The 60,948-nt window shown below is 39.6% G+C and overlaps 1 protein-coding gene across 2 annotated transcripts; it reads right to left on the bottom strand.

The window, feature by feature from the left end:
• Positions 1 to 25,153: 25,153 nt before the first annotated feature.
• hace1 (HECT domain and ankyrin repeat containing E3 ubiquitin protein ligase 1) lies at positions 25,154 to 58,451 on the bottom strand. Of its 2 annotated transcripts, XM_018665750.2 has the most exons (24): positions 58,119 to 58,445; positions 55,678 to 55,732; positions 55,438 to 55,527; positions 54,017 to 54,121; positions 52,259 to 52,334; positions 51,966 to 52,097; positions 51,164 to 51,246; positions 50,800 to 50,896; positions 50,582 to 50,683; positions 50,401 to 50,507; positions 49,825 to 49,975; positions 44,994 to 45,298; positions 43,810 to 43,878; positions 43,543 to 43,630; positions 38,105 to 38,216; positions 36,775 to 36,872; positions 36,599 to 36,686; positions 36,360 to 36,509; positions 35,877 to 36,073; positions 32,971 to 33,102; positions 29,522 to 29,620; positions 28,270 to 28,340; positions 27,646 to 27,759; positions 25,154 to 26,337 (listed from the first exon to the last, which is right to left on the bottom strand). In XM_018665750.2, the coding sequence occupies exons 1-24, from the start codon at positions 58,207 to 58,209 to the stop codon at positions 26,235 to 26,237; spliced, it is 2,715 nt and encodes a 904-aa protein (XP_018521266.1). In that variant the 5' UTR covers positions 58,210 to 58,445; the 3' UTR covers positions 25,154 to 26,234. The 2 variants fall into 2 exon arrangements, with proteins under 2 accessions (XP_018521266.1, XP_018521269.1); XM_018665753.2 differs by lacking the exons at positions 25,154 to 26,337; positions 27,646 to 27,759; positions 28,270 to 28,340; positions 29,522 to 29,620; positions 32,971 to 33,102 and adding an exon at positions 34,703 to 34,817 and having other exon boundaries at positions 58,119 to 58,451.
• Between the last annotated feature and the right edge of the window lie 2,497 nt (positions 58,452 to 60,948).

A 60,948-nucleotide genomic window follows, 5' to 3' on the forward strand; every position in this document is an offset into this window, starting at 1 on the left:
TAAGGGATGGTTCAAGCCTGAGCAAACCCTAACTATAAGCTTTATCAAAGAGGAAAGTTTTAAGCCTACTCTTAAAGGTACAGAGGGTGTCTGCCTCCCGGACCGAAACTGGGAGAAGGTTCCACAGTAGAGGAGCCTGATAACTGAAGGCTCTGCCTCCCATTCTACTCCTGGAAACTCTGGGAACCACCAGTAAACCAGCATTCTGGGAGCGCAGAGTGCTAGTGGGATTGTAGGGGACTATGAGATCTTTAAGGTAAGATGGAGCCTGACCATTAAGGGCTTTGTATGTGAGGAGGAGGATTTTGATTTCTATTCTGGATTTGACTGAGAGCCAATGTAGAGAGGCCAGCACAGAAGAAATATAGTCTCTTTTCCTAGTTCCTGTCAGTAATCGTGCTGCAGCATTTTGAATCAGCTGCAGAGTCTTTAGAGACTTATTGGGACAGCCTGATAATAATGAATTACAGTAGTCCAGCCTAGAAGTAACAAATGCATGGACTAGTTTTTCTGCATCCTTTTGAGACAGAAAATGTCTAATTTTGGCAATATTAAAATCCTGCAGTTGGCCCTGGCAACTGCTTGACGGTGATAACAGAGAAGTCAAATCAAGTCAATTTTATTTATATAGTGCCAATTCACAACAGAAGTTATCTTCTTCACTGTACATATACAGCAGATCTAGACAGTACTCATTATCTTATAAAATTTACAAAAAGAGACCTACTAAGCACTAGGCGACTGTGGCAAGGAAAAACTTTTAAGAGGCAGAAACCTCCAGCAGATCCAGACTGCTTCATTCTAATGTTATTGGTGCGAACATGAATGACAATGTTGATATAGCTAGGTGTGGAATGTGCCCTTGTCTCTCCCTGCATGATGCCAGCACCCTAACATTATCCTCTATGTCAGAAGCTCTGGCCCCAGGCAGTAAACATTGGCTGCCAGCCTAACATTGTGAGTGATGGAGTCCCCTTTGACTAGATTGCATTGTTTAGCCCTGTCAGTGGGAGCGGGGGAGACATGCAGGCAAACAGGGCTATCAACAAGGCTAGCAGGGGTGAAAAACTGGTTTGCAGTCAGGAAAGGTGCCTGCAGACCAGGCCACACAACTGGTTGCTTGCACTTAAACGCCCCTCCCCGCCGACTGACAGGGACGAACTCCGCACTCTACGAGGCTAAGCTAGCCCTAACAGGCTCGCTGTCTGGAGTGCCCGTCATATCTAAGGTAATGCTAGGAGAGAGGAGTTGTTCTAGTTGACAGACACGTCTCTCTCTCTCTTTTAAGATTTTTTTGGGGGGGCTTTTTCGCCTCATTTATACAGGAGAGAGACAGGAAACGGAGAGAGAGTAGGGGAATGACATGCAGCATCTCTCTAACAGAGACACCTTGTTTTCAAGAGCAGAACAGCTAACACAAGCCATAGTAGTAGTTAGTTTAAGCTTGGTTAGTTGTAGGACTGAGAAGGTGAGGGTAAAAATTAATGTGGCAAGTGGGAGGATGGAAACAAAAATAAATAAATAAGTTGCCCGACAACGCCACCTGGGGAATTTCACCCCAGGAAATAGATAAACAACTGGTAGGTCACGCCAGGTTCGAAAATCACCATGAGACAAGAGATGGTTGGGAAGGGACTAGAAAATCAAATTTATTTAACAAATGACAAAAAAAAACGTATATATATCAATGTATAAAATTCGATAGAGCGTCGGCTGTGTAGTCAAAAAAAGAGATACACTTGGCCCAAAGGGGAGGGGGAGAACTGCACTGGACAGGGCTGAGGCTGACCACAGCGGCCCCAACGAAACCAAAATCAGGGGAAGAGGAGGAACTAAACTTAACCACCCGTGGCACCATACACTCACACACGGGATTGTGAAGAACCCACCACCAGGAACTGGGTCGTCGCCGTGGGCCCGCAGGACCTGTCCACAAAGAGAAGGGGAGTTAAAAACTGGGCTCGGTGATCAGCACAGCTGACGCTCACACACCAACATACACACACATACAGACACATACACACACACAAAACCAATATGTGAAAATAAAAAAAAACAACAAAAGGAACAAAACTGAATCAGATCACCCACTAACATTAAACAAAAAAATGAAATAAAGAAACAAAAAAAACTAATAGGAAAAGAATCTAAAAGTAATCCGCAGCTTCAGGCCGTCGGCGAACCGCAAACGGCCAAATGGAGCTGCATGCCGGTAACAAGAGGAGCCAGAACCGCAGCGCCCCTTCGAAAGAAGTGGCGGAGGACGCGATTAGGCTCGGCTTTTACTGACGCCGCCTCGCGCCGGACCATCCGCAGCTGCAGCCGAACAACACACGCGGAGACACCCACACCAACACGGGCTTCCAGCGGGCCAAACCCAGCCCCACGGCACCAGCAGTCTGCCACACTGCATGAGGAAAGAGTGTAACCAAGGCGCATATGGCACGTTGAGTAAAATGGGGAAACTATATATGTGGGCGTAGCGCCGTTTCGGCAATCAGTGCACCGGGAAACTGGTACAGCGCCCTACTGTGGGGGGGTAAACAATGCTCTGGCTACATTAAGATAGGCTAATGAGGCTACAAATGGCAATTTAAGATAAACTAACAACGAACAGGTTGAGTCTCAATAAACAGGTAGCAATCAAGAAGAGAATAGTAAAAAGCAGCAGCAGATCATGTGTGAGAAGACTTCAGAACAAGAAAGTTAAGAGAGCAAGCAGAGCAGTGAAGTGCTGGTCTCACAGAATCACGGTGTACGGCACAAGTAGTGTCACACCGTCACCAAATGAGAAGTGACCAGACAAACGCTTGGTGATATTGCAAGAATTATATTCCAAGAATATACTCAAAAAATATTCCAAGAATATTTCAGTAAATGACACTGAAACTAGTTACTAGTTGTAATCTCTATTCATCTGCCAGGCACAGTGAGCTGAAATGCCAGCTAATGCTATCTTACCATGCTAACGCTATTGCTTATCTTAAAGACTGGCAAACATGTAACACTAGGGAAAGTAATGCCACAATAATGTTACAACACAAGTGACAAAAATCCATCTGCTCCCAGCTGAGTGCTAAGTGTACTTGTGTGTACTTGAAGCCACACTAATCATAACTATACTTCAAGTGTGTTTATGATTAGTTAACTTGAAACATGTTATTTTGGAACAACTAATTTTGTACTAAATATATTTTAATTGATATTAAATTGTAGAAAAGCTCAACTTGAAATGTATTTAGTGTACTTTTATGTGCTAAAGTGTAACAATTTAAAGTATATTTTGTATACTTTAAGTATATGACTTTATATGTACTAATATATGCTTGATTAGTCAAATTAAAGTGTACTTTGGTTGTATTATAAGTGCATTAAAAATATTTGTTAGTGTCTTAAAAATATATAAAATTTTATACTTTTAATATATTCTTACTGTGGTAATAATATGCTTAATTATACTGTTGGCTTACTCCAGTTACTAAAAAAGCATACTTTGCAGTTAATAGTCAATATACTTTATCATTACTTTGCTATACTACTTTCTACCTTGCACATTCTTGTAAATGTATTACCAGTATACTAAAGGCTGAAAGACTTGTGGGACTACGTCCATGCAGGTGAAAAAATATACTTTAATGTATATTTGAACCATATTCAAATTATAGTACTTTACAAATGTCTCTAATCTCTAAACGTATAAACATTTACAAATGGATTTTAACCATTTTCATTATAAAACTTACATGTTTTCAAATATTGGTACTTTAGTAGACTTTGTAGAAATAGGTCAATTTCAGCCCTGGTGAAAAAAAAACACTTAATAATAATAATTACACTATATTACACTTTATAGAAATATACAAAAATATACTTTAAGTGAAAGTTATGTGTAATGTGTGTAAGTGTACTTATTTGAAATTTGTTTTTACACATATTTTTGATTACATTATTCTTATTATTACATTATGACATTATTTGATTTGATTTTTGATATTTTAAAATGTATGCTCAAGAATGTCATTGTAACATACACTGAAAGCATATTTTAAAAGAATACATTTTAATATCGACACTGTAATATTAAGTTTGAGTGCATTTTAAGTTACATTTGAATCTAATTATGTAGTGAAGTTATTTACGCTTGTACTTCAGGACATTCTTTTGGAAAGTGTTCAATAGTATTACTACGAAAATGCACTTAAACCCATTTATGCGATTTTGCGCCGTGTGTAAAGTACACAGATAGCAATTATTGCAGTTGTTATGTAATGTTTAATAAGTTTGGCCAAAAAATATGATACAGTACATCTTAAACAAAACACTAAATGTTCACTTCAAAAGTACAGGTGCACAAAAAATGTGGGTGTTCTGCTGAAAAGCAAGTGGTTTAAAGTTGGTGCAGTGCTACAAGTTCACTCACACTGTGTTAACACATTACAGTTGTCACAAGTGTTCAAAAAAGAACATTTCATTAGTAATGTTTAATGGATCAAAGCAGGGCTACTGCAAACAAGACCAATTGAAGAGTGCACAGATCAAAAAGTCGCTGACAGCACTTCATGCGTATAGGACTGATAAGTGGAGGTCGTTTGGCGTTGATGTCTGTAAAGTAGTAGCTCCCCAAGAATTTTAGTCTCTTTCAACATTGTTTGGAAGTGGAATGACATACATTTTGTCATTGGACTTAACCATTACACATTTATGTTTGAGTGATTGGGGAAGCATGGCAAATACATTATGGGTGTGAGACACCTCATTTATGAATGTGGACGATATATTTAACTGAGCACCTCTACAAACCTTTCCTACACTCTTTTACTAAAATACAGTAGTTGGTGGATGTGGATGAGGCCCCATCATCAGATGTAAAGGCCACCAGGGTCATAACTTCACAGAATGTTCCATCATCTTACTGTACAACTGAATTATTTCTCTTTTTAAGAGTTGTGTTGTTATATGAATGATAAACCACACTGCTACAAATGAAACGGTCATAAAATAAACCTGAATGAACTGTCACTCCCATGAAACTTTCAATAGCCATCCTCTGCAACACAGATGTGCTACCTTTCTTTGGGCAGCCAAAACCTCTGATATTATGTTGAAACTCCTTTGATTTCTTTCTTAAGCTAGAGGTACTTTGAAGTTTGTCAAATAATGTCTTTATGCTGTCATTAGCATTTGCCATTGTAGTCCCTGCTTTTGCTGAGAGACCCCTCCACCGAAGAAATCTATTCACTATTTGTGTTGGCACATGTGTTGTTCCACTGAAAAACCTAAGCAAAGTCCCATTAAATGATTCAAATGGAAACGTGGATGTTGCCCACAGTGGTCCCCAGTTGCGCACGCTTGCTGCCAAGTGCATTAATAAATGCACATTAAAAGAAGCATTTGGGGCACCATAAAGTTTCTCAAAGTTAAGCACAAACTTTCGCAGAGCTTGTTCGATCATCATCATGGTGTTTCTGTAATACAAGACAAGATTGCTCACATTCATACTTAAAACACAATAGGACACATAAGCCAAAATTATAATGACAGTATTGTCCAAATAAGAGAGATGTCTCATACGTGTAATGTAAAAGAACAATATACAGATAATCTGTAATTAAATGGTAGTACCTTCAATTGGTTTGAATCTTGATTTCCAGCTTGGCTCCTCTCTTCTGCTCTGTGTTCTTGTCCACTTCCATCATCTTCCTCACTGTCATCATGTCCACTTCCATCATCTTCCTCTCTGTCCTCCTGTCTCTCTCTATCCACTTCTTGGTAAATATCTGCATTACTATGATCTATATTCCAGCTATAAAATCAGCCTATCTGATGGTTAACATAGTTCAAAAAGACAATACTACTTCCAGTATTATATCTTCATCCTAAAATGTTTGCCCAAGTCCACTGTAAGTCATCAAGGGTAATCATACATCAACACTAGTGCTAGCTAGTGGATAAAGCACTCGCTGTGTTCAGGTTTCCAATTATCTTTGTTTTTACTGTATCCACAGAAACAGAGGAAATTGTTCTACAAGAGATTTCTCCATACATCTTCAGTTCCAAGAACATCCCTTTACAGAAGACAAGTTACTGAAAAGGTAAGTTCAGGAGAAAGAAATGTTATCTAGTAAATGTATTTTTATATCTCGATGTTCAACCATACGTTTTAGACCACAGAAGCTGCACTTAATTGCTCTACATTTGTCTCAGATTTGTCTTGCAGATCATAGTAATGCAGATACTTACCAAGAAGTGGATAGAGAGAGACAGGAGGACAGAGAGGAAGATGATGGAAGTGGACATGATGACAGTGAGGAAGATGGGGGAAGTGGACAAGAGGACAGAGGGGAAGATGGGGGAAGTGGACATGTCTACAGAGAGGAAGATGATGGAAGTGGACAAGAGGACAGAGAGGAAGATGGGGGAAGTGGACATGTCTACAGAGAGGAAGATGATGGAAGTGGACAAAAGGACAGAGAGGAAGATGGGGGAAGTGGACATGACTACAGAGAGGAAGACGATGGAAGTGGACAAGAACACAGAGCAGAAGAGAGGAGCCAAGCTGGAAATCAAGATTCAAACCAATTGAAGGTACTACCATTTAATTACAGATTATCTGTATATTGTTCTTTTACATTACACGTATGAGACATCTCTCTTATTTGGACAATACTGTCATTATAATTTTGGCTTATGTGTCCTATTGTGTTTTAAGTATGAATGTGAGCAATCTTGTCTTGTATTACAGAAACACCATGATGACGATCCTGTATACCCTGGTGCTCCCGTCACAAAAGGACAGAGTCTGCTCTTACTCATGTCATATGTACTAAGACACAATTTGACAGGAGTAGCTCTTCAGGATCTTCTTACAATGTTTAATGAACATTTCCCTGGCTTGGTGCCAGCAACCTTATATCTTTTTCATAAAGCGTATGGACAGTTTGGCCAGTACGTGCCCCATTTTTATTGTATCAACTTTGAAAGCTATATGGGACCCAGAGAGACTGCTCCAAAAAATTGTTCTTCTTGTAATGCTGAATTTGACATTGAGAGAAACTTAAGGGTTGGGTCTTACTTTCTTGTACTTAGTCTATCAACCCAAATTGTGGACATTATGGAAAAACCTGGGATACATTTAAATGGAAGAGAATCAATTCCAGGCATTGTTTCAGATATTCAGTGTGGGGCTGAACACAAAAAACTCAAGCAGAGTGGACAAATAGAGCTGTCACAAAACATCGACAAGCCAACATATGTATACCATGCTTATGGTTTGGTAAAAGCAAGCCGAATATGATGACATTTTTAACTGCTTTTAAGGAACTGGAACAGACTGGAATTAAATGGGTGGACTCTGAAAACGTAGAGCATACAAGCTAAGTTCATTTACTTCTGTGCTCCTCAGATTCAGTTGCCCGCCCCCTCCTGAGAAACCCAAAACAGTTCAATGGCAAATATGGGTGTGACTTCTGCCTTCACACTGATGGTGGTCCCTATGTCTGGGAAACCCCAGAACCAACTTTAAGGACAGAGATGGATCATTTTTGACATGCTATGCTGGCAACACCTGTTAATCCAGTAATGGGTGTGAAAGGCCCATCCCCCATGATGGAACTTGAGAGCTTCAAGATGATCACTGGATTCATTCCTGAGTACCAACACAGTGTCTGCCTGGGTGTCACTAAACGGATTACATCTCTGTGGCTAGACAGGAAGCACCATAATGAAGACTGGTACTTGGACAGTAAGGTCAATGATATAGACCAGGAATTGCTGGCCGTTAACCCACCTGTGGAGGTCACAAGGGCACCAAGATCAGTGAAGGACAGAAAATTCTGGAAAGCATCTGAGTGGAGGTCATTTTTGTTGTTTTATGCATTGCCTGTTTTGAATGGGATTCCGAAAAAAGAAAAAAATTGGAATCATCTTTTTTAATTAGTTTTTGCAATACACACCCTTCTTCAGGATGTCATCAAAGTGAGACGCGGATGTGGCAGAACAAGCTCTGCGAAAGTTTGTGCTTAACTTTGAGAAACTTTATGGTGCTGCAAATGCTTCTTTTAATGTGCATTTATTAATGCACTTGGCAGCAAGCGTGCGCAACTGGGGACCACTGTGGGCAACATCCACGTAGAACAACACATGTGCCAACACAAATAGTGAATAGATTTCTTCGGTGGAGGGGTCTCTCAGCAAAAGCAGGGACTACAATGGCAAATGCTAATGACAGCATAAAGACATTATTTGACAAACTTCAAAGTACCTCTAGCTTAAGAAAGAAATCAAAGGAGTTTCAACATAATATCAGAGGTTTTGGCTGCCCAAAGAAAGGTAGCACATCTGTGTTGCAGAGGATGGCTATTGAAAGTTTCATGGGAGTGACAGTTCATTCAGGTTTATTTTATGACCGTTTCATTTGTAGCAGTGTGGTTTATCATTCATATAACAACACAACTCTTAAAAAGAGAAATAATTCAGTTTTGTTTAATGTGGTTTTGTGTTTAAGATGTACTGTATCATATTTTTTGGCCAAACTTATTAAACATTACATAACAACTGCAATAATTGCTATCTGTGTACTTTACACACGGCGCAAAATCGCATAAATGGGTTTAAGTGCATTTTCGTAGTAATACTATTGAACACTTTCCAAAAGAATGTCCTGAAGTACAAGCGTAAATAACTTCACTACATAATTAGATTCAAATGTAACTTAAAATGCACTCAAACTTAATATTACAGTGTCGATATTAAAATGTATTCTTTTAAAATATGCTTTCAGTGTATGTTACAATGACATTCTTGAGCATACATTTTAAAATATCAAAAATCAAATCAAATATCAAAAATATGTGTAAAAACAAATTTCAAATAAGTACACTTACACACATTACACATAACTTTCACTTAAAGTATATTTTTGTATATTTCTATAAAGTGTAATATAGTGTAATTACTATTATTATGTTAAAAGTGTTAGCGTGAAAGCATGATGTTAGTATACTTTTGATATATTTACAAAAAGTGCAGTTTGTGTAAGTACATATGAATATACTTGAAATACAATAAAGTTTTTTTTTTTTTTTTCACCAGGGCTGATATGGTAGAATTAAAAAATAGAATTGTATGCCCTTTGGCTGCACCCTACTAATTATAGGGCCTGGAATGACCCACGACCAGTGGTGGGCTGTCAGGGCCAGCAAGGCCTTTTCTGCTGGCCCTGACACTGTCACAATCACTGAATTATATTTTAATATGTTAAGGCAATGTTGTTTAGTTCTGGAGGACTTGTTGGACATCTGTCAACTCTGAAACATCCGCTGAAACTGTAATTATACTCTCTAAACCTGAATACTGACATGTGCTTGTGTGGAATCACTTCATGAAGTGCTTTCTAAAGACAACTACTGGAACGGTGATCAATTACGCACTTAACATATAATCAATTAAACTGCAACCTAAACTGATCTAGTTTAATAAAAGGACAGTATTGTCAAAATACATGCTCAGTATGTATGTTGGTTTAACCCTATTCACCTCTCATGTGTACTCATTACCCATTATGTTTAGTATGGGGTCCTTTAATTATCCCGTGGTGACACACATGTCCATGGGATCTTGCAAGGTACAGAAAGGCAGATGAGACGAAAAGGCATTTAACCTGTCCAGGACTAAATTAATTATCAAATTACTCTTTTCCGAGTGACTGTGCTGCCCAGATAACTTCAGAGCTATTTACAACTGACTGCCCTGCCAAGATAACAAAAGGGTGAGTTGCCACATAATCACTTCACATGGTAAACGATCGACACAAAACTCCTGAGACTGCCAAAAACTCCCAAGACCTTCAAGAATCCATCAGCATATTTTATTTTTCTCTCAGGGAAAATGATGATAAGGTAATGAGCAAAAATACACTGAAAAGACCTGAGAAACTGAAATTAAGGCAAACCAGAGGTGATGTAACTCAATAATATTCACTTATTTTGTTACTCATTTGCTCTCACATCCATCTTGAGCCCATCTTCAGCCTTTGGTGCTAGTTGTCTCATTACTTTTGCACCAATCCATTTTGTTTTTATCTTTCCCAAAGCCCTGAGGAGGTGGGGGTGGGGGTGGTGGCAGTGTGTGGCTGCAAGAGAGGGTGTCACTCCTTCTAGAATCAGAATCAGAATCAGACTTTATATTTACAAGGAACATAAATATATACACAAGGAGTATAAATATACATAATTAAAATGTAAAGTGTAGAGTGCAAATGTTTGAAGGTGGCAGTGATTGTCCGGATATGCATTAATGTAACACATAGATGTGCATTAATGTAACGTGTAGTGGGGGGTGGGGGGATTATAGTCTGTGAAAGTCTGCGTGTGTGTTGGGGGGGCTAGATCTTGTTGAGGAAGAAACTGTTCTTGTGGCATGAGGTCTTTGTTTTGATGGACCGCAACCTCCTGCCAGAAGGGAGTGACCTAAAGAGTTTGTGACCAGGATGGGAGGGCTGCCTTGCGGGGGTTCTGAGAGCAGAGTCGCCTGCTGAGAACTGGTGTTGTAGTTTCTCAGAGGACAGGCATTTGGCTTCTTTCACCACCTTGCTGAACCTGTACTTTGACTCCTTCAACCTGTCTCTGTCCCCACTCCTGAACGCCTCCTCCTTCTCCAGCCTCAGCTGTCTGAGTTTGGCTGTGAACCTGTATACTCATCCAGACTGTTGGTGGCAGTCCTGAATACATCCCAATCTGTGCAGTCCAAACACGCCTGGAGATCCTCCACAGCCCCACTGGTCCACTTCTTTCATGTCCTCACAACAGGTTTAGAAAGCTTTAATTTCTGCCTGTATGCAGGAATCAGGTGGACCATGACGTGGTCAGAGTGACCCAGCGAGGGACGGCGTGATAAGCGGTGCTTACTGTGGTGTAACAGTGACAGTTGGGTATTTAATTAACTGTATTTGGGGAGTTTGTCGGTGAGGTAAAGCCCAGTTACACCCTCCATCCACTCATCACCTTGGTGAGAGGAGTAGCATTGTTTTAATCCAGAGTTTTCACCGTGACCAAGGACAGCAGCTAGTGGTGAGATTTATCCGAGCTCTGCAACAATCTCACTGGCTCAAAAGTGCTCTACTACATATCACCACTCTGCACAAGACAACATGTCTCCCCCTGATCCAGGAGTAGGCATATTAGTCTCCAGAAAACAACACAGGAAAGAGTTCCATCCTTTTCACTGCTTGGAAACAAGTGCCAAAGGCTGCTGTCTGTTATCTCTCTTAAAACACTGAGGCCCTATCATTTTCTCACATATGTTAATGGGAATCAACATCCTGGTCCCTGCCTCCCTGTGTCTTTATATCTTACTTTCTTTATATCACCAATTTTGACATAGAAAACCCACCTGAAATAACATTTTCATAAAGAATTACTGAGAAAAAATTTACTCTGCATGCTAAAGACAGAATAGTCAAATAAAAGTCAAATAACAAGCAAGCAGTAAACATATTTAAGATGGACCTCTGCCAATCACATGAGTGAGAGAAAATTTGGCCTTAAAGGTCTACACAGTATGTGATTGCTTGACATGAAGGAGGGAAAAGAGAGCTGTAAGATCAATATGGCATGCCGCCTGAAGTCCTGATGAAGATACCCTGAGGCCCAACTCCACAGATGAGGTGGGTGTCGACAAGTGTGGCAGCACAAAACAGCAACCCAACCCACCCCCCAAGAAGCAACATCAGAGCCAATGTCAGAGGTGAAGAGAGTTCAACTACAGAAACATGGTATCTATTTTGAACTACTGACTCTCAAATGCAATCCATCACTAATGTGTATTCATAACTGTCGAACAAAAAGAGGCAAGCCCAGGGTGTGGGAGAATCCATACACACCCACACAGACATAATATAGAGTACTTAATCTGTACTTTGATGGGTTGACCCTTTCATACTGCTGTGAGGCAGTGAAAAAACAAAAACAGGGTGGCCCTGACCATAACCCTGACCCCTGCTTTAAGATGAGAGGAACAGGAAGAAGGGATCCATGCATAAAAGAACAATCTCAAGTGTTTACCCTCCCTCAGTGCCCTCCAGTATCCACACATGATTCTCTGAGTCAAGGCTGCCACCTGGAGACAGAGCAGACTGGCCCAGGGAACTTGTGTTTTCTGATGGCCTTACAGTTGTACGATTAGTCTTACCCACATGATGCTTCACAAAACTCACAGTGAAGCATCTAATGTGCAGGAAATGTAGTGCTGCTTGGTGCACAAAAATGATGTGGAAAAGACATGGCACTCAGGCAAGCCTCAGAAAGGTGATATTTATGCTTCACTAGAGGTGTTTTACTTTTATGGAAGCTGCTTCCCTAAGATGGTGCCCACTGAAAGGTTTTAGAAAAGAGGGCTAAAAGAACCAGTCACATACCAGTCACTGGGGTGCATTATGCGGGAATATGGGATATACACTTAAAAAAGAAAATATGTTTTGTTTACTCTGACCCAACATTTCATGAAAGACAATATTAGACAAACTTATAGCAAAATATAGAGATACATATATAAATATGTGATTTATGTCAAAATGGGACATTTGAACGCACTACCATAGCACAGTGTCGTCAGTTTTCACAATGCCATACTTATGCTACAGTTGGTTGAAACCTGCATTTGTTCATGCTGGAGACATTGGCTCAACAGGATGAGCAGCGAGGAAATGAAGGGATATTGGGAGTGCCTGTATTAAAATTTTGTTTTGAGACTCTTTTTTGACTCTCAGCAGATGGAGTGGCAACTGCTAGTCAGACAAGATGAAACATTCTGAATATTAAGTAGGACAATGCTGTGTTGTGACAAAGCCTGTATTTCTTGTTACCATGTAGGACTCAACCAAGCTTCACCCTACTGGCCCTATCTCAGAGGCCTGGCTGGCATGACTCTGAGTGAATTAATGAATGAAGGCAGCTCCTGTAACAGGGATGCCAGAGCATGTTAAGGCCGCAGCCTGATCCAGATAAGCAGCGGTGAGGGGTGCAGTCTGCTTCAATGAGGAGCACTCAGAGTGGTGGAGCTGTAAAGAGGGAGGGAGGGGAGTTTGAAGGGGTAAAAGCTGATACCTGCATCTGCTGCAAACAGAACCTGCGCACAAAGTTCATTCCTAACAACAAAGGGTTCAGTGGAGCACTAGAGAATTAGTCGTTGTCCTTAGACCAAAGTTGAACACTTTATTGTGTTAAGACCTCTAGAGGAAATATGAGTGGGAACACTATGTAATATGTATATAGTTTGAGAGCTCATTTTCAAGGGAGACCCAAGTGCATAAAAAATGTGTATTCAAAAAATAATAATAATACTAAAATCATAACATATGTAAGAACAGTAATCTACATTTAGCAAGGTATTAGACACTTACTGAGTACTTCATTAGGAATACCTATCCACCTGCTTATTCATGGGATTATCCAATTAGCCAATCATGTGGCAGCAGTGCAATTTTACCACAGTTTACTGATAATGGTGCAACATCCAGTGAAGGGCAGCTCTGTGGAGGGAAACACCTTTTTGAATTTTCACAGGGAATCACACCTGCCTTCATTAATCCCCTCAATTGCTTCCTGTTTGAGTGGATATTGTGATTGACAAGGCTGGCAATCAAATTTTTGTGTTATCACTCTTGGTTGAATGCCAATTTAATTCAATTAAATTCAATTCAATTTCATTTATATAGCCTCGAATCACAGCAAAAGTTGTGATCATGTCTGTCTGTCCCTGCCTTGCTTTTTCTGTCCCTAATTTGTGCTTCTGCTTTGTTTGCATTTTCTTGCTCTTTCAGTTTATGTCTCAGTTGATCAGCTGTGTGAGACTGAAACCTTCTATGCTATTCATGCTCATGTAGTTGATGTTTTGAGAACCCTTTTGTACAGGACTGTCGTCCATCTTATGTTTGCTTTCTGCTGATCTTGTGTTCATCTTCTTTTTCACCTGGACTTGGTAATGTAACTTGGCCTAGTTTACATTACCTTGCATAGCACAGCTTGGCATAGGACTTTTCAACTTTGCTATTATATGTATGTATTGATTGAATTTAGTGTGTTACTTGAGCACTGTTGTTCTGTCCGTTTATAGTCAGGTTACATGGTTGTTAGCATTTACTAGACCATACTCTTTAGCTTACTATAATTAGAGAGAGAGATCCGACAATTCCCACCATGAGCAAGCACTAGTCGATAATGGCAAGGAAAAACGTCCTTTTAAGAGGCAGAAACCTCGAGCAGAACCAGACTCAGGTTGTGTGGCCATCTGCTTCAACCAGTTGCGTTGAGAAAAAGAGAGAGAGAAAGTGAGAGAGAATAGGGACAGGAGAACATGTGTAATGCAGATTCCATGAGAAAATTTAAAGTGGTATCAATAACACAAAAGTGGTAATAATAGTAATGACAAAGTCATAAATGCAATAGTAGCATTAATACTAGAAGCAGTACTAATAATTTCTAAAGTCTAAAATAACAGCAGGTGTTGAGTGGGGTTGTAGGAGCAGGAGACTTGTCATCACAGATCAGACTCTACAGCTCCAGAGGCAGAAATACCTGCAGAAAGAGACAGAAGGGGAGAGAGAGACGGAAGAGCACAATACTACGGGAAAGGGAAGATTTAAAGTTAGTAATATGTATTTATGGGATATGAATCCATACTGGTAGAGAGAGAGAGAGAGAGAGAGGGAGAGGGAGAGAGAGAGAGAGAGAGAGAGAGAAGCTCAGTGCATCATGGGAAATCTCCCGGCAGTCTAGGCCTATTGCGGCATAACTAAGGGATGGTTCAAGCCTGAGCCAACCCTAACTATAAGCTTTTTAAGTTTTTTTAAGAAAGTTTTATGCCTGCTCTTAAAGGTACAGAGGGTGTCTGCCTCCCAGACCCAAACTGGGAGAAGGTTAGAGGAGCCTGATAGCTGAAGGTTCTGCCTCCCATTCTACTCTTGGAAACTCTAGGAACCACTAGTAAGCCAGCATTCTGGGAGCACAAGGTTCTAGTGCAGGGGTGTCAAACTCATTTTAGCTCAGGGGCCACATGAAGGAAAATCTATTCCCAAGTGGGCCGGACCGTAAAATCATGGCATAATAACTTAAAAATAATGACAACTTCAGATTTGTTTCCTTTGTTTTACTTTGGTCCAAAATAGTGCAAGCAGATTCTGAACACATCACAAATAATGTTCTTTACAAAACACTTCAAATTAGTTGAAAAAATTGGTGCAATTTCAAGAACACAATGCCTCAGTGATTGGAACTTACACTTCATCTCAGTGTATATACAAAGGCATACAACTTTAAGTCACAGCCTATCTGAGATTGAACAAAATACTCTTCTAGGTATCAAATACCTCATTTGTCATTTCCACATCTTAATCCTGAGCTAACTCACCACACCATACAAACTGAGGTAAAAACTATTCAAGAGGGTTGAGTTACTCCCTGCCTTGTAGGCTACACTATTTATTGATAGAAAAATAAAAGCTGTGCAATGCATTAACAATTTCAACAAACCAAACTTATGAACTGAAGTGACTGAAATTATTACAGTAAATCACACACTGTTCACTTTCTTTAAATATCCACAGAGGACATTCATTTTCACAGAACTTTATCAGGGTGCATAAGTGTCTCATGCAGCATTTTAAGTGGGGTTACCCACTGTTTATTTTACTCCTGAAACCTGGCATCTTTTAGCTTTCACAAGTGCATCAATATTAGGCGTCACATCCTGAGTGGCAGCCAATTTCAGGATGTCATTCAAGTGCTTGTGCGTGAGCCTTGAGCGAAGCTTTGTTTTGTTGATGCTCATTACAGAAAAAACTTGCTCACACAGATATGTGGTTCCAAACATGCACAACACTTTTGCAGCAAGGGTTGTCAAGTTGGGGTAACCTGGCAAGAGATGCTGGTAAAATGTGTCCAAGCCAGCTGCGGCAAACTTGCCCTTCAAATCTGAGTCACACTGCAAGTCTATTATTTCTAGTTGGATGTTGACGGGCAGATCAGAGGCATTCGTGGTGAATGGCGAGCAAAAAACTTTGGAGTCTTTCTCCAGTTCACCAAAAATCTGAAAGCGTTGCTCAAACTCCCGCACTAGTCCCGTTATTATATCTTTGAACCGCTTCATGTCTGCGGCATGTTGGGTCGCGCACACATCTTTCAGACAAGGAAAGTGAGCAGCATCACCACCCGCGAGTTGTGTCTCCCACAATGACAGCTTTAACTTGAACGCACATATGCTGTCATAGTACTGCGTGACAACTTTGCTGCGCCCTTGCAGCATTTTGTTCAAGTTATTCAAGTGCTCTGTAACATCCACCATAAATGCAAGGTCCTGCATCCATTCTGTGGACTGAAATTCTAACAGTGGTTTGCCCTTTTTTTCCATGAACTGTTTGATTTCCTCTCTTAAGTCAAAGAAGCGCCTCAGCACAGCACCTCGGCTTAACCATCTTACCTCGGTGTGGTATGGCAGGCCATAATTGTGGTCTTTCTCTCTGAGAAGGCTGTCAAACTGACGGTGATTCAGGCCTCTGGATCGGATGAAATTTATGGTTTGGACGACCACCTCCATGACGTCATCTTCAATGACTTGCAACACAATGCCTCCTGATGCAAAATACAATGAAAAGTCCAAAAATCACGTCCTCCATTTGCAGTCTGCACCTTCTCCCTGAATTTTGTCACAACACCTGCTTTTCTCCCGGTCATTGAAGGTGCACCATCTGTAGCCAGGCTGACAGCGCGAGACCAGTCCACTCCGACCCTGTCCAGCGCTCCGACGAGGGCCGTGAAAATATCAGCTGCTGTTGTGGTGTCCGTCATTGGCACCAACTCCACGAACTCCTCGGTGACGGTCAAAGTGTCATCAACTCCGCGAATGAATATGGCCAGTTGCGCAATATCTGTAATATCCGTGCTTTCATCGATTGCAACTGAAAACGCAATAAATGACTTTACTTTGCGCTTCAACTGGCTGTCCAAATCCTCCGAAAGATCAGAAATCCTGTCTGCAACTGTGTTTCTTGTCAGGCTGATATTTGCAAAAGCCTGACGCTTTTCAGGGCGCACTGTCTCTGCAGCCTTCAGCATGCATGTCTTCACAAATTCACCCTCACTAAATGGTTTTGAAACCAGTGCAATTTCATTAGCAATAAGGTAGCTGGCTTTCACTGCAGCATCACTTATTTCTCGGCTACGAGTAAACGCAGACTGCTGCTTCTTCAGACCCGCCAACAATTCATTCACCTTCTCTATTCTCTGTTGTCCTTGCAAGTTTTTGTATTTTTCGGCATGAAGAGCCTCATAGTGGCGTCAAAGGTTATATTCTTTCAGCACTGAAACCTGCTGTGAACATACCAAACACACGGGTTTCCCATTCACTTCCGTGAATAAATAGGATGATGACCATTTTTCTTGGAAAACTCTGCACTCTGTGTCCACTTTTCTCTTTTTTGACAGAGACATTTTGGGGCGATGAGGGTGCCAAAGCGCGTAATGTTCAAAGTAGAAGATGTAATGGGCAGAACGACAAGACAGCTAGCTCCGGGCCAGCTGTCAGGTATAGGCCTACTTGCTCAGCCCCAGTATAAACAGTTTGCCTGCTTAGCATAATTGCTATTGTGACATCCAGTGGACACATTTAGAACAACAGTTTCTTTTATTGAAAATTTGCAGCTAATTTTAACTTCAAATCATCATGGGCCGTAAGTTTGACACCCCTGTTCTAGTGGGATTGTGGGGAACTATGATCTCTCTAAGACAGGATGGTGCCTGACAATTAAGAGCTCTTTGTAGGTGAGGAGGAGGATTTTAAATTCTGTTCTGGATTTGACTGGGAGCCAATGTAAAGAAGCTAACACAGGAGAAATATGATCCCTTTCGGTGTTGCATGCTGGAAGTTTGTTGGAGTTTGGTGGTGGAGAGCTTGGTGAGTGTGGCTGAGATCTAGTGTTTTTCCCATCTTTTCTATTTTTTCCTGCATGATCAGATAAGTGTTTGTAAGAGTTGTGTTTTTGTTGGCAATTGTCTCGCTGTGTTGGTAGTGTGTTTTTCGGAGGAATGGCGTCCACCAAGACATCACCTCCGTCTATCTGCCATGGGATCTGGATAGTCCCACCGGAGCCCAGCTCCTCCATAGAGTGGATCAGCACAAGACCCTTAATTTTTTGTATTGAATAAGGTAGGGGAATTTAGGTGTTCAAGTGTTCAGATGCTCAGGTTTTCATATGTATGTACATTTTTCTTTTCTTTTTGTGTACATGGTGTACTTAGCACAGCAGTAATATCTTCTACTATTCCTTGTGTAATAGTCCTATACTATGGAACAAACAAGCATTCAGAATATCTTTGGCATCAAATTACGAGCTGCAATGTCAGGGGACTAAGGCAGTTAATTGAACTGAAACAGGTTATAAATAGGATTAAACAATTGAAATCAAAAATAATTTTTCTCCAAGAAACACATCTGACAGTCACTGATGTTTGGCGAGTAAGGAATAGATGGCCTGGTCAAGTAATACATGCATCAATCAGTAACCATGCAAGAGGGGCGCTTATTCTGATTCACAGAACAATACCATTTCAAATTATAAAAATAATCCAAGATCCAGTTGGAAGATATGTAATTACTAAAGGTAAAATTCTCTCCCTCAAATTAAATTTAGTGAATATTTATGGCCCAAATGAGGACAAACCTAAATTTTTGAATTACTATTACATCATTGGAGGGGACTTTAATTGTACTTTGAATCCAACATTAGATTGCTCTATGGGCTGCAACACCACTAAGGTGAGTACTAGGACATTTTTAAAACAATACCTAGTAGATTTAAATCTGATTGAAATATGGAGAGGAAAGAACCCAGATAAAATAGAATACTCTTGTCACTCGAGTATATCCAGATCTCGGTCCCGCAAAATCACAACAAAACTCATTTACAGACATTTACAGGGAGAGACCCAACAAATCCCACCATGAGCAAGCACTAGGTGACAGTGACACTAACAGAAGACACAAAAAAGGCGTCAAATAGTGGTTTAACAGCTGAAGAGATACTGTCAGCCATACAAAACATTAACAGTGGTAAAACACCAGGACCCGATGGCCTACCAATTGAGTTTTATAAAACGTTTCAAGAAAAACTACTTGTCCCACTCCAAAATATGTATGATGAATCTTATCAGAATGCAGCTCTTCCTTCTTCTTTAAGGTTGGCAATGATAACACTGATCTTGAAACCAGGCAAGCCCTCTACAGAATGCTCTTCCTTCAGACCAATAAGTCTGCTGGGCTCAGACACGAAAATACTCTGTAAAGCCTTAGCAAGGAGATTAGATCCTTACATTCCACATTTAGTTCTTAACGATCAGAATGGTTTTATGCAAAAACACTAAGGATTTCATAACGTAAGAAGAGTCCTTAATATAACTCATGAAAAATATGATGCTGGTGACACAGCAGTAATATCACTGCCTGCCAGACAGGCATTTGATAGAATAGAATGGGCATATTTATTTAATGTTCCATCTAGATTTGGATTTGGAAAGAGTTTTCTCAGATGGATTTAGATTTCATACACAAGCCCAAAGGCCAGTCTCTTAACAAATAATATAGTTTCTAAACCAGTCGTTTTGGAGCAATCTACTCTCCTTTGTTATTTATATTGGCTATAGAGTCCCTGGCTATGGCAGAATATCTTCATATGCTGATAATGTAATTCTCTTTTTGACAAATCTTTCCGTGAGTATTCCCAATTTAATGCAGCAGATTGAATTATTTGGACGATTCTCAGGCAGTAGAGTAAAGACATCAGGAGATGCTGTGAACTCATTTTTTCTCGTCATGAATTTATTTCCTCTGTGATACAGCAGCTTCACAAACTCAGCGTAGGTTAAACTGAACTAACCAAAATTTTACAGATGATTTACTCTGAAAAACTCCCTATACATGGACCAACAACACTTGCTAGCTTGGCAACATAGGCTAAACAGTCCACAATGCAATACTGTAGTTACACTAGTTGTTGTGAATTCCCTGCTGTGAGGAGTACACGTCACCGCAAGCTGCTTTATGCAGAGACTGATGCGCAGTGTGTTTGATAAACTTTCTGTGTTGAGTTGAGTTAATCTTCCACCGATCTAAGTGCTCTTCTTTATTCCTTTGTACAACAGTGTGCGTCGGTGATGATGTAAGTTACGTGATGAGCGGATATTGTATATATATCTCATATGTGATGAGAGCTGTTAATATTACCAGTGTTACCAGTTTGCTTTGCTAGCTTACCATTTAGTATGTCTTAACTGAACCTCATGAAACATGGACGGCCCAACATGTAACTCAGTTAATTATCATACATTTTATTTCCTTCCGCCACTGTTTATTTAGCTGTGTAGCTGTCATGTCATGTCAATAAATTCATCTAAAGGAGAGAAGTTGCTGCGTCTTCTCTGACCGGAGGATTAGGCCAGTATATATACAGCCAGCGTATCATCAAAATTATTGAAAAGACACTGAGTGACAGACTGTGTGGGTGATAGCCAAGTTCATCATGTGAATATGCAAGTAGCTGGGTCAAGGTCAGGTGATTGGTATGTTCATTTTTTATTATTCATCAAAAAGAATATTGGTTGTAATGAATGGAAACATAATTGTACCAAGGGAAAAATATTGCCTTTTATTATGGCCAATATGGTATCCTTTTTTGCACTGTAGTCTGCAGAATGAGACAGTAAAAGCAAAATTTTATTTTTACTTCTGAACTGAAATTTAGTTTACAATAAGGAAAACACTGCAAGAAACTGGGTTTTGTGGCAACTAACCCCTAAGGATAAGTGTCATAGATAATGGATGGGTGGATGGATGCACAGAAGGTTCTAGGTTATAGCACTTATAACTATATAACATAGTACGCTTGTCTGACTCTCTCTGCTGTTAAGTCACTGCCTATGTGAAATATTATGTCCCGCCACAGGGACAAGGGACTTACCACATTTTTAGCTTCACTGGTTTGTACTATTCCAAAACAAGATACAGAGAGCTTCGACTGGTGAAACTTTAATTCTCTCCTCTTTTTCATCTCGCATTCTGACACCGTGAAAACTATATGGACAGAAATACAAATGCCACAGTTCCATATTATTTCCACAAATAATGCATAGAAACATGTTTACATTTTTACTTAACACAAATTCTGTTTCAAATAAAATGAACCACTCGTTTTTACAATGAATACAGCATCAATCTCCTTATACCTCCTTCTGCTTCCAAGGGCGCTAAGTTTGAGCTCAGCCTGTTAGCAGCCTATCTTCCACACACACGTTGCACCTTCCTTAAACGTGACATACAAACGACACAAACACGAAGCGAACCACAATTAAATTCCCTTTCATAAGTTTCCACGCAGAAATATGACAAGTAAGTAATTTGTTTGCATGTTTTACCAACTCTGGAACAACGGGAGCATGTCGTTACGCCGAGACGGGAGCGGGAAGTCTAGCGTCAACAACAACAGGAAGTAGCAGAAGAAGAGCACTTGCTCTTCAAAATAAAAGCACAAAACGTAAAGTGAGAGAACTGCTTCCATTACCACGAACATAATTAACTGTCATTTACAGGCAGAGGAGCAGATGGGCACAGTCAGCACAGCAGTCATATTAGGTCACAATATGATATTGATAAATGTCTGTTCAAATACAGAATGATTTGATGTGGGTCCCATGTGGCTTGGATGACAAGAAGCATGGGTCATAACATGGGTCTTTCCCTCATGTCAAGTCCAAATGGTCTGACTATACTGACAACTTCTGATTTTTCTGTGCTTTGGGTGAAATGTGCCTAAGGGTCCCTTTTGATAGCCACTATTTGAATTAAGCCTATTAAGTCTATTAAATCTTTAGTATCTTTAGAAGGGCCAGATTAAGCAAGTTAATAAATTAGGCCAATTTTATTAAGCTATAAGCAGGACATGCTGCTTAAATATGGCCAAAAGTAAGTGATTCCCTTTACTGCATCAGAGTCAACAAAAGTCTATTTTCATTTTAATGGATATCCAGCAGCAGATGCACTGGGCCTGTTTACCAGAACTGACTCCATGTGGGCATTGCATGGGTTTTGGGATTTGATCTTTGGCTCTTTGAGGGCTTCACGTATATTTTCCAGTGTAGGTTGCAAATGGTTACCCTTTTTGTTTTTTCACCTGTATTTTCATTCACTTGGTCCATGCCAAATTTAAAAGCATTTAAAACCAAGGGTTAATATGAAGTAATATGGGCTAACAGATAACTATTGATTGGTGATCATTATCCTGCATCATCAGCACCACATAGATTCACAATGCAGGGGCTTACAGCAGTAATGAGCACAACACATCTGTTTGAATTTCCTTACACACTCTGACCAATCAAGACAGTTTATGCCCTCTGTGCTCCCATGCATATTCCATAGTTGCCACTACCACCAAAGCTTGGTAAGAAAAGCAGAATCTACAGGGGCCTCACCAGAGTTATGATGGGAGTGGGAAGAGACTCAACTTTTACTCCCAGTCTGATTATTTTGTCCACAATTTCTTTATTTAGTCGACAGCTTTCAACACTGTGACAGACAAGATGTACAGAGATGTTGTGACAAAGATATCAGTCTTCACTGGAAGCCTGACTTCTGTGTGTTTTTGTCTTTCCTCCCAGATCTGCTGGAGGAAACACGTAGCATTTGAAAAGCTGTGACCATGGCAATACTAGACTAATGTTATGAGGAAGTTGTTGCCATGGCAAGCATCTTGTGTTTAAAGAAGAGTGCAGTGCATTATTGGTGAAAGGGAAGGGTTGTCATGGGGACCAGGTACTCCAATGAAAAATAAGGTTGGGCAAATACATGGGTTTGCCAGTAAAGTAGCCTTTCAATAGACTAAAATATTATCTATTTGGTGTTGCCCTTGGTGATTCATGTGTGTCCTGGTCACTATGTCTAAAATTTGGAAGCTGTATGGGCGGCTGGCCAGAACTGTCTATTAAGTAACACGACTTCTGGCAGGCAATATGGACAATATGCTTGTCCAGTGAGTAAAGTATGTTCTGTGTATTAAATTAAAATGGAAATTAAATTGTATAAGTTGAGGTTTGGGGTAACTGGAAGATAGTTGTAGCAAATATGCATTTGGATCTGAGAGCTCTGGTAGTACAGCACTTTCCATTTCAGGAAACGAAATAAGTTACTCTGGTCCCGGTGCAAGCCAACACAGAATAAATAACTACTAAGTATAAAATAGAATTTGCAGTAATATAAATATAGAAATTTCACAGTAAATGAAAAAGACACAACAACAACATCAGAGTCCTTTGCCATTGAGGTGAACTTCACTCTGAACAAATGAAGAAGTCTAAGTATAGTGTGGCTGAATACCAACTCAGCAGGGCTAAAAGCAGTACAATCCAGCATGGTTTCTCTAGCAGAAGAAGAAACAGTAGTTCCTCATTGCAGTCTTTTCACTCCCAAGGCAGTACTTCTTCATCAGTACTTGAGCAGCTGATGAAAACACTCAAACACCACCTGGGACTGAAGTTGATATGCACAGAATATTCTTTCTTTTGTTTAATGGACGCTGTTACCTTAGTGAAGAGTTTTTACATGAAATTTGTTACTTGATCTGTTTGAATGTATTTAGGCAACCAAAAGTGAAGAAGTGGTTAATGAGAGCTGTAACCTGTGCCCTGGCTTTTAATGCCTTCTGGGTATCGCACATCAATGTTACTATCAATCTAGGATTATGTGCTCAAAAGGCACTGGGAAAAGTTGTAGCAGACAAGAGGAATAGCCAGGTTGGGTTTTCCACTGATATGAAACACATGACATACATCAGCTTTCAGATCTGGCCAGAAGAAATAATGTAGGTTGCAGTGCTAAGTTCTCCTAATTTCTAAATGGCCAGAAAAATGACATGCTCAGAAGTGATGAGGAGTTGCATACTCGCATGTAGCCCAGCTTCAAGGTGAAGATGCATGAGCTTAGCCTCAAAGGTTTTTGTTTTAAGTTCCACCTCTCTCAGGTGGAGGGCCAGCGTCAGATCCTCTGTATCCACCTCACGTTGCTGTTGAGTGTGTGCCTGACAAACTGAACAATAATGGGAACCTTCGCACTTACCTTCACCTGGTCATTGAGGGCCTTGTGGCAAGCTGGACAGTTAATTGTTTTCATTCTGCAATGAACAGTCTCACCTCATCTAAAACTAATGCTAGTGCTTTGTAGCCTATTTAGTTTGGGTTGGTCTCTGCTGCCCTCTGCTGGATAGCACTGAAATGTTATACACCTCTTTGTTGCCTGTGTTATGATTTTATTTCAGTGAGGCATGGAAAATTCATGTCACAATGAAAAACAATTTAGATATTAAAGGCTAAATAATTGTGATTCATTCAATTATAACACTGTAAATGCATACATAAAATGCTGAATGTTATTCAGCAAGCTGAATGTTATTATCAATTTTTTAAATAGTAAATATTTTGTATTATTTGTGAGCCATAAAACAATTAAAAGGGAAATTCAAACCACACAAATTCTAAATATTTCAGTGGTATTTAAATTTTAATGTTAAGTATTCAGTCATGTTTATTCATGCTTAGGTATTCAATTGCTAAATACATGTATTATTATTGCATTGTTCTATAGCTGCTTTATTCTCTATTCAGTCACCTTTTAGAGCTTTTAATAGTATTCTAAAGGGGTTTCTGATCTTTAACAGAATTAATATTTCTGTTACCAGACATTGATTGGACTTGCTGTTGATGTTGTTTTCTGGAGCGCAATCAATACTGGTCCGATACTGTAACGGGGTGAGGAGCAAGGCAGAGGTTGCAGCCAGTGTAACATGCTGTCTGATCAGAGCTGCAGCAGATGTTGGACTTGCTAAACACTGGTTAGGGGCCATTTAGCAGCAGTGGACCTGCTGCTTTAAACTGGTGACCCAACATGGCACTCACACAGTGGGTGTGAATGCTATGTCCTCACACCAAAAGGTACTGACACACCAAAGGGCTGCACCTTAGCTGCTTGTACCTTCCTCTTACTCTCAATACCTCCCTTTATTCATTACCACACAGACAAGAGACACATTTCTCCTGCGCAGCTCATTACTGGATCACCTGGCTTATCAAAACTAATTTTATTGGATAAAATCTCAAAGAACAACACATTTATGGTAAACTACATAATTTGATACTGAAGACATATCAGATGTATGTATAAATGTTCAATTTTCAAACAACAATATGTTTATAAAAGTTTTTAGATGAGGCATTAAAAACAATACTGCTTGATAATGGGATTGTACATATCAAATCAATATGTGCACTCCATTCACAAATGGAAAGAAGGAAAACCAAGTTGGCAGATACATTCATGACATGATCCCCATTCCTTTCAGATTTAAAGCACATTTTCAGCATCTTTGAGTAGGCAAAATACAGATAAAAGAATGTATTTAAAATGATTCCAGCTTTTACTTTTTGGCACTGCAAGCCAAACATTTGTGGATGTGTGGATATATTGTATCATTCCTCATTAAAGTTACTAAACAGGGACAAATATAAACAGAAGGCCATCACTAAAGAATATTGCTATCCTTTCATGAAGCACAAATATAGCTGACAGCAAAATACTGACTTAAAAAATTATAATGAACTTCACAGTAAACATGACACATGCATTTTATGCTATGGGGATGGAGGCTTGTGTTCAGACAACAATGTAGGCAAATAGAAAATGCAGTGGCCATACAGTATCTCCAGTACCTACTTCATTGTCTACAGTTTATGTTTTGCAAACACACATGCTGCACCACAGCCGGATAAAGCCAGTCTTTGATACACTAAGGTCAAACTAAAATTAAAACTTATTGTTGCTATGAAATCAATGAATATTTATCCTTGGCATTTATTTTATTATGTGTATTTCTTTGGTCAAATTTGTAATAATCCAGAAGAAAAAAAAATGTTTATTTTTGTGTTTGTGTTTTTTAATAAATATACATATACATGAAAATTGTCAAATTTAGATATTAAACTATTAATTGCATAACAAAAAAAAAAGGTTCTGAACCTGTGTTGTGCCTTTCTAGTAGCTGGATTTCCTTTTTGTCATCAAAAGCAGTGCCTGACAATAAAAACAGTGTCTGTGGAGGAGTTGCATAAGCGTGCAGATCCTCACAGTAGCAGGAACTGATATGATATTTATGCCATGGTGTACCCATAGCTCCCACAGTGCAGAGCTACCAGCAGCCTGTCTCTCAGGACCTCCTGACTCGGGTATTCGGGTAGTTTCAGCATGTTGATACTGCAAATAGGAGAGAAAACAAAAGGGGATGGGGGAACATGTTCAGCACTGTGTAACACTGTGGTCATGATAGCTCACATCAAGCCAGTGGAGGAGTACTGGTATGAATTGAATTACTCAATGCACATTCTGCCTCACAGAGATCGCAAATGTTTTCAAAGTGTTCCATCAGTGTACGAGAACATTATTACCCAGTGCCGACAACACTGAAGACACATAGTGCCCTCTAGTGCTGAGTAATATCTGCCAACCGTCCCTCTGTTATGGCTGTAGAGTGACTTGTACTGTGTCTGTATGTCTGTTGAGTCATTCCTTAATCTTTAACAGGGTTGACGGGAGATAACAAGGGTTTTTTCCAATGAAGAATAAACCTACACCTTTGGAGTACTGTTGAGCATCCTTGCCAGCACAGTAGAAGTATGGCACCGAGCCAATAAACAAGCCTAACTGTGAGGAGTTTAAGACTGAGTCAAAGCCAAGTCCTACACAGTTTACTGGTCTTCATAGTGAGAGTCAACTGTGATAGATCATCACTCATTATAGTCCTTTAGATTTAGAAAATAGTTTGAAATGTGATAGCAATAATGAGTACCGTAGTCCAATTAAATACTGCGTATGCAGAACAGAATCAACTCATTTAACTCCGAGGCTGAAAGATTGATGTTCCTTCAGGAATTCAAATTGGGGCATTTTATACATAAACATGCCTAAATGTTGCATTTCCAGGTCCAATGGTTCCCTATAGTTTCCCAGAAAAAAAGAATATGTAATTTGAGGGGGGGGTCAGAATGTCATTTGTTTCCAGGCAAGCAAACAATTTAACAAAAATAAAAAGACAATAACTTAGTTCATTTTAAGAAGTTCCTCTGAAAACTGTCTTAGATAATAATAATTAATAATATTATTAACACCAAATTACATAGCTCTTTTCCAAAAACTAACTACTAAACTAACTAGGAAATGAGTATTGTTGTTACATGGCAAAGGCACACACAGGAAAATATGCAGTACTTGCACTTGTCAATAAAGATATTCAAGAATTCAACATCTCTATGGGGAACTGATGGCTGACTGACAGCAGAGCAGCCTGTCCAGTCTGATACAGAAGTGGCATATAAATTAAAAGCCAACTGGATCTCATTGAGGGCAAAGGTAATGCTGGTGGCCAAGACCAAGACAAATCCCATGAGATCATGGAAAGTCAAGAATAATAGAATGAACATCTCAAAAAAGACCAGAATTGCATACTACAGGCTTAAATAGAACTAAGCCAATAGGAAGAGAGTGACAGAGAAATAGAGTGATTACCAGGTACTAGAGGTAGGCAGTAGGTTGGAGGTGTATGGCACTGCAGCAACAGTGAACTTTTGTAAACCGCTGCCACCCATCAGGTAAGCAAAACCACCATGAGGAACCCTGGAACTGATGGAGAAAGATGCTTCATTACAAGTGCCTTATGAAATATCATATGCTCAGTACTTTTCCAGCCTGTTCTACATGTCAACAAAAGGAGACAGATAGTGGAGACCCCAGAACTGTGAATAAGATCATGGGGGCCTCATTCTCTGTACACCAACAAGGTTAAACTGGCAGGGCTCCTAGCCCCATCAAGGACAGGAGCTAATGCGAGGCTGCATAGCTGTGTAATCTCCTGAGGGTGTTGACCCCTTTCTCTCAGGGCTACACTGTTGTGTAATCTCTGGAAGATGTTTTCCTCTTCGTCAACATAACCTTGTCTGAATTGCATTTAATCTATAATCTACTGTACTCAGTACTCATTGTGCAATGGGTCTGTTTGCAAACATATGAATTAAACTTACAGAAAGATAACCGTTGACTCTGTGCTTTAATCAACAGAAGATTCCCATAACAAGACATTCACACATTTTTTTTTAAATATCAAGAACTATACTCTAAATCTTGCATACAAACCTTCCAGTAACAAACTGAAGCAGAAGAACCCGTTCCTCCTGGGTCAGGCTCTCCACCACCTCCCAGAACCACTGTAAATAAGGCAGACAGATTATCACAGGAAGACAGAGTGAGATAACCCAGAGAATGAGGTTGTTTTGTTTGTGTAAAAATAAGTTGTGACAGGAATGTAGCAGGTTCTCCAACAACATTCTCATCATGAGTTATTTTGAACGTTGTGGTATTTAAGTTGGCAATATTTGATCAATGTGTACAGAAACCCTTGTGCAACTCTGGTGCATTCAGAAAGTATTTTTAGCATAAGGCTGCAACATAACATGAAATAATGTGAAAAAAGCGAAGGGGTTTGAATACTTTTCAAATGCACTATATGTTCAAAAGTAAAATGATCAAATGGGCTGAAAATACATACATGTATTTACTTAATTCACTTCCAGGTAAGTCAGAAAATGCATGAAGCAGAAAGAGAGTTTTAAATCCAATCCAGTACAATTTTATATTCAGATTCTGGTACAAAGTTCACAAATGAAGCAATGCTTTATGAATAACACCTATGAGTGTCAATGTCAAGTGGTAAACATTAGGGGTGTAAATCACAAGTTTCATCATGATATAATATTATATAGATTTGCACTGCATTCTCTAATTAAAAACGTGGAGGAGAGAGATCATCCATCCATCCATCCATCCATCATCTATACTACTTATCCATTAAGGGTAGCAGGGGGGCTGGAGCCTATCCCAGCTGTCAATGGGTGAGAGGCAAGGTACACCCTGTACGGATTTGAATTCGATGTCCACCTATTTCACAAAGTCTGCTACGATACAATTTTGCTTTATGAGGGACGTTACAATATGTATGATATCTGATCAATGTTTTCATTTTGGATCGATGCTATTGGATCGTTGAATCAATGTCGATCGATGGATCCCCTAGTAAACATCTGATGTCTAGGCACATCTGGCTCTCAAACTTTATGCAGAGTTAAAGACTGATGAAGGAGAAAGCAGGAAACATGATGTTTGAGTGATCCTAATGTTTGTCATTGTTTGGTAAATGTTGCTTTCCTTTAAATTCTTCAAACTTTTTTTTTTTTTTAATTCTTCAATTCTTCAATTCAAATTCAATAAGGTGACAACCTGTACCTAAGGTTTGGAGAACCAAACTGGTAAACATCAATGTTACTAAAAACTGAAATGATTCAAATGAAATTACTCAAAGGATTTAACCCATGTCAGATGTAGAGCCTACCTGGATTACTGGCTCCTGAGGGTCATAGCCACTGGTGTACTCGGTGTTCCTGCACCAATCCTGCACATCAATCTCTGGCATCCCTGACAGCAGGAGCTCCTAAACACATATCAGATGTTAAAATAAGTAACATACAGTAAATTTCTAAACTGGTTATCTAAGAACTGGCCTCTACTTGCAATGACTGTTAGAGATATACAGATCTAACTTTTTCCATTTCCATAATCTTATATTTACATTTACCCATTTAGCAGATGCCACTATCCAAAGTGACTTCCAAGTGCTGGGGATCAAACCTCCAAACCCTGCAATCAGTGCACAATCCACCCCAACACCTGAACCACAGCTGCCCCCAAGGTTAAGCAAGGTGGTCTAGATGTCCTAACCCAAGCAATGTTTTCCAGTTCCTCCTGGGGGATTCCAAAGCATTCCCAGGCCAGATGAGATGTATGGTCTCTCCAGTGTTATTATTGGGTCTGGGGTCTACCCTGGGGTCTCCTGCCATTTGGACGTGCCTGGAAAATCTCTAATGGTTTAAATGTGTTTTGTGGACTTAGAGAAGGCTTATGATCATGTTCCTCCTGGGTCTTGTGGGGGGCCCTGAGAAAGTATGGGATATGGGAGGGTAGAAGTCAGGCACATTACCAGCTGGTGTTGACTTCCACCAGGGTTGTCCCTGGGGACCTCAGAATCACCTCTCTGCTTTTTGCAAATGATGTGATTCTTTTGGCTTCAGACAGTTTGCAGCAGAGTATGAAGGGGTTGGGATAAAATTCAGCACCTCCAAGGAGGCCATGGTCCTCTGCTGTTAAATGGAGGATTCCTCCCTTTGGGTTGGGAGTGCGTTCCTGCCTCAAGTAAAGGAGTTTACATTTCTCAGGGTGACAGGTGGATTGGTGCAGCATCTGCACTTATGTCAGTGTTGCACCAGACTGTTGTTGTGAAGATTGAGCTAAGCTGGAAGGCGAAGCTTTCGATCTGCCTGTCGATCTATGTTCCAAGCCACACCTGTGGTCATGAACTCTGGATAGAGATTAAAAGCATGAAATCACAAATATGAGCAGCAGAAACTAAATTCCTGCTGAAATGAATTTTCTCAGAAAGGTGGCTAGGTTCACCCTTATGAACAGAGTAAGGAGCTCAGACATCCACAGGAATACAGCCACTGCTCCTTCATGGCAAAAGTGGTTATGGCATCTGATCAGGATACTTCCTTGGCACTTTCCATTGGAGGAGGCAATGGTGTAAAAGTCTCAGATTTCAAGTTTCATCAATGTTCTGTATGTTTGTTTCATTTTGCTGTTTTTTAAACTGAATCAGTATTGGGTTTTACAGTGGACACATACATACACATGGTGACGTATGCCCAGACCTTTTTTTTTATCTTTTAACAATTGCAAACACTGAACATGCTGCACTCATGAGAACTAGTGCAGCCTGAAGCCCAACAACAAAAATCTAGAAAAGTTTCAACCACAGGTAATGTCCTCTATAACCAGAGTATATGCTCTTGAGGCAACTGCCAATGAGAGTGATAAGAGATTGATGAAACTGGAAAAAGAAAACAAAACAGCGTTGGAGGACATAAAAATTATTAATTTGAGGATACTCAGATTACTTGAAAGGAAAATGGGAGACTGAAACCCATGGTGAAATGTTATAGAAGGTGTGATCAAGCAAGCAAAAACCATGCCTGATTTAAATTTGACTACCATCCCCTTCAAGATAGTCACCTTGTGCAGCAATACACTGCTCCCAGCATTCCTACTATGCTTGGAACACCCTGAAAGTCCTGTAAGAATGTCAGGCACCATCTAAACTATCTCCACCACCGTGTTAAAATGGTAACCCTTCAGTTTGAATTTCATTTCGGGGAAGAGAGGGAAATCATAGGGAGCCAAATCAAGCAAGTAGGGCAAGTGATGATTGTGTTGGTACAGCACATTTTTAATGCAGTGTGTGTGGAACAGTGCAGGAACAGTGTCAACGGTGCTGACAGTCTGACCCTAGGGGATGAATTTAGGAGTGAGTTATTTCTCACATCTCCTGCATGCGTACTACCATGCTGCGCTCAATTCATTCACAACAAACTGCCTCTGAACTTTTTATTGCACTTTATATGAGCTTTTTAGCCGCAAAGAACTAGGGCCATCACCTGTGATTGCTATAGCCCACAGAACTTGGCAAAACAAAAAGAAGAGATGTATGACATAAAGTGTGAAAAGCTCTGAAGCAAGACAGCGCATTATTCGTCTTACGGTTGTCAAAAGGAGATGCTCAGAGGGGCCGAAATACTGAGGATATAAAATCAATCAATTTCAGAATCTATTAAATATCTGTTATTTCATGGATTGTACACAGAATAAATTCAGCCATTTATCATTTTTTTCCAAAATCTTGACAGGGGAAAGGTTAATATTGCATTACTTCAAAACTTCATATAATGTCACAAATATAAATTAATAATCATAAATGTAAAGTTGCCTCATTTCCTCTACAGTAGAAACAAAAGGAGGTGATTAGTAAAATGTTACGACCTCCTCTGCGTGTCCCCTCCTCTTAGGTTGTCCTTTTGTGTGTGTGTGTGTGTGTGTGTGTGCCTGTATCGTGCCTGTATACCATGTGGTAACACTCCTGGACACTTTGTTTGCTGAATAGTAATCTGAGTAATTTTCCAGCGTTTTCTGAACCTCTCACTAATCGTGTGTTTTCCCAGTGCTTCAGCCTTGCTGGGCCCAGCACAGCTGTCCAACTGCTGCGAAACTGCCACTGAGAAGCACACCTGATGATTCAGCATAGGTAGGCTATTGATGGTATCAAACAGGTAATGAGGTAAAGAATAGTGCCTAGTGTTTGCCCTTGTATTTGGAGTTCTGCCCAAAGGGTTCAGTTTTTGTTTTGTGAGGCCAAAGAATCTTTTTCCTCATGCTCCTTACTGTCCCTGCCTATTAGGGTGCTTAAAATCTCAAATTACTCCTTTAACATTTGGAACTTTCCTGAGTAAGCGATTACTCTTTATAATGCAGCAGCAGTACACAACTAATATGTACTATGCAATCTGGGTTGATGTGTTCATAATATTGCATATGGGATTTTTCGGTCAATGAGAAAATATTTGAACATTGCCATCTTTATCCTTCAAACTCTATGTAGATTAATACTACTGAAAGCAGCAGATCAGAGTGAGAGGAAAACAGCTGCTGTGCTCTGAAAACATCAAACAGGCTCTTCAGTTGGCAGTTGCCCTCTAATGAGAACATGACCAAGATATGACCAACAAATCCAGGGTGGGATAGGCATTGAGAGGAGAGGGGACATGAAACATGCCAACACACAGAAAAAAACTCTCATCAAGCTGGTGAAGAGGGCAGAGCTTCAAGGTGACCACCCCCCACCCACCCCCTGGCAGACGCAGAAAAAGAGAGGAAGGTGAGAGAAGGATGACTAACCAATTCATATTCATCGAAAAGCTGGATGAGAGAGGCGGGAATGAAAGTGTGGAATCCTTGTAGGAAGGCATTTATCTGAGGCTGGATGGCTCGTGTCATCCTCAGCTCCGTCACCAGCTGTACATACTCGGCCTGAGAGAGGATACAGATACACACACACACACACACACACACAATGATCAGAGTCTTCAAAAATAAATACTGATGGACAAGAGAAACAGACATAACTCATACATTCTTTAGTTATTCTCTCTATTCCTGTTGGACTGTTCCCTGCTTTACAAGACAGTGCCATCTGCAGGAGCACTGCAGCACTGCATTCTCTAATTAAAAACCTGGAGGAGAGAGATCATCCATCCATCCATCCATCCATCCATCATCTATACTACTTATCCGTTAAGGGTAGCAGGGGGACTGGAGCCTATCCCAGCTGTCAATGGGCGAGAGGCAGGGTACACCTTGTATGGATTGCCAATCCATTGCAGGGCCAACACATATAGACAAACAACGAATCACACTCACATTCACACCTACAGCCAATTTAGAGTTACCAATTAACCTAAGCTGCATGTCCGTGGACTGTGGGAGGAAGCTGGAGTGCCCGGAGAGAACCCACACAGGCACAGGGAGAACATGTAAACTCCACACAGAAAAGCCCCAGGCTCAAACCAGGGCTCGAACCCAGAACCTTCTTGCTGTGAGACGGGAGAGAGATCAATATATACATAAAAATGTAAACTGATGTTATATCAAGTCAAGTCAAGTCAGTTCTATTTATGCAGAACTAAATCATAAGAGAAACTATTTAGGGGCACTTTTCACGTAGAGCAGATCTAGACCCTACTCTTTACAATTATTATTATTATTTGCGGAGACCCGCCATTACCCCATGAGAAAATATTTGACAGTGGTGAGGAAAAACTCCCTTTTAACAGGAAGAAACCTCAAGCAGAACCAGACTCTGAGTGGATAGTCATCTGTATACATGTGTAATAATAATAATAATAATAATAATAATAATAATAATAATTGTAGCAGTGGGTTTAGAGTAGAATCATGGGGACAGCAGGATGCTTGCAGTCTCAGATCTAGACTGTACAGCTCCAGAGGCAGAAATACTTACACAGCATTATGAGGGGAAGAAGATTCTGAGTTGCTAACATGCATTAATGGGATATGAATGCGTACAGATGAAGTAAGCCTGCATTCTGGGAGTGCAGTGTTCTAGTAGGATAATGGGGTACTATGAGCTCTTTAAGATATGATAGTGCCTAATCATTTAGGTTAGGTGAGGTTAAAGACTTTAAATTCTACTCTGGATTTCACAGGGAGCCAGTGCAATGAGAGGCTGGTATAGGATGAATCTCTCAGCTCATGTGCAGCAGCATTGAAGCATGAAGTTTATTTTATGTGGGTGTTAAAGGACGCGATTGCCAATACCACTGCCCTGATACTGAAAGCCTGGACCATGCCATCTAAAGTAACTATATTGTTATATAATGTTTTCTGATGTGTGTAGGACCAAGTACTTGTATATATAACTTGTCTGAGTTTAATAGAAGATAATTGCAGGTCCAAAGCATTCTTGAAGTTTAGCTAAGTAGTTGGTTTCATCAGGCTTTACTGACAAATATAACTGGGCAATCTGCACAACAATGAAAGTTTAAAAACTGTTATTATTCTGTATATTGTTCTGTCCAAGCACATAACCTTGTAGAACTCTGTGTCTAACTTTTGTATACAGATTCATTGTACATGTGGAAACTGAAATCAATTTGATAAATAGGACTTAGCTTAGTGCAGTTTCTTCATCCACACAACTGATTGGTGACTGCTTTGTAAAGGATCTTATAGAGAAGGGGAAGGTTAAATACAGAGAGAGAGATTAGGCTTTTAAACAATAGGTTTAATTGCAGCTACTTTAAAGGACTGTGGCATATAGCCTGTTAATATCTCCCTCCTGTTAATATCACCTCTATGATCAATCCATTCCTTAGAAACAGCTCTTAAATGTGATATGTGTGTGTATGTGTATATATACACACACACACACATACATCTTGGCAGACTAAGTGAGGTGAGAGTCTTCCAGTTTGTTGGAGTGCCAGATCCTTTCAAGTTTTTGTAATATTTGCCTATTATCTGCTTTTCTTTGGAGGGGAAATAGAGTCAAGTGTCATTTGCAGTGAGCCTGCAGCACAATCAACAAAATGATCAATTTGGGAGTGACAGCAAGTCAGCATAGTTATATTTAGACATGGCCTGTCTGCCACTCCACAAGTACTGCTCTCTACCTCCACACCCAGCACCTTGCTACTGGGCAGCTTCTTGACCAGGCAAATTGGTCCCGGGGGAGGGGCCAGACTAGGGGAAACAAAGAACCCAAAGGACAAATAAAAATGTCCTTCAAAAATGTGTAACTGTCAAAAGACCTATGGTTTGGGATGTAATTCAACTTTGAATAGTGATTAAAGACACACCATCTTGACAGCACATTGAAAAGACAATGTTCTCTTACAGCACAAATATGTTTAAATGTTACTGATAGTAAAACACTTTACCTTTTTTATTTTTTGTTTGACTGATAAGAAGCAGTGTCTCTTCAAACAGAGGAGAAAAAAAAAATTAAAAGAAAAAGCTGATATTAATGGAACACTAAATTTCGTGAAGCTGAACTTAGTTTTTTATTATTTATAATCCCAACAAATATGGGGCCCTCACACATTAGTTTAAAAATGTCTGTCTCTATTTTGCTTGCAATTAGTTTCAAATTATAAGTATTTTGAGTTTTTCCAGAAAAAATAGTGAAATAATTAGGAAAAACTGTAAAATATTACCTACAGCTTGTCCTTTCAACAAACAAACAAGTTTTGCATTATATGCCTCTGCTGTTTGCGGTGACTGACCTTGTTGTCTTGGGTGATCAGGATGCTTGTCCCTCCAGGTTTGAGTGGCACTTCCTCCATGGCTCCGAACACGTCCGTCTCTACAGAGAAGGTTAACTCAAGACCCAGATCACTGATGTCATTGTCCAGGATCCACTGCAGGTTCTTAGCGTACTCTGGATCGATGGACGATACATCCTGGTAGTTCACTGGGATACCTGAAAAACACATATAAACAAACACATATTAATAAATATAGTATGGAAAGTCATGATCACTGGATCAGGTTGTATAATGCTAAACCTGAAAGAGGTGAGATACATAAAGCTCCAAAAATGTCAGACAAAGTATGGGATGATGCAACAAAGACTGTGTGGGACATTCTGTGTACGCCCACAGGCGACCAAGATAGTTGAAGAACTCGTCAGCAACGTCAACAATGTTCTTTTGCCTGTATGTAAGCTTCAACACAGGTCAAATATTATTAATATTAATATATTTTACCCAGTATGTGTTTGTAGAAGGAGCGTGTGAAGTAGATGTTCACCAGCTGACGGTGGTAAAGAGCCAAACCCAGAATCTGACCTGCAAACTGGAAATAGTTCAGGTGGTCTGGGTTCACTGAGGAGTTACTGTTGGGTTGAAAAGTGGTACCTGTAGATCACAAACACACCCCTTCATTCCACATGATAAAGGTCTGCTTGTCACACTGAATGTTGTAGCTGTAAGGAAACGTGATCTACCATCAGCAGACTGAGTGAACAGTGCATAGTCTGGATTGATGATTTCACTGGACAGGATGTCAAACCATTCCCGAACCACGCCCTGACCCTGAAACACACAGAAAGGTTCAACGCAAACCACAAAGACAACTCTGCTTAGGAGAACTATGCAGTGTCATATGACTTTAGAAACTTACCATCCCCTCCTCGCCATGGAAACGCACAGCAATGCCCTGTTTGAGTTTCTCATTGGTGGACTTGGAAACCATCTCACAGCTACTCCTGAATATGGAGTCTGTTAGTGGAATAGAAAAATATAATTGGTGTAGAACAAAATGTCAAGGAGAGGAAGATGGGAAGAGCAGATGGGAAAATATAGCTGTCAGGGTCGGAGGTACATAATTTCTGTTCTCTTACTCATACAAAGGACAAACTGCATAGAAGCAGGCAAGTTACTGTCACTTATTGGCAAAAATCCACACACTGTAGAACTTGACATTAATCACTTTATCACAAAATTTTGCATCAGGCAGCATCTTTACTTCTGTAGTTGGATCCTCCCATTCATAACCACCATCCACACTGGATGTTGTTGAAAAAATGTGACATTTAAGGAAAAGAAATGTAATTAAAGTTTCTTCTTGATCACTATATTTGTTATTCTAATATAGTAGTATAAATTCTTCCATATTACGGAATTTAATATTAAAATATTCAATATCATTTATGCTTGGTATCTCTTCAGCAATAGTCTTTCAACATATTAATGATCTGTAATTGCCTCTCTATTTAGTAGTCTCTCTGTTACTAACAGAGTACACCTGTCCACATGGGATTGAAATTGTGTACCCACATGCATGGTTTTCACAGGAAATGATGCATGATTGTAATGTATTGGATGTGATCCAGAGCCATGCATTTCAAGAAATGCAGAAAACAACAGCATTTTTGACAGTAGTTGCTTTAGGCATATTTGCTGCTTCCAGTGCTAAATGTTATTTTGAACAGAACTCTGGAACCTGTTTTCTTAAACTGCATTTGCTCATACCATTAGTAACCACAGGTGTTGCCAAACAGTAGCACTATGTATTTATTTCCATTAGAACACTGCATTGGCATAGTGGGGCTGCCAACATTGCACTTAGATAGATATAGGTGGAACGCTTTTCATAGACTCATTAGTATCTGAAAAAACAAACAAACAAACACACACACACACACACACACACACAATAATTCAGCCCCTTGCATTTTTAATGCAGTGCAAGAAGCAGAACAAAATCCAATTAATAAGGCTTTCAGAGAGGAGTTTTTGGTGTCTGTTTGGTGTCATTAATGTGGGCCTAAAGTGACACAATGCATTCACACTGTACCAGCTGGCACATATCTGCCTTCAGAGATTAGATTTGTGCATCTGCCAATAAACCAGGCAACACTGCACTGGACAGTAAATTACATTTGTAAATGGACTTGTGATCTTCTCATCAGACATGAACAGTGGAAGTCTACTGTGAGGACAGTTTGTACCTCTATGGATGAGGAGGATGTCATTCTCGTTGACTGGACGATGAACCATGTCTGAGTCTGGTTGGCCAGCCAGCAGATGCTCATAGAACCACTCGCAGCGATCCTTAAAAGGCTGGGAGGAAAAACAAGACTTCATCTCACATTGCACAGCACTTCTCTTAAACTAATTACCATTTCTCTCTGCTTTCAGTGGTAAAAGGTGGATTTTTCAGCCTCAGCTCAGAAACCCTTCAGAGCTTAAAAATACTTGCCTGTCACACAAAAATGATACTGAGGTCTATTTGCGTAATGTATGCCTTTGTTCTCTAAGCATTGGAGGTAGAGTGAAGGATGAGCATGAAAGAGAGAGAAAAGCTTTTCCCTTTGAGGCTGTGGAGCATGCCAAGAGAGGGATCAGAAGATGAAATCAAATTCATCAGGTTAAAATCTGCAATTAAAACAAGAGCCTACTCTCAGGCAAGCCACAATCCATGGATAACGAGGCTCAAATGCGGCAGCTCAAAGGAGATTGAATGAACAGTACACAAGCCAGAGCAGCACTTAAAATTTATGAAGCCATATCAATGGAACTTAAAACAAGTGTCATCACCATGTTTGTAACACTGTTTAACACAATGATCCTGAAGTAAAGACTCAGGACTTTCAAAGTCACTTTCTAAACGTCCCTTAAGACACAGATGGACTACTTGTCAAAGTAGAAAATAAAGAAAAATAAGGTAAATAGCCACAGGAGCCACAGTGTAGTTTGCATACGAGAAAGACATGCTGGTGAGAATTTGTATGTATTTTACTCAGTTTGGGTAATGATGGAAGACTCTCAATCAGCGTTGATTTCGTAAATGTAAAGTATAATGAAAAATATTCTTTGACAACCTTTTCTTTAGCATAAACAAGACTAAAACTAAATATAAAGTAGCCTCTGAAAACAAGAACTGTGACAAAATGTTATACTAAATCATAATAGGAAAACACTGCACCTAAAATGCAGCTGTGAAGTGTGGCATGATGGCGGCAGCGAGGAGATGTAGCATGGCAGGGGCTGTGGATCTGCACTTCTTTTTACATGAAGAAAGCCATTCATCTTGTGATAAAACCCACTTGTCAGTTGCCACATTAAATTTATTCTGTTTTGTTAAACACTACAAACTCAAGATCTGGCAAGAGATCCATACTGTGCTCTTTATTCTGTTGCTGCTGACCACTGTTGCACTACCTCTGTGAGTCTACCTGTTCAGAGCAATAAACACCGACTATCTACGCTGTTTGAAATCATTGGAGACAACAAGAGGCTTGATCAAGTGAAAACTGCTTACACTCTAACTATGCAGTTACCGCTCATGCCGTAAGTCTTCATTACTGCTTGCTGGGCCTCTATGCAATTTACTCATCTGTTTTGCGACATGGACAAGCCACAAGAGGCCTATGTAAACAAACCACTGAACAACGGACACTCACCAGTCCATCTCAAAAGATCCATGGTACCCTACTCCTGATATTGCTGCTATCTGGGGATATTCAACTAAATCCAGGACTAGTTGCCCCAGATTCTGATGCTGGGCCGCCTCCTAGATCTGAGGTGTCTCCCATGGAGGTGAGTGCCTATGGTTCACCTGTACCTGGCTCTTCTCTAAACGGAGTGTGCTATTGGGAGCTATGATCTAATAAGGAACACACAGCCGACACTACTCGGGGTAGTGTTGTAACCCTGCAGTAAGAAAACAGAGGTCTTCCAAAACTTTTCTGTCAACCATGTGAAGGTTATATGGGGGCCAAAGCTTAAACCAAGTGGACTTTTCAGTGGACATTTAAACATTAGAAGCATTGTTAAAACTGAAAACTGTTTTGTCCCAACAAATGTCTTTTTTTATTATAGGTTTTTATAGACCCCAAGCTGCAAATGACACATTTTATGACAAGTTTAACGATATTCTGAAAAAGTGTAATCACAACAAAGAGTTAATATTCATGGGTGACTTCAACCTAAACTGGGATGATAAGGTGAAGAGGAAAAAGCTAAAAACCATCACAGATAAATATCATATCAGAACAGTTATTAAAAGGGTCAACAAGGATTACAAAGTGTTCAAGAACACAACTAGATCAAATTTTTTCTAGTAAACCTATAAGGATAACTAAAAGTTACAATTTAATCACTGGTTTTTCTGATCATAATTTAACTCTGGTAGCTAGGAAATTAACTAGAAATAGATTTAAAAACATTGTACCACACTACACTAATGTTAATTTTCAGATACCCAAAGGTAAACAAGCTGCTTTTGACACTGAAATCAATAATGTGGACTGGGATGATATACTATATCCGCTGAAAACTTGGAGTATGGTTGTCACATATTCACAACAAAGATTAACTTTATAAGAGATAAGTTTACTGTTAAAGGTCAGAAAAAAATAGGAAAAACCCACTCTACCCTGGTTCAATGAAAACCTGCGGCAAAGACTAGGGATTCAGCTTAAGGAAGGCTATTAAGTCCAGAAGAGACACAGACATGTTGATTTATAAAGGCTTGATGAATGAAGGGGGAATGATTAGCCAAATCTCATTTTTATCTCAAAGTAATGAATGAGACAAAGGGTAATAGTAAAGAAATCTGGAAAAATATCAAATCTGTCATTGGGCGGGAACAACATTCCTCAGGAGACATAGTTCAGGGTAAATCAACTAAATCCAATGTTACAATTGCTTCTACTTTTAATTCTTTTTTTACTGAGTCAGTCAAATCTTTACTTCAAGAAACATATCAAGAAAGTGACTAAAACTATTAAATACAACATGGCAAATTTTAGACAAATTAGGTTCTCTCTTTCTATGGATGCAGCCAAGATATTTATGCATGCTTTGATTTTTTCCCCATATTTCTTACTGTATTACCTGTTGGGAGCAGGCCAATGAAACAACTATTAGACCCTTAGAATCACTGTACAAATAAGCTTTAGACATTTTTGATAAAAAGCTATTTTTGCACCATCACTGCAAGATCCTCAAGAAACATAATTTTCTAAGCTTTGAGAATTTGACTTTTTCAAATGTATGCTTAGTGTATAAACATTTTAAATGACATAGCTCCCTCCTGTTTACATGCTACCACCCTGTTAGCTCTGCAAGATCCACTAGCATAGCTTCTATACATAACTGTACTGTATCCCTTTGTCATACAACCTTTGGACAGTCACCTTTCTCAGTTAAAGTCATTATACATTGGAATGCTATACCAGATGATATAAAGAGCTGTGGTTCTATTAGTAGCTCTAAACTTAAACAAAAAAAACCACCCAACACGTTTCTTCTCATGGTACTGACAGTGTGTAAGTGTGAGAGACAGAGAGAGAGGGAGAGAGGGAGGGAGAGAGAGAGAAAGTGAATGTGTATTACCAAGTGTGATACAGCATTGTTTATGATTTATCTGCTTGTTTGGTTTGTTGAATGTTAATATCGTTTGTTGTCCAAATGTAACCTGCTGGGGGACTGCAGATGTATACTACTGCTCAAAAGTTTGGGATCACTTATAAATTTCTTTGTTTTCCAAAGAAAAACAAATTTTCATGCAATTCACAGCAATTTTATCCATTTCACAAACAATTAAAATGAATCAGATGATTTTTAAAGAATGATCTACATTTTTACATAGAAGCCTATTATCAGCAACTGTCAGTCCTGTTTGTTTGTTTACAGGCTCAAAATGGCCAGAAAGAAAGAACTTTCTTTAGAGACGCATCAGTCTATTGTTGTGCTTAGAAAGGAAGGCTACTCAATGCGAGAAATTGTGAAGAAACCTCAAATCTCTTACCATGCTGTTAACTACTCCCTTCAAAGAGCAGCACAAACTGGCTCTAACAGGACAGAAAAAGGAGTGGGAGGCCCCGATGCACGACTGTGCAAGAAGACAAATATCTGAGAGTGTGTAGTTTAAGACAAAGACGGCTCACAGGTTGTCATCTGGCAGCTGCACAAAAGAGTATCTATCAAACGCCAGTGTCAGCATCAACAACATCAAAGGCGGCTTCAGGATGCTGGACTTCATGGCAGGATTGCCAAGAAAAAGCCATATCTCAGACTGGCCAATATAAAGGAAAGACTGAAATCGACCAAAAAGCACAGACATTGGACACTGGAAGAAGGTGTTGTGGACAGATGAGTCCAAGTTTGAGGTCTTCGGATCAAACAGAAGAACATTTGTGAGACTCAGAACAAATGAAAAGATGCGAGAACAGTGCTTAATACGATCAGTCAAGCATGGTGACAGCAGTGTGATGGTCTGGGGGTGCTTTGGAGGTGGTAAAATACAGAGTGTACAGAGAATTTGTACAGAGTGGAAGGGACCTTGAGGTAGGAACGCTATCACAAGATTCTGCAATGCCATGCCATACCCTGTAGACAGCACTTTATTGGGGCCAATTTCATCCTACAACAGGAAAATGACCCTGAAAACACACCTCCACACTTTGTCAGCAATATTTAAAGAATAAACAGTCAGCCAGAATTCTGACTGTAATGGAGTGGCCAGCACAGTCTCCCTATTGAGCTGTTGTGGGAGCAGCTTGACCATATGGTACGGAGGAAGACTCCATCAAGTCAGTCCATCTTGTGGAAGATGCTCCAGGAAGCATGGGGTGAATTCTCATCAAATTACCTTCAAAAACTGACAGCTAGAATGCCTAACGTCTGCCAGGCTGTAATTGCTGCAAAAGGTGTTTTTTTTTTGTTTTTTGTTTTTTTTGAAGAAGGCAAAGTTTGAGGAACACATTCATCATTTCCATTAAAATCATTATTTCTAACTCTGACAATGTCATGACACCATTATTTAGATAGATAGATAGATAGATAGATAGATAGATAGATAGATAGATAGATAGATAGATAGATAGATAGATAGATAGATGCTGCTAGCAGAAGAAATCAGTAGCTAAATTCAGTGCATAATGTCTGTGGTCAGCCATTTGAATATTCCTCTAAATGCTGCTGTGTGAGCTTCTCCTACCAAGCCAAATCCAAAGAAAGAGAGAGAGACCAGGAACAGCTATACTGTTGTAGATTGGTTATTATAATAATAATAGCGATACTTATGGGTGTGATAATTTTATTAATAGTAGAAGAATTTGAAGAATTGAAGAATTTAGATATTCATTAGTCCTCAGAGATGAATTAGCTCTCTGGCTACTATCCTTACATGAAGGCACCCTACTAAAATTACTCCAAAAGCACAATGCAGTATGCGCTTAATGAGGTAAGAAAGAACCACAGAGACCACTGGAGCTGATTACATCTCTGGAGTTAGTTAATATCCCTGGGGCTGGTTTAGATTGCTGGTTACACAAGTCATGGTGCATGGTTGCAGGCAAAAACCACCTGATCATTGTGTGCCAAAGCACTTTGACATTCCATAATGGACTGGATTTAGCCTTCATTCATCCTGTCTTACCTGGCCTTTAATAATATGCATGAAGCGTGACATTAACTCTGGACACTCCAGGAGGAAGTGGAAGTGGTTAAAAATGATCTTTGGATTCCTGAAAAAGAGAACAAAGAGAAATGAACAGAGAGATAAATGAGACAGGAGAAAGTAGGAAAGCAAAGAGAAAAAAGTGCAAATAAATCAAGAGGACAAGAACAAGGTGCTGGATCAATAACCAGTCTTTAGGTATTGTATGAGGAGGCTCATGGATGGCAGAAGGTCACACTGACTCACCTGGTCACAAAACACTTGAGGACATTGTCATGTTTGCAGACGAACTCAATGAAGCGAGGGGACGTCATTCTAGGTAAGGAATGAGAGGGAAGTAAAGAGTGAGAAAGATGGAATGAGAAAAGAAAAGAGAAGTACAGCAGCAACATCTCAGCAACAACATGTTTTTAAAAATTTGATCACTCATTTTTGTCTGAAATGGCAAAATCTATATACTGAAAATTATATTGGACAATATAAGTCAAGTCTAATATGATATGAATATGATAGATAACTTCCAGTTCCCCTGGAAGCTGCAGCTGTGTCCACAGTCACCACCTCACATGTGTTTGACAGAGCAGATTTGCTTCTGTTTTAGACAATACAGCTTTTTATACCTGCTGAGTGACAGCAGAAGTTTCACTTAAGTATAAATAACATATAACAAAAGTTATTGCGTTTTGAGCCATGAGCGCTGACAAAAAGAATTTTAGACAACAGCACTAATGTGATTATATACATCTGGAGTGACACTGACACAGGAAGCTGAAGCTGCTGCTGCACTGCTTTCACTGCAAAGCCAGCATAGTTAGTATCAGAGCCTATGGCGCATGGGAAATATTTTTCAAAAAAAGAAAGAGTGAACAGGTAACACTGGATACATGTTGCAGTGGGTAGCTTCTCTGAATGCAGCCTTCATACAAGTAACAGTAGTATAGAAGTGGCAGTAAAAGTAAAAGTAATAGTACCAGCAGTAGATTATCAGTAGAAGTAATGGTATGGTTTCAACATCAGTAGAAACAGTGACTGTGGTAGTACTTGTGTCAGTAGTTGTAAAGCAGTTGTAGTAGGAGTAACAGTATCAGCAACTGTGGTTGTGGCTATAGCAGTAGTAGCATGTCAGAAGTAGTACAGTAGTAGAGGTAGTAATAAGAGTACCAGTAGTAGTAGAAGTACAGTAGTGTCACAGTAGAAGAGTGGCTGCAGCACTAGTGTCAGGAGTACTACATCATTAGTAGTGGTGGCTATGGCAGTAGTAATTGTGTGAGCCCCAAATACTTAAAAATTAGATCTTGGTCCTGTAATGGTGGGAGGGGTTCCAGCGGTCTGTTTAGATCACAGCTGATACTTAATTCTCTATATGTTAAATTATGTGTATTTGTATACTGAAATATATGATAGCTAACAGATGAAAGCGGAGTACAGACCCTTGTGGCATCTGACAGGAGCAGCACATATAGAAGGCCTGGATCACAGCACTGAGCCGATTGGCAGTCATGGATATGACATCCTCCCTATCAGTGCACACCTCTGTTTCCATAACAATCTGAGGGTCCAGCAAGGAGGGAAGCTTTGGTGTAGAGCCAGAGTGGTCAACCTCCCGCTGTTTGAGAAGCAGAGAAGCTATCTCACTGCTGGAGGCAGATGCAGATGGGTTCTTCCTGTTCCTGTCCAGCTCTGTGGAGATGAGCACCAACCACTCATCCAGAGAGTGCCACAACAACTCCAATGGCTGCAGATAGACAGAAAGGAGGTAAAAAGGTACACAGGATCAAAGAGAAATCAAAGTGACCCATAAGGATGTTACAAGAGAAGGGTGACTTTGACATTCAAAGTGTTGTGTCAAAGTTAGCAAATAGATGTGCATCAGGTGCCATAGACTGATTCCTAATTCCAAATTGTGTTAAAGGTACTAGTGCAGTGCCTGTTCAAAATGTGCTCGTTATCTAAAATTTTATACTTCAATACTTTATTAAATGGCTTAGTTACCATCACCCAATTTCCACATCACTGCTGTGTTTTGAGATTAATAATTGTCAGGTATCTATTTGTCAGATACCTGATCAGAAAATACTGGACATCAAATTGCAGATTTATAAGGTCAAACTAATGCAGTAAATACAACAGGCCTGCAATAAATCATCTCTTTATGAGGATTATAATGTTCAGTTTTTGTTCAATCTGTTCGAGAGAAGTGTTGGTTTATTTTAATGATCATTTTGGAGTCTGTGGGCACTCAAGTTTAATGTCACCAACTCAGTATCTGACCAAATGTGAAATGCTGTTACCATGACTGTGACCTTGACCTTTGACAGCAAAAGTCATATCATTTCATCTTTTATACTGTGTGAAATCTTACTTTCTGTGTGAAAATGGATTAAATTAAAAATGTTTTTTGCTCTGATGGAAACATGCTAACACCAAGACAGATGCCTTTTTAGGAAGAGATATGAGTATTCTCTTTTGAGCCCCATTTTTAGTCTATATTTGTTTACAATATTTGTTTTTGCTAATAGATGTCAAAAATTCATGTCAAACACATATCACTTTTAACAACACCATCTCTTTCACATGAGCATGCGCGTAGTCAGACAGGAAACCCAGAGCTAACAGAGCTAGTTGATACCCAACTAAGTGACACCAGTTACCCAGCACAGCCAGTGTTAATCTCAATGATGCAAAGTAAACCCAAGCAAACCAGACTTAGCTGCACTTGCTTTGTGCAAAAAGCACACACAAACCTGATATAAGTTTATTTATGATAGTAAATGGCAGGGTGCAGATCCATGCAGCCTACAACAGCAGACTAACAATGCACAAGCTACACTGTGAATTCTGTTCATTTTCATACACTGTGGATTAAGCCATAATAAATGTTAAGAGGACTACACCTAACTTAAATTAGGAAAAGATGCTCACACATGCAAATCCAAAAAAATGTGCACAGATTACTCCTATTTATTAAGCCCCAGTTCTCAACAACAATGTGCACCACACACATGGTGTTCAAATCACAAACCAGACACATTTGGAGGCAAAACAAGCAAGCATGCACATCAACCAAGCATGTAATGTTAGCTAGCTAACCAACTTAACATTATCAATTTGCAGCGCTCTAACACACAGGCACACACACACACACACACACACACACACACACACACACACTGAAAAAAGGGGAGAAGGTGGATTGTTACAAATACGCAGTTTGTACATGAGACATTGATTCATGTTCCTCTTCTGAACATATTTCAATCTTGTAGAATTCTCATAATTTTGAAGGATGTAAAGTCTAGTCTCAGTCATGTTAAGAACACATAAAATAGTTATGTTTTGTCTGGAAACTCTGAAAATACTTGAGCAGCAGATTTACAGTCCACTATCTTTTCACTAATGATGGTCAAATGAAGCTTCCTGAAGCTGTGAGGCTTTCTGGTCCGCCACAAGGTTCATTATTAGAAGGTGCATTCAACAGTGTTCACTGGGACAAATACTGCTCAAGTTATGCAGTGTGGCAGCCAAAACATTCATGAATCATTCATTAGAAAAAAAAAGTGTGTGTGTGTATATATATATATATATATACACACACACACACACACACACACACACACACACACACACACACACATATATACATATATACACATACACACACAATTCTGTGGTGTGTTGAAGTACATTTCAAAATAAGGCTATGAGCAGCCTATATACTCTCACCCTTGAAGTGGACATCGGGCCTGACATCAGTCACAAGTTATTAAAGAGATCATAGTGGCTCCAGCCCCCCCCCATGACCCTTAACAGATTAAAGGTATAGATAGTGGATGGATGGTGGCTGGATCTAACCCCCCCGCCCTTCTGTCACTAAAACTATCAAATTGATATGGAACAGAAACTAAAATGTACTTACTCCCAGGAAGGACTAGCTTTTAAAATGTCAGAGAAATTTACGACAGAGACGTGGTAGAATTAAAAACAATACCAACCACATACAACAAATGGAATTAAACAAGCCAAATCTCTAGAATGAAAATGACTAAATTCTATGCAATGAAAATTACTTCTAACTGATATTTGACTGTAACTGATCATGAAACGTAACATGACAAGAACTATGCTGAACTGAGAAAGAAAATATCAATATTATTATCATATAAATTCCATCCTGTATGTTTAAATGTCCCCCTTCTTTCCCTTTGTTCCCTTGATTGCCTCACACCTTACAATGCCCTTACCTTGGCTAAATTTCCCCATTGTGAGCCTAATAAAGGATTATCTTATCTTATCTTATCTTATTAAGTGGGGGGGCAGCTGTGGCTCAGGAGTTAGAGTAGTCGCACCAGTTCGATCCCCGGCCTGTACTGCATGCTGAAGAATCCTTGGGCAAGATACTGAACCCCAAATTGCCACTGATGTGTCATTGTTGTTTGAATGTGTGTGCATGTGTTAGAGAACATGTAAATGTGACCTGTAGTGGTTGATATCACTAGAAAAGCGCTATACAAGGGCTCGTTCCTGCCCCGTACTAAGTCAACACATGGTCTTGCTTGTGTGGCACACTGTAAGGCCTTCCAACCAACTGGAACTGTAACCACTGATCATATTGTATTTTCACACAGTATAACAACCCCTGCACCCTGTACCAGTGGTATAACCGTCCCCCTGCCCTTCACTCGGGGTCAGTTTACTACCCCAGACCTGCTCTGTGTGTCAGTAAACTCACTGTATTGTAGAATACCAACAAACCACCACCACTACAGCAAACTCTGAACTAAGGACTTAAGTAATTTTTCTTCAGGTGATCACCAGAGATTAGAATGTTACAGATGCACATACCCAGACTATGGTTTTCCTTCTTCTTTCTCTCTCTCTGAAGAGGCTTAACCAGGTCTTTAAGTAGAGTAAATGTTTCAGGTAATCTAGTGAAACCTCTAGTCCAAAGGATAGCTGAAATATTTAATAAATGATTTAATTCAGATTTTAATTCAGCATCACTGACACAAAGTATTATGTGTTTGGTTTAGTATGATTATTATATTTTATTTGTCAATCAAAGAACTGTTATGTGAGAAATGATTTATTCTTTTGTCTGGTATTATATTTAGGACTTGTCTTGTTTCTTTCTGGTCAGTAATAGCACTGTTAAGTTTCAAATATCATCTTGTTTAATGTTTTAATTGGTCATGGTGGAAGGCGAATATGCTATTTGTGCGGGTGAACACCAAATTAAACAACAGTCGTGTAAGAAAAATTATTCCTCCTTCTGGCTGAGACAAAGAGAAGAGGAACAAGCCCATTATCACACCTTCAAATCATTCCCTGGGATCTGTCTATGTGTCTTTTGTTCTTTAACTTCTCTCCAAATCACTTCTTTTGCCAATATGCTCAAGTGATTTCCTCTCTTTTACAAGCCAACAACAAAGAGTACAGTTTTATCATTTCTTTTCATTACTACAGTATTTTCACTGTGAAGATTTTTTGTCACTTGCCCCACAGCAAGCTTTTCTAAAGTTATGCAGCTGAAGTTCAGTGCAATAATTAGTGTGTTTATTTTGTCATCACCCCACATGAAAGCTGGGAATGCAGGATGTACATCTGCCAAAGAAGGCCTCATCAAGAGCTCAACGGAGTGCCAGAGAAAAAGGAGAGTCTCCAGACCTCTAAAGGCTGAACAGCTGAGACACACCAGTAGAACTGTTGCCTGGCAACCACACAACGCCTCAGGGAGCATCCACCCAAAGTCTGCCATGGGGAGATTGCCAACTTCAGACATCATCACCCTGGAAGTCTCCAGCAGCAACAACACAGCTCGAGTAGGCTAAAACTCTTTGCTCATGATGGGACAAATATTTTTTACATTTCATTCACAGACCCTTGAATTCATTAGTAATCTGATCATATAATATATAGACCAGAACTATTTGCTTCCACCATATTACATTACCCAATTTCACCATTTTACTAGCTGTTAGTTAAACCTGTCTGATCATCTTCACATTTTTGTAATTATTTTATATTTGTTACATTATTAGTCACTGCATTTATTTCATGTTAGTAGCCAATAATTAATAAAGCTTTTTCATTTGGACCCAGTTATTGCTTGTATGTTGTGGAGTAGAGAACAAGGATCCTTAGAAAGACAAGAATACTGAAATTATTCTCCAGGATGACCCTATTTCAGTAAACTGTGAAAAACTGATTTTCCAGGTTTTTAAGGACACGTGGGAACCCGGTATGTATAGACCTCCTACTAACCTTAAAGACCTGGCTGCGGGGCGTCTTGTTGCCGTTGTAGCCCATATCGTTGCCATTGTTGGGTGATGAAGGCCCCAGGCGGAACACATGGCAGAAAATACGAACAATTCTCAGTAGGCTCTTCATTTGAGCTTCATAACTGCTAGACAGGCTGAGGAGGGGCAGAGAGGAAAGGAGGGACTCACTAAGCACAATATGATAGAGGAGGCAGAACTGTTTTTATATTTAGATTTTTTACATTAGAACTCTGATGTTGTTACTGTTTCCCCCTGTGCTAAGTAAGGCAAACCACTTCTAAAATCTGGATATGTACCTGAGAAATGAGACATCAGATGTGAGACTGATACCAATCTGAACATTTCATTCAGAGACATAAAGTGAATAAATAGATTTCCCAAAGTGTTAAATGATTCCTAACGATAGAACACAGAGTACATATATGAAACAGAAAACTAGAGTGGAAATATTAGTTACAAAAATGGCAGATGAGTTATGTAAAACAAGATCAATATATAACAAATGAAAAACATGGAAAACAGAAAGAAACCAAATTCAGTATTGAATGTTCAATTATACCTGAGAAGCTTGTGCCCATTGGTGGTGGCCACTTCTGCAAGACTGATCAGGATCCTCTGGTAATGACTGTCACTCTGCTGAGAGACATGCTCCAGAACCTGCCTGAGCTAAACACACACACACACACTCAGCAGAGGTGTATACGCAGGACATGATGAATAATGAGACAAACTGATTATACCATGTTCTCTTTTATCTCATCATTCTGTGTCATCTGGATGAGGGTCTGAAACAGTCTGTTGTGGTGCTGGATGAGGATCTCACAGGTCTCCCCATAACCACCCTAAAAACACACAGAACGAACAGCAAGCACAGGAGTTCAAAATAAACTGAACAACACTACAAAAAGAGGAAAAGGAGTAAAGTGCATGAAAGGTTAACAGGTGGGGAAATGCCCACCTGCACACAGAGATCCAGAGGAGTGATTCCATTCTTGTCAGCAAGGTATTTGGCACCTCGAGAGAGCAGGATCTGTGCTGTGTCTCTTTGGCCATGGCTACAGAGGGAAGACACGTTTCATTACAACTGGAGCAATGGTCAAATGCTGGCACTTAGATATACGAAAGTAAGTAAGGGTATTTTAGAATAGACTTAATATGTAAGATTACAGCATATTTTAGTAGTTTGACAAGAGAATTAATAACTGTGAAAAGACAACTCTTAACTTTGTTAAGCCATTTTCCACACAAGAATTAAGAGTAAGTGTAAAAGAGGCGACACGAGACCACAAATATCACCAACATTACGTCACTGATAACAACACCTGCAAGCAAAGTAAAGAGGTGTGGCTCCAGAGACATTTGGTCGGTTGATGTCAGCTCCACTGTCCAGAAGACACAACACCGTCTGAGAAGACACAGCACATACTCATATCACATACTAGGGAATATTTCATTAACATACTGAATAAGAAAAACATTCAAAATCTACCAAACGTATTTTGGTGTCTACATTCCCATTATGTAGTGGCTTAATTAACAGTGGGATTAAGGTTTATAAAAATGATGCAATCTCTCTTAAAGGATAATTATTACAGGCTGAGTCTTATTTCCATGGTTTTGGCCATCATTCCTATCAGTTGTGATAATAATGTAATGATAGATTAATATGTGACAAAAAACAGAATTATCTTTAAAACAAGGTGTGTTGTGACACTGAGGTAAAAAAAGAATTCTAGGTCACAATGGGATTTTGTGAGGGAATACAAAGGTAGCGAAGAAATAAATTTCCAACAGAGACTCTGTAGCCAGTCAACTACTATTTGCACTGCCAGTAAAACTAAACATTTACTGCCCTCCAACTACATGCCAAAAAGGCCTAAAACCCTGACAAATACTGCAGTCCCTAGAGGTCATTCTGCTCCAAACACCCAAATGGACTAAAGTGGCTTGAACCAGAGGACTGATCAAACCAAATATCAAAATCCAATGCCAAGCTTTGCTGAGCTTTGAGTCCCATGCTCTAATTAGTATAAAAATACACACTTACACATTTACTTATGGAGTTAAAAATCACTTACTTTTTTATATATATTGTATATATCATATATTTTCCAATAGACTCACAGTTTTGTGTCCATTCTGACAGGCTACATGTAGAGCTGTCTGCCCCATAGCATCCTCCACATCCACATTGGACACATGCTGGACCAGATCATGGAGAAGCTCTGTCCGCCCATTCACTGCCAGCCAGTGGATCTGCAGCAGAGGTTCACATGGACAGTCACAATACTACAGGAGTTAACCACCACCAGTCACATAAATAACAGTACAATCATTTAATAAGCAATAATGGATACAATGACTTGAAGACATTCGGTACAACATGAACCACAGTCGTGGGATTATATTCCACTCACAGCAGTCAGTCCCTCATTGTTGCAGATGTTGACATCAGCATTATATTCCAATAGTTTGCCCATACACTTCTTCTGTCTGAGGGAATAGTGGGGGAAAGTGTTTAATATCAGTATCATAGTATCAGCACACTAGGACAACCCTTCCAAGAAAGAAAAATTAACTACAAAAATAACCATGATGGGCATAGAAAAGAGTGATGGAAATGAAGGGCATCACAGCACCAGACAGCATGAGGCAGGGCAACACGACTCGTGTCTGTTTACTGCTCCAGCACTCTCAGCTTCAGTGCATTCTTTCAACGAACCCAGCTAAACAACTCTGAAACCAGTTGCTGTACAACCTCCTCTACTGCTGTCCAATATGACCAAATGTTTGGCTGACAGCACTGCCAGCAGCACAGCAGGAGAAACACTCTGCAGTGGAATAGATGGCTAGATTTTTATAACTAATTGACGAGCAGGATGCTCGTCAATCAGTTATAAAAATCAAAAAACATTTGCTGATTTGAAAATCTTCCACAAAGCTGCACCATAATGACTAGCAAGAATATGCGACAGAGCTAACAGTAACATCTTAGGCCACAATAGCTCTCAAACAAGCTAATCAGCTGCTGATGATTCTGTCTTACCCTTGAGTTACAGGACAGTAGCAGAAATAGAGTAAAGTTATTGTCTTGTTTTGTGCATGGTTAAAATGTTGTATTGCACCTTAAAATGTTTCTGTTAGCCTGGCCCAGTTTACTTTATTTGTGTCTGGCCAGCCACTGGTGGCCTGGGAACTCTAAAATTATAGAGCATGTCATGTTGGAAAGTTACGCATTTCTTGTTCTTGTGGCTCTTTGTTTCAGCACACAGTATTTAATAACCAAATTAATATTACTTAGCAAATGTTCTTATGAAAATTAGTCCCTGGTCTATATAACATAACATGACCAAGTTATGAAATATAAAATTGAATGCATCATTTACAGTGTGATGACACTACCATCCAGTGATCATGGATAGGTATGCCTCTGGAGACCCTGCGTATTAGTGCATGTTCCTGTGATTATGGTGATTTGGAACATATTTATGATAGTTATTATGCTAGACTGTAGGACTGTACTTTATTATATTGTTAATCAAATCAATTGCAGTTTAATTCCTGTTCATTTATTTATTTTTTGGCAATATTGAAAATCATCTTGACAACGCCTACTTCAGGAGCTACAGTTACAGTTACAGTTAAGGCATACAATTGCTTGACAGGAGCTAACAAACACATTAAAACTCTGTTTACAGTTTGTGATATTTTTAAGTGTCCTTGCTGGATATTCGACATAAACACTGATTTTGAATAACTTCCAAGTCTGTTTAACTGATCTTTAGTTTGGCATTTTTCTTGAATTTGCTGGGTGTGATTCCAGCTGACTAACACTCAGCAGGAGATGATGCCTACTCAGCAAAGTTACATAATGCAAGAACAGGTGTTTGGGGAGAGGCATGGAAAATGACAGAAGCAGCATTCTCTTTATTAAAATTCAGTGAACCATCAAAATTATTCTGAAACTGTCATTGTAATGTAAAATAGTTAGAGAATGTTGCTTTAATGATAATTTCCTGATGTGAAATACATTCCAGTTTGTTGAGTTTAAACATTAATCCCTGCTACATGGCAGTTTATCTGGTCTTGTCTTTTTCCCTAATGTTACAATCAAATTAAAACTGAACACAACACCAACATGTAAATATATATTAAAAATAGTATGAGGCTCATACCCATTCCTAGCAGCGAGGTGCAGAGGGGTACAGCCTGAGATGTCCTGGTAGTTTGGGTTGGCTCCTCTCTTTAGCAACAGAACCAGACACTCCACTGACCCACAGCTGTACAGACAGAATACAGAGCAACTCAGCCATCCTGTATACACACAAACCCCCCTGTGCTCGATGTGTGACAGGTCAGTGCTATCAATAACAAAGAAACAGCTTTTTCATTTAATTTCTTACTTCCCTTCCTGGAAGTATCTAGCAATGAAAAATGACATTTTAAGACAGGCACATCTCTGTCCACCAACAGCATCCCTGTAACTTTGGATAATCCATAGACATCACTAGAGACAGTTTTCTTTGGAACTACTGAAATACCAATTAACTACTATTTACTACTCCAAAAGTAGGCCCCAGTTATCCATTTGGAAGAAGTGAGCCCTCAGTTATCGAGATGGGCTTAACTTAAGACATGAGTCTGGACAAGATGAATAATTGAGTGTATGTTTTTCAATATAAAGCTTAAAAACCACATGTTGGTTTTTGCAATTGGGTGCTATACACAACACTGACTTACATACACTAGTAATGTACCAGTAATAATCATCATTTGATTCATCATTGATTTTGTTGGGGTTTTCTGTTTTGTTTTGTTTTTTCATCTGATCAACACAGAAGCTCTAAAAGGTAAGTGGGAACATTTTTTCAAATAAAAGTTTTATTTTTATCTGTGTAAAAAAATCTTTTCACCTGCCTGCACCTGGAGGTAAGTAGAAAAAAAACTTTTCCCTGCCCTGAGACAGACAGGGCTGGTAAATACTGCATAGATTTTTTTGATGGTTCCCCGACCCACTGGGATTTCTCCCAGTGCTCTCGATGGCCAGTCAGACTATAATCACAATTATCACTAATCTGTAGAAAATTCAGAAATATTATCCTGGAGCTTTTTACAGCTTGCAGCTCTCTCTCTCTCTCTCTCTCTCTCTCTCTCTCTCTCTCAGCGGCACGATCCAAAAATACATTTCTATCCAAAAGAAAGACATGACAGTAGTCTTACATAACTCACTAAGAGAGAATATATGTACCTAGTGTTTAAAGTGTTTAAAAAACACTTCTAAGTAAAACATGTCTTCACTTGCCTCTCAGGGAAGCAGTATGGATGTATAGGGTAACAATATTGTTACTTATCAAGCACCCTATACACAACACTGTTATGTGCAATACACTAATGTGGGTCCTGTTGGCCAGTGCAGCTCTACTATGAGACCCCAGTGTCATCACACACCCATACATCTCACAATGGCATTTACCTCCCAACCACTCCACACCCCTTTATAGCAGTTTTTTAATATGCTGGACAGGAGGGAGAGTCCTGACAGAATTCAATGGTGTGCTTACTCGTAATGTAAAGAACAGAGTGAACAGTATCTTACTTGGCAGCAATGTGTAACAGACTTCTCTTCACCCGTCCAAAGGCATAGTTCACATCAAACTTGGAGTTGAGCAGCAACTCTGATACTGACCTGTTAGAGACAAAGATGGAACACGCAAATCATTTCTTTTGGAGACAACAATACAAATTCACCTTATACCTTTGCAGTGGTAACAGACACTGAAACACAATGAGACTTGTTACTACAAGCAAAAGCATGCAAACATGCCACAGTGCTCACCTGTGCTGGTCAGCCATGACCATTGGCATAAGTGTGTACACTGCAGTTTCATTGTCTGTGGAGGGAAAAACAGAGGAGGAATAAAGTGTAGTTTTTAAAAATGTAAAAATAGACATTATATCTCACTACAGTACATGGTAGGACAGTGGCGGGACAGTCGACAATAAAAACGTCATCAATAGAGCTCAATCAATCGATTAGCTGAATTAGCTTATAGATTATTCTGCAACAATTTTGATAATCAAGCAGTCGCATCAGTTGTTTAGCAATACAACTCTTTCCTGCTCCAGCACTCTCAGCTTCAGTGCATTCTTTCAACGAACCCAGCTAAACAACTCTGGAACCAGTTGCTGTACAACCTCTACTGCTGTCCAGTATGACCAAATGCTGACAGCACTGCCATTTGTTTGTTTTAGCTTTTCAAAAAATAGGATGCGCTTCTTTTTACAGTTTTATATTCAGTTAGTTAGTTATATTGCTTTAATTGTTAAAAAAAAAAAAAAAACATTTAAAGTCAGTGTAAAAACGAGTTCAGAGTCTCAGAGTTGTAAAACATATTTTATACAACAAGTAGTTCCGACCAAGCAATCTGATTGGTCCACAAGACGTTTAGAATGTGCTCAAATCAGCATGACAGCACGCCTTACACATCACTAAAAATATTACTCTGCTTAACTTAAACTTAACTCAACAGTTCAACCATATTTCATGGTCTTTATCAGCAAAACTGGCCTACTGTCATGGAGAGTGTTTTCTCTAAAACCACTAGAATTTTTATGCTGTACCTCTCCTTGGGTTTGAGTTTGTTGGTCTGGCTTAAGGAAACTGTGATGACCACTTTTCAATATTTCCTAACATTTCATAGCACAAATGATTGAGAATATAACCAGAAGAATCAATAATAATTAGTTGCCACAATACTGTATTTTTTCCCATACCCATATCCAAAATGTCAGACTCACAGTTTTTTCATTCCATTCAGGACATTTACCACAGGCTTTATTCTCTTAAAAAAAAAAAAAAAAAAACTTTTGAAATTTGAAACAGTGAAATGTGAAGTACAGCAGTAGAATCCCACTGAGCCTAGAATAGTGACAGAAGTGGTGTTCTGGAGGTGGAGGTGGACTGTGGCTTTCAAAACAGCACACAGACACTCCATATTGTCCAGTATACTGTTTTTTGTTGTTGTTTTTGCTTTTTTGATATGCTGTGCCCTAAACTGGAAATTTAGATTTTTTAGTGTACCACACCTATTTATGTGTTTCAGACTGGGAAAGTGTCTGGACATGTACATCTCACACATCAGGCTCATTATTTGTGATGTTACAGTAGGAAAAGCACAGGTGTAAAAATTAAAATGAAAGATGGCTTAATTCCATGTAACTGCTTCAGTTTTGGGGTCTTTTTGGAGCACTGTCATTATGGCTTACTGGGACACTCGAATAGAACAGGGCCATTGTTAATGTTACCAGTAATGTGCTTTTCCTGCTATGACAAGACAAAATATGTTGTGAAAAGGTTTATACACACATCATATACATGGACGCATATGCACATGTGCATTCATGGCCCTACATCTACCACTTCTATTTTAAAGCTCTGTATCTGTGATGTGACTGATGTGAACAGTGGAATGGGGTGATAGGTGTTATTTGCCATGGTGAGTGCTTTGATGGCTCTGTTGTTTTGGTCTCAGAAAATAACTGGAGATGATATGTGTGATTGTTGGTAATTTTGTTGTTGCTGTTATTAGAAACAATAGTGAAGAAACAATGGCACATTTCAGGACTATGGGTTGGATTATGCTTTTGTAAAGCAACAACAGGAGGTGTCTTCTGAGGTGTATTTCTTATTGCTCCTGCTGTTGAGCTAAAAGCTAAAGTTTTTAAGTTAATGTAAACACACTGACAAAAAAAATCTGGCTCACAGCACAAATTTATACTTGTAGTCATAACAAACTTATCTCCAAACTAATCTTACACAAACTAACATCTTTCATCCATTTCAGTGGCATATTTGTTTCTACAGATCAGATATCCCCAGTTCTTGATATCTAATAGGTCATAATATGACTACATAGAAACACATGAGTTAGTCATACTGCAGACTAAAAAACGTTTATTTGTGTGTAACCACTTACAAGACGCTGCGTAGGAATCTTTCTCATAAACAGCCCAGTTTCCACTGGCACTATTTCGTTTTACAAAAATAACGCCCCAGTTCCTGTTATTAAGTCAGACTGAACAACAAAACATGTTAGGCTGTCGAAGCTAAAACTCATAACCTGAACAGACACAAGGTGTAGTCTAACTCACTGGTTTAAGGATTAATATCACTGTGTGGCTGACAGAGGTAGGGTGCTCTGACTGGAACAGCATGTGAGGACCATTTTTATGCTTGCGTTGCTACAGAGTAAAGACTTTAACGCTCTATATCGTTACCTTCCGGGAGTTCCACGGTCCTGGCCCGGCGAAGGGAACGGGTCAGCCGGTTGAGCTGTACGTTGAGCTGCTCCATCGCCCGTTCCATCATAGGTGAACGGTCCACCGGGATGAACCTTGGGAACAAAGCCTCACCCGCAGGGTTTATTTGCTCCTAATGTGGTTGTGTCGTTCCTGGGCGTCGTCCATGGGCGCTGGCACAAGGGGAACCGTTTCTCTGACAGACAATGGTTTACAGTACACTCATTTTTACTGCCATACTGCTCTACTCATTCACCTACGACTGCCCAACCTCCGGTACTTCCTGTTATGATGACGTTAAAACGCTAGGGAATATGGGTGATGTAGTTTCAAAGGTCATTGGGCTCAGGAAACAGCATTGCAGTGTTTTGCATGGTGTAGCCCACTGAGCTCAACATTATGTTTTTAAGGATAGATTCATCATTTTTCAGCCCGACAAAACACAATAGTCAGGTGCCCATGTGAACACTGACACAGTCCAGGGATTATGTATTTTTGCAAGCCAGCCTGGAAGTTAACATCACCCTGGTTCCCTCGACAAAAAGCCAATAGAATTTCACAAATAATCATTTATGATTTTTGAAGCCTATACAGTCTCCACAAGTATAAAGCTAGTGGTAGGTACAGCAGCATGTAAAGGCAGGCTGGTGATTAAATCATTTTTGTGTGTGTCAAAAACCTCTGTAGTCTTGTTTAGAAATTTAGAAAATCACAAGTGTAGTATTTTCTGACATTTTTAAAGTCATAGAATAAAACATGAAAATGTCTCAAGCTTGTGTTAACCACAGACCTTACTTCTAAACAAAAACCCATTCAAAAAACTGTTGATTTTGGGACAAGGGAACCAGAAGTGCTAAAATGCTAACTTATTCCTGGGTTTTCAGGACTCATTCCTGCAGCACTCTATTTTGTACATGATCTGCCCTCTAACAGGCTTCATTATTGCACTATTGCGAGGTTCCCCCTTAGCACCCTGAGACAGATCTTTGCACTCACTGCCCTATAAACCCCCACCACATACATTGCACGCTCTTCACTGAGCTACAGAGCCCAACAGTGGGCATAGATAGAGATAAAACATAGATCAAGGGCATGTTTTAAGATATTGAACACTTGAACTGCTATTGCATACATTGCATAGATACAATTTGTTCCCACATTTTGATTAATTGATCCCTTCATTATTTTGTGCATATGAGATAAGTGTTTCTACAGAGAGCCAGCACCGCTGCACCTGCTTCAATTATCAGTGTTGATTAAGCTGATCATTAGCTAGCAAGGCAGCATTAGTCATCAATTAGTTAGTGTGATCACATTAATTATGTACATAAATCTTTAATTAGTCATTAATCATGAAAATGTAACTCAAAAGATAACCATGTATGCAAACTGGACTACACTGCTTAACCTGTGCATCTACAATCTTTATATCTATCTATAAATAGTCATATTTATATTTATATTATTTAAATTATTGCTTATGCTTATTGCTTATTTCTCATGTTCACTTTTCACTTTCATCATTTATATGTTGATATGGGTTTGCCTTTTACTGATTGTGAAGAGCCAGTGCTCTCCGGCACATAACCGGTGAGCTTAGCCAGTGTTAAAGTGAAGGAGAGCCCAGGCGTTGGTTAAAAAAGGCTCTCTGTGCTGGCTCTCTGTATATACATTTATCCTGTGCATACACATTAACCAAAATGTGAGAATTAATAAATTCAAACGTGTGAGTTAATTAATGAAAATGTGGGAATGAATTGTATCTCATGCATATGCAATAGCATTTCAAGTAATCAACGCAGTAAGATATAGTCTTAATATAAATATTTTTTTCTCTTGATGACTGCTCCAGGGCTCTGTATTCAGCCACTGAGAAGACAGATTTTTTCCTCTGCTAATATTCTGCAACCCTCCAGTGTCTTAGGATGTTTACACTGAAGACCTGCCTTGCGGTTGGGAGCCTCCAACTGCCATGATGACTGTTTTTATTGCCTCAGCTGGTGCCCCTCAGCCCAGCAGTGCACCAGAGAGAGACCAAAGGTGTCCTGCCTTCTTGGCTGACTCTCTGGACAAACTGACCCACCAATATACTGAGCTAACAGCAGTATTTTTTTTTTTTGAGCAGTGTATATATCGATCCATAACATAACTATACTGCTTTTCCTTTAAGGAGCCTATCCCAGCTGACATTGGGCAAGAGGCAGGGTACACCCTGGACAGGTCACCATGCTATCACATGGCTGACATATAGAGACAAACAACCATTCACACTCACATTCACACCTATGGGCAATTTAGAGTCACCAGTTAACCTAACGCCTTTGAACTGCGAGAGGAAGCTGGAGTATGCAGAGAGAGACCACAGGCACAGGGAGAACATGTTAACTCCTCACAGGATAGCCCTGGGTTAACTGGGGCTCAAACCTAGAACCTTCTTGCTATGAGGCAACAGTGCTAACCACTGCACCAGCCCACTTAAAATGGAAGATGAGATCAAATGGCTCCTTTTGTTCCACAGACAAATGAGAGCCACCAGCCATCTATCATCATCTATCTATCTGAGACATATGTACAGGAACTGAGATACTGAACTGATGGACCTGCTGTTATAGTAGCATTCCAAGGAGAGGGGTCACAGACAACATATGTGGGAACTATGGATAAGCACAAGATTAGCATCCACATTGATCAAGACACAGCTGGTAGCCCAGTGCATGATGCAAGATTGCACAAAAATTATATTTAAAAAAAACTCTCTTATGGGGCACCAGTACGGGGCAGCTGTGGCTCAGGAGGTAGAGCAGTCACC

This window comes from Lates calcarifer, linkage group LG15, assembly GCF_001640805.2.
Source record: "Lates calcarifer isolate ASB-BC8 linkage group LG15, TLL_Latcal_v3, whole genome shotgun sequence".
NCBI lineage: Eukaryota > Metazoa > Chordata > Actinopteri > Centropomidae > Lates > Lates calcarifer.

Excerpts from the sequence above, each read along its gene's own strand:
- hace1 (XM_018665750.2), bottom strand. The coding sequence starts at position 58,209 with ATGATGGAACGGGCGATGGAGCAGCTCAACGTACAGCTCAACCGGCTG. Across the intron at positions 55,733-58,118 it reads GACCGTGGAACTCCCGGAAG|ACAATGAAACTGCAGTGTAC; the intron begins GTAACGATATAG and ends TTCCCTCCACAG. Across the intron at positions 52,335-54,016 it reads CACCTCGCTGCTAGGAATGG|ACAGAAGAAGTGTATGGGCA; the intron begins GTATGAGCCTCA and ends CTATTCCCTCAG.